Genomic DNA, 72,089 nt, shown 5'->3' on the forward strand with positions numbered 1-72,089 from the left:
AACCTACAGCGAGACAGCCTTCTGGGGAAACACGCAAGCCCGCTGGGCCAGTAATCTGGAAAAGCTGAAGTGTGGGGAAGACGGTAGGGCAACCACAGTTAAATCTGAAATAGAAAAAAAAAGGAAGAAATCTGAATCAGGCAACTTCTCGAGGGTTTTCTTTCCTTCCTTTCTTAAGAAAGAGGAGAGAGAATGTTTGTTTAATACAATGTTTTAGCAGCACTTTATTTTTCTTCATATGCCTATCGAGAGTTGTTATATATTAGCAGAAAAATCTGAGCTGCAAAAACACTATAGTCTTTTGGTTAGGATGAAGCACATTAAAATTTTTAATAACTTGATGTATGTTTTGGCCTGATTTCTGGATGATAATGCACATGAATAAGTTCAAGTACCTAGCCAACTAATGACTGCTGTTTTTCTGCCTCCCCCAGCCCATAAAATTTATGGTCTACTTGTATTCACTTCAAACATTTTCACCAAATTTGATGACTGGTCATTACTACTTAAATTAAAGTCATTCTATTATTGCATACTGTAAGTGAATTTCAGAAGGAAAAGTATGACTTCCTTGATAGATACTATTTTAATTATACACAGAGTAATATAGGTTAAGGGTTTTTGAGTGGAATAGAAGCAGAAACACTTTTGCAACAAAAATAGACTATTTAGGATTGTGTACTCTGTCACGTTGCTTAAAAACTGCAGGTTAAGCAAATTACCGTAAGGACTTTATCCTTAATTCTGCCCATCTCCTAAGTGAATGATCAAGTCTGAACCTTCACGAGAGCTGCATTTTTTTCCTAAATACCTTCCTTCTCAGCAGCAGAAAGAGCTGGTGACATCGGTAACACCTTCTATGCGCTGTCGCATCCCAGCTTGAACACAATACACTCAGGGCCTTTGAAATCTTTAAAGCCAATCATACATAAGACAGATTCTATACTGCAGGGCTGGCTGGCTACACTTCAACACAAAACAATATTTCAAGCTTTCTGATATACATGTGTCACCTCTTTGTGACAAATAGCTGGTATTAATTAGGCACTAGACTTGGTGAGATTGCTGTTATTAACTGAGAGAAGATGGGTTGGATTTAATTGTGTGTGACATCAAAGTCAAGTGACTGATATTTCAAGCATCATTTAAAGTGTTTGATATTGAAGTCATTGTATGCACATAAAGACCATCTAAAAATATAACGGAGACTGATGAGAAAAGAACTAAAATGCATTTGTACATCTATCTTATGAAACGCGTTTGATGTCATTTTACTGCTCTTTTCAATGCACATATGTAATATTTATTTGTTTAACTGCATAAAATTTTTATTTCATAATGGACTTTAAAGTTTTTAAAATTAACACTAAGCCAAATATAATCTGTTTATAGAGATAACTGATGTTTAAAAGACAAGGCTATCAAGTTGTTTAAAATATGCTTTGATGTAAATAGAAATAAAATAAGAATATTGCACAAAATTATTTCAATAAAGTATTATATTATCTATAAAAGATCATTGAGAATAACTAACATAACTAATAAGCACTGAAATTTTTTAAAGATGAAAACTTTGTAAAGAGGTGCACAGAGAAAGCAATTTTGCTACATAAAAAATAAATTAAAACACTGTCACTTGAATTATTTAATGATGATGAGCACTTTCTATGTTTTATTCACATACAAAAATGCAGGCAAGAAACACTGTAAGTCAGGGTAATCAATCCAATAAACCCAGTTAGTTAAAGTAAAGACATTATAATATCAAAGTAGCATAATAATTTGTTTAATTACTTTCAGAGAAAAGATGAAGATATTTATTTGTTTGACAGTTGATATAAAATACACAAGACAATTACATGGAAATCTGCTTAATTGAAATATAATATGTTGTAACAAAATATCCCTTGGGTATTGTTTTAAGAACAGAAATATAGCTCACAATAACCAAAAGTTAATATGATTACTAACATATCACTGAATGCTCTAATAAAAGCCAACAAAAGATATACAAATATAAAAAAAGTTAAGAACTGCATAAACAGTATTAAACCATTGTATTTATAATTGTTTTCAGTGTTCTTAATATTTTTTAATCATATAGGTATATCCTTGAGAAAATATAGTAAAAAAAAAAAAAAGTATGTTTAATTTTTTAAACTCTATTTTGGTTATTGTATTATGTACATAATTTCTCCCCTTTATTCTCAAAGTAATCTGAATTACTTATGAAAATAATCATGATAAGTCATTATATTTTTCAATATATTTAACTAATGATAAAAAATGTAAATGTAGAGAAAAATAGTGATTCTTAAAATAGAAGTGCTAAAATTTGATCTTTGAAATAATTTCTTCCCAAAATTGTAATCAAGTATTTTAAGGTGATCATGAGCTATTAATTCTGTAGACAAATGGTAGGATGTGTGTTGTACCTATGAATATTTATAAATGTATGTACAGTAAGTTCTAGAAGTAAATAGAAAGAAATTCATAACCTTTGCTTTCTATAAACCTGATTAAATAATTGTAATTGAAAAGCCAACTTACTATACCCATAAAGCTAAAGGCATTTTTCAATAACTTTAAATATATGTCTTTTGAGAGTCAATATTTTTTAAAGTATTGGTATAAAAATAAGGAATATATTGAAATTATTTATTAGCAAATATTTCTTTAATTTTTCTAAATTTATCACAGAAAACAATTCTGTATTTTGTCTGTGATTTATTCTGTTTATCACATTTGGCCTTGAAAAGCTGGTTTCAAAATTATATTCAATTTAGTCATTGTAGTTACTTCAACTGGCTTGTAAATTGTAAAGAAGTATTGAAATATAAAGTATTATTAATATAAAATTATAGGAGTAATGTCCTTTTTATAATATTACAGTGTCTGTGTTCTCACTCATTACAAGGATATTTTATTAATAAAACAAATCAGACTCACTTCATAATTATGCTCGGCATTCACCACAGGCAACACTGTGAAATATGTAACAATCATGATAACCTTAGTTTACATATCATACTATTGTTTGCAAACTATTTTCATTTTATTTTACCCAGTGTTCATAATAACCCTAAAGCAGGTGGAAATGTTTATTTGTCCTTGAACTATGTATGAATTTTTGTCTGTTCCTTTATACCTCGTCCTCTTCCCCACCCCCTGTCCTTCTTTGTTAGATGAATGATTAGCTAAACCTATGCAGAAGTATTCAAGGGAATGGTAGTTTAATGTGGATCAATCTCAAATAAACTCATTTCTAGCAGAGCCCTCAGAACTTAACCAGAGAAGTACTTAATGTTGAGGCCACCTGACTCCACATTTTAATGTGACGGATACACTGGGGTTAGAGGACTTTGCTGCATCTCTGCACTGTAGTTGTAGGTGAGCGCCTACTTCCCTTGAATGCAGAGCAAGCCCAGGTCTCACTCATCTGATTGGGTGGTGGTGTTTCTCTTCCCCTCCCATCTTTCTCAATGTATGTCACTGGTTGTCTTTATCAATGTAGATTAGAAAATGTAGCTAAGGATAAGAAAGAAAGACCTCTTATCCTTTGAGATGGCATGGAAGGACCTGGAGAGTATTATGCTAAGCGAAACAAGCCAAGCAGAGAAAGACAAATATGACATGATCTCCCTTATTTGTGGAATATAATGAACTAAACAAACTGCTGAACAAAATTAACCCAGAAACATGGAGGTGGGGTACAGGCTGACAAGCCTCAGAGGAGGGGGGGTTGTGGGGGAAGAGATAAACCACAGAACTTACATGCATGTATGCATGACCAATGAACATGGACAACAAAGCTAGAGATGGGGCAGGGGGGAAAGGGAGGAGGGTGTCAATGGGGAAAAAATGAGAAACATCTGAAACAAAAACAAATTAATAAATTAAAAGTTAGGAAAAATACACAAAGTTATATTACAGAGTTAAAAGAAAATGTAGCTAAGAAAACTATGTTTATAGATTTGGTTTACCTGTGAATATAAACATACCCATAGAGCTGCCAGGCATTTTGTGGATTTAGATTAGTTATAAAGTGAGACAGGTGGATAGAGCAATCCCTCAGTCACACCAGATGGGTAGGTAAGTAGGTGGGAGGGTCGATGGATGAGTGGGTGATATATACATACATAGATAATGGGTTTCTAAAACGAGGCAATAGCCTGGGGACTGGAAAGTGATAAGGGAACTACCAGCATGATCACTCGGAGGCAACGAAAGCCCAGGATTCTTGCTCTCAACCTTAACTTGGGCCAATCGCCCACCTGACCCGCTCCCCTCCTCCTTCACCTGCAGAAGGTTCATAAACTCTATAGCAATAGGGGCTTTGTCTTCTTTACCATTGCATTCCCCAGTGTCTAAGACAGAGATTGGCACATAGTAGATTCTCAATAAATAGTTAGGGGGTTTTCTGTAAAACGCCCTACAGAGATGATTAGCGGTTTTATTTTCTTTTAAAGGATAATACATTATTTTTTAAATCAAGAATCTTTAAAAAAAAAAAAAAGTTTAAAGAATCCTAGTCAAGCTGCAGAGGTCACCCCCAGAACTGATTTTCAGCCAGAATGTGGCTGGTGTGTGGGAGGAAGGCTGTACGGGTCCATGTATTTAAATACTTGCAACTTGGGAAAAGTTGCTTTCTGAGCCACCTCACCCTCAGCCACAAGTGGGAGCCTGGAAGGCACTGCCCTGGTGTCTTCCAGCAGCCAGACCTGCCAGCCAACCCATCTAAGCTCCTGCTTCCCAGTCTCCACCCCAGCACTGGCCTCTGGGCAGAGCAGGCCGCAGCCGGGTACACAGTGCCCCACAGTGGCAACGCAGCCTGGCAGGGAGGTACTCAGTGCCCATTTCATCCACTGCCAACCTGCACGCCCCTAAGTCACAGTCACATGGCTGCTTGCGGTCCCTGAGCTTCCACAGTTCACTGCATCAGCTCAAATATTCTAAAGAGCACTCCTGTGTACCACTGTGTATGTACAGACATTCATCTGCCAAAGACGAAGGTAAATCACAGAGCATTCGAACTGGGAGGGACTGAAGACATCATCTTATTTTAACTATTCATGCCCCAGATTAAGAAACTCAGGTCTAGAGAAGTTAAGCAATTTGTCTAAGTTTACACAGGACGTAGGAAAAAAGTTAGTACAGAAGAGTTTTTGTATGCATTTTCAAAATATTTTGTTTCTTGATCTGAATCAAAATGTTTTTAAAAACCAAAATTATTTTCTAAAACAGTTAACAAATGCACTAATGGAAATAGAAACTCCAACAGACACCACCACTGCCGTGTCCTTTCCAATTCCCGTGGCAGGTTTTGGAGAGATAGAAATCAAGACAAAATGTGAGTGTTGTGTAATAACTGATTGACGTTTCCTCAAAATATAAATTTAATGGCGTTCGCACTTTCAAAATGTGAAAATGTCACGGAAAGTCCTGACAGATACCTATTCAAAATGTTAAATCCCATTTAATTAATACATCGAGTTATAATTTCATCTAACTGTTTCTTTAAGCTGTATTTATATATGACAAATAAGCCAGAAAACCGTGTCTTAAGTCAACTTTTTGAAGGTTTGTTCCTCCTGTGTCCCACTCTTGGTCCTGGGGCACTGTCACCACCCAGACGTACTCCGTTCCAGGACGAATGGAGACAGACGGTGGATTCAACCATGAGTGGCCCCACTGCACCTGCCACAGCTTCAGCTCCAGAGAAAGGCACAACAGGCAGAATTTGAGGTTCCCTCCAGGGAGGAAGGACATGTGAACCGAAGGGTCTCCTCAGCTCTACTGAGCTCTCATCTATGATAGCAAGCAGAATTTATGTCCTGGCGGCTTGCTTTCTCTCAAGGTCTACTAAAGCCAACAGAAGCCTAATTGTCTGTAACTGGCATAACAAACGTCAACTAATATTTTTAAAGCATTTGTAGGAAAGCCAACACAACACTGTCAGTAATTTGTATTTTAAAACAATATATTCTGAGCTAAAACATGCTGGGTATAGGCTCTAAACATATTCAGTGTGCCTCACTTCATAGCAAGCGAATTCCAATAATATTTTTTTTTACGTAATTTCCCTTTAATCTTTGCCTTGAAAGTTTTCCCCTTCCATGTCTTCCCTAAATAAAAATGATAGAAATGGTCATTATGATTGAAAAGTATTTACTTAATGGTTGAACAGTTCTGAGAACCAGTAGGTCAAAGACCATTTATGTTTGGTATCTTGAACGGACTAAAACCTTAATGCAAGATGCGTATAACTGAAATTGTTAAGTGTGCATTAAAGTTACCATTTAATATAGTTCACATTCACTTCTTTTCAGATCATCAGAGAAACACCATTCTTTCATCAAATTCATGTTACAAAAGAGTAGATGTATTGCTCTTACATAACCACTCTTCAACCGTATGTATTGGGCAGCACTATAGCAGTAACAGTAAATTAGACACTAAGCATCTTGTTTCATGGAATTTATATTATAGTTGTGGAGAGAGAAATGTAGTCAAGAACAGAAATATGTAAGTATAGATCATGATAAAAGCCATAATAAATAAATAAATAAATAACTATTGTGGAAGAATTACAGGGCAGGAGGGGCAACTAAATGTTTGGGGAAACCATCTCTGAGAAGGTGATATGACATTTAAGCTGTGTTCTGTGTGACAATAAGAAATTCACTATGGGGCCCAGGCTGGGAAGCTCAATTGGTTATCTCATTTTCCACGGGTGAGGGCAGTAGGGTGACCTCAGTTTCCATCGATTTGATGTTCTACTTATTTACACATTTATTGGTTGATTCTTGTATATGCTCTCACCAGGGGTTGATCTAAGTGCAGTATAGAGATCTCGGTTTCCGCAAGGGAGTGTAGGATATTGATATAAATAATTATGCTGGCCATACCTCTCATTGCAAAGTTAAATAATCTAAATATTTTAGTCTGCTGTACAGTACATAATTTTAAAAAGAAAAAAACAAACTTGCCACTGAAGTGAGAACCAATATTTCTGGGTTCTCCAACATGTAAAACTTGGTAAATTATTCAGAATAAGTAAAACATTTTCAAGTGCAAATGGTTTTTCTCTGCCTATCTGCTTAAATAATACCAATAATATTTTAGAAAATGATGAATACACTAAAATTTACTCTAAAACAATCGATTAAAATGGATTAAATTATTTTTATGTTTTGATATTTATTTTAGAGAAAGGAAGGAAGAGAAATGGAGACAGAGACAGAGAGAGAGAGAAACTGCTTGGCTACTTCTCATATGCACCCTGCCCGGGGATCAAACCTGCAACCCAGGTATGTGACCTGACCCGGAATTGAACCTGCCATCTTCTGGTATACAGGATAATGCTCCAACCAACTGAGCCACACTGGCCAGGGTGATTCAATTATTTTTATTCTCTCAATTCAAAAGATACGAGCCATAGTTTCCTGAACCATCAAGAAAAGGGCCATCTACAATTATAAAAACTTTTCCAAATAATAATATTAAAAGTATTGGATTCTAATCGATTAATTTTCAGTCTAATATAGTCTCGAGACCCAATAGGGCGAGGATAATATTTTTAAAACAAAATTATTAAAGGGTTCCAAGATGGCTTCGGACAAGCGGGAAGCTCTGTCCACTTTCTCCCAGCACCAGACTGGACTGGTAGCTAAATTGCAGAGCATTTGGCTTGAAAAAATCAGGTAAAAAATTGGTGATCTGAAATTTTGTGAATGGGGACAGGAGAAGACGTGGGGAGAGTGAGCCAACACATGCAGCCACACAACTGGGAAGCTGGACGTGTGTCACAGCCCCTGCCCTCTGGGAACATGTGGTCTCGGCCCATGCAGGGATGCCAGTCCAGAGCAACAGAGAAGGGTAGGTGAGCCCACATTGCATTGCATGGTGGGAAGCAGTGAAGATTCAGTCCACCTGAGAGACTCAGACCACACTCTCCCATGCAAAAAATGATTGTTTTATTACAACACCAGTCTAGGAAGCTCACCACATCATCTGTGGGAAGGAGGGGCTACATGGCAGAATTTGGGGCTGGTGGAGGGGTCTTACCACTACACCTAGCAGTGAATCTGAGGGACCCTTTATTCTCTGGAAGAACATTTGGCAAAGAGCAAAATAAGGACTGGGCAGTGTGTCTCAGGAAAAAAGATCAGTTCTCCCCACTTTAAGGGCAGGGGAGGTGCCCCTTCCTCCACCTGCAGGATAGCTGGTTCTGTCCCTCCTGGCTATGACTGGAGGCAAGGGGAAACAGCTCTGGGCTAGAAATCTACATCCATGTGACTGGGCCTGGAGGTGTGGGGGTCACAGACATTTTGCATGGTGGGAGGCTTGGCATAGACCCCCACCCAGTGGGGGTCAGCTGGGCTGAAAGATTAGAGTTACAAGTAGGACTTTTTGAAAAAAAAATTTAATACCCCCTCTTGCTTTGGGTGGTGATGAGAGGGTGCCAGAAAGCCAGGCAAAGCTGATGCTTTGAAAGACAGGAAGTGCCTGCCCCCTACTCCTACAAGCTACAGGTACGACCCATAATATGACACTGTTTAAACCATCCTGGCCAGGACCCAGATACCCCTGCAGAGACCAGTTTCATGGGAGAAGGAAAAGCAGATCAGAACAGGGACATTCAAGGTGTGAGACCTGATGCAGACCCAGTATCTGGGTTGTGGAACCCTACCTTCTGGGCTACTTGGGACTCCACCCTGCCATGCTTCAGTCAGGTTTCCCAAGACTTGGGAGGGACAGCAGCACATAATGGCTCACATCAGAGGACCTCCCAGGAGGCCCAGGACTGACACACCAAGGGGCCAGATTCAACATTGGAGCAAAATTCAGTGAACTCCACAAATAGCAGATACAAAATATATTTTGTTGTAGCTGTTGTTTTTGTTATTGTTGTTGCTGTTGTTTTTGTGTACAGTTTTTGGTTTGGTCATGTTTTGTTATGTTAGCACCTGTAGAACAATTGGCATGATGTGGTTGGGGTTGAGACTCACAATCAACAAGCCTGAGGGCTGTGTCCACCCACAAATGAGACAAAAGCAATGAGGACCCAAATACAAAAGGAAGACCCATATAAACCACACAAAGACATTTCTAGAGCACCCAGCTCAGAAGATCAAGCAGATTTTACCACTGGGTCCCACAAGAAGGCCATTCCACCAAGACTGGGGGCCATACCAGCCTTATTCAGTGCATAGAATAAAGAAACAAAAAATAGAAAAACAAAGAAACAAGCCCCAAGTGAAAGAACACAAGAAATTTCTAGAATAAGAAGTTAATGAAATTGAGAAAAGTAATGGAGTATAAAATAATGGCTTTTAGAATGTTCAACAGCAAGAAAAAGAACATGAAAATCATGAGAAAACAAGCAGTCAGAAATGAAGAATTAAATAGTTGAAATAAAGAATATCCTGGAAGGAATTAACTGTAAGTTAGAAGAAACAGAGGATTAGCAAATAAGAAGACAATGTAGAGAAAAATTACTCAACGGGAACAGCAAAAAGAAAAATTACTTTAAATGAATGAAGATTGTTTAAGGGATCTATGGGACAATATAAAATGGAAAAACATCCACATTGTAGGGGTACAAGAGGGACAAGAAAGTGAGCCAAGGATAGAGAACTTGATGGGAAAAAAATAACAGGAAACTTTTCCAATATGGTGATAAAAAAAAAAGTCACACAAATTTAGGAAGCACAGAGTCCCAATGAAAATGAACCCAATGAGACCTGCACCAAGACACATCATAATTAAAATGGAAAATGTTAAAGACAAAGAGAGAATTTTAAGGACAGAAAGAGAGAGTCAGTCAGTTATCTACAAGGAAGCTCCCATAAGGCTGTCAGCTGATTTCTCAACTGTAACACTACAGGTCAGATAAGAACAGCATGAAGTATTCAATGTAATGAAAAGCCAGGATCTGAAATCAAGACTATTCTATTCAGCAAGGCTATCATTCAAAATTAAAGGTAAAATAAAAAGCTTCCTAGACAAAAAAAAAAATGGGTTAAAGGAGTTTATTACCACCAACCAGCATTGCAAGAACTGTTAAAGGGACTGCCGTAAGAAAAATAAATGAGGGGGGAGGGCAGGGGAACAAAGGCATAAAGAATAAAAATGGCAATAAATAAGTACTTATCAATAATAAACTTAAATATAAAAGGAGAAAATACTATAATCAAAAGACACAGGGTAACTGAATAGATAAGTAATTATGTGCCATATATATATCCTGTCCACAAAAGACCTTCCTCAGAACAAAAGTCTCACACATGAAGAAAGTGAAGAGATGAAAAATATTTTCCATGCAAATAGAAACCAAAAAAATCAGAGGTAACAATACTTTTTTCTGACAAAATAAACTTCAAAACAAAGGCCATAACAGGAGGCAAAGAAGGTCACTACATAATACTAAATGGATCAATTCAACAAGTGGTTTTAACCCTGGTAAACATGTGCAACCAATATAAGAGCAATGAAATACATATTAAACAAACAAACAAAAATTCCTGGAGGACTTTAAGAGAGAGATTGATAACAATTCAGTCAAAGTAGGGGACTTTAGCACCCCATTGACATCACAGATAGATTTTCCAGACAAAAAATTCAACAAGGAAACAGTAACCTTAAGTGATACAAAAGATCACATGGATTTAATTCATATTGATAGAACATATCATCCCAAAGCAGTAGAATATACATTTTTCTCAAGTGCACATGGAACATTTACAAAGATAGACCACATGTTAGGACACTGAATAAGTCAACAAATTCAAGAAGATTGAAATTGTATCAAGCATCTCCTCAGTTCACAGTGGCATTAAACTAGAAATCAATTGCAATAAAAAATTCAAAAACATGGAAGCTAAATAGCATATTATTAAACTATGAATGGGTTACCAATGAGAACAAGGAAGAAATAAAAAACTTCCGGAAAATAAGTGTTAGAAGCCTTTCTAAAAAAAACAAGATAAATCTCAAGTGAGCTAACCCTGCAACTAATAGAATTAGAAAGAGAACAACAAAAGTAGAAGGAAAAAATAATAAAGATCAGAGTGGAAATAAATGGCATAGAGACTAAAAAAACAAAAATTCAAAATATCAGTGAAACCAAGAGCTGGTTCTTTGGAAAAATAAACAATATAGATGAACCTTTAGCTAGACTCATCAAAAAACAAAGAGAGAGGACCCAAATAAGTTAAATCAGAAATGAAAGAGGTGAAGTAACAATTGACATCACAGAAATACAAAAGATTGTAAGAAAATACTATGAACAACTATATGTCAACAATTTAGACAACCTGGGTAAAATGGACAAATTCCGAGAAAAATGCAATCTTCCAAAACTCAACCAGGAAGAATTAAGAAAACTGAATAAATCAATAACAACTAATGAAATTGAAGCAGTAATAAAAAATAATGTTCCCAGCAAACAAAATACCTGTATGTGGCTACATAGGATCATTTGTGCTTTTATATAAATTGTTAGAACATTTGTTCTAGTTCTATGAGATATGCCATTGGTATTTTAATAGGAATTGCATTGAATCTATAGATTGCTTTGGTAGTATGGACAATTTAATGATGTTGATTCTTCTTATCCATGAACACAATATATGCTTCCACTTGTTTATATCTTCCTAAAATCTTATATTTAGTGTCTAGTAATTTTTTGAATACAGGTTTGTTTTTTTTTAAATACATTTTTTTTCTTTTTTTAAGATTCCAAAATAGAGGCAGAGTAAATGGAAGCTACACAGACCCTCTCCCTGGACCAAACTGAAATTACAACTAAACTATAGACAAATCATCAGAAAAAGCAACAGAAAAGCAGGTGGAGAGGACCCACATAAAGCAGCTGGGACAGGAAAAACCAACACTGAATTGAGCCTGGTAGGTGTGCAGTTGCAAGAGGGTGAGCTGGGGGCCCACAAATAACAGCTGTTTTAGCTGTGAGCAGCTCTCTCAGGGTTAAAATCCCAAGCCAGCTCCACAACTCAGAGGGCTAGGACAGAGCATTAAATTGGCTACAGCCACTCACCCTGGGCTCCAGGAGAGGGAGGGCAGACTGAATTGGAACTGTGTGGGGACACTCAGGATTTGGAGGGTGCTCAAAGTTGTTGTTCAGTCACAGCCACACAGGACAGTGGCCATCGTGCATGGGAAGCCCCTTCTCAGAACTCTGAGGAGAAGCAACAGCCCCTCTCTTGGAGATTTAACCCCACACAACTGGGCCAAAGAAATGCAAAGTGAGGCTCATTAAAAACCAGCATTGGCCCCACCCTCTGAAAATCCTCTTAGCTAAACACTTGAGGGAGTTTTTCATGTAGCTGAGGACTACAACCCAAGGCTCATCAAGTAATTGAGACAAATAGCCTTTAGACAAAAAGCTAGAGGATAACTGAACCTTTCCTGGGCTTGCAAATCTACCCAGGAAAGTAAGACTTCACAGTGGTGTTTAATGTGGGTCCTCCCTCACTCATCCAAACCCAGTAGCCACAAATAGCAGAACACCAAAAACCACAGGGAAAATTTGGCAGGTCCCAAAACCCAGTGAGATAGCCAAAGTGGTGAAACAAAGAAACAAATCCCAAATGAAAGAACAAGAGAACACTACCAAAGATGAGATAAATGAAATGCAGCTAAGCAAATTATCAGAGGTAGAGTTCAGAGCCATGATCTTGAGGAAGCTCAACAGCATGAATAAGAACATCAACACCATGAGTAAAGATATAGAAATATTGAAAACCAACCAAGTAGAAATGAAGAGTAACACAGCAGAAATAAAGAACACATTGGAAGGAATAACCAGTAGAGTAGAGGAAGCTGAAGACCAGATCAGTAAATTAGAAGACATGATAGAAAAAAATCAGAAAAACCAAAAGTAAAAATTAATTAAAACACAGGAAGACAGCTTAAGAGAACTGTGGGACAACTGGAAACGTAATAATATTTACATTATAGGAGTTCCAGAAAAAGAAGAAAAGAAGCAAGGGTTAAAGAATACATTTGAAGAAATGGTGACAGAAAACTTCCCTAACTTGGTGAAGGAAGAAGGCATTCAAGTTCAAGAAGCACAGAGAGCCCCAAGTAACAAGGACACAAACAGGCGCACCACAAAACACATAATTAAAATGCCAAAAATTAAAGACAAAGAGAGAATCTTAATGGCAGCAAGAGAAAAGCAACAGGTTATCTACAAAGGAACCCTCATTATGCTATCAGCTGACTTCTCAACAGAAACACGACAGGCCAGAAGGGAATGGCATGAAGTAATCAAGGTTATGAAAAACAAGGATCTGAATCCAAGACTACTCTATCCATCAAGGCTATCACTCAAATTAGAAGGTGAAATAGAGAGCTTTCCAGACCAAAAAAAAAAAAGGCTAAGGGAATATATTAGCACCAAACCAGCACTGCAAGTAATGTTAAAAGGACAGCTATAATTAGTAGATGAAATAGGAAGAAAAATATAACCACGATAAACAAAAATGGCAATAAATGAGTACATATCAATGATCACCTTAAATGTAAATGGATTGAATGCTCCAATAAAAAGACACAGAGTAGCTGATTGGATAAGAAAGCATGACTCACATATATGTTGTTTACAAGAGACCCACCTCACAACAAAAGACTCACATAGGTTGAAAGTGAAGGGATGGGAAAAAAATCTTCCAACCAAATGAAAAGGACAAAAAATCTGCGGTAGCAATATTCCTTTCTGATAAAATAGATTTCAAAATGAAGGCCATAACTAGAGACATAGACGGCCACTACATAATATTGAAACGATCTATCCAAGAGAAAGAGATAACCTTGGTAAACATACACGCACTCAATATAGGAGCACCTAAATATATTAAAAGTCTTCTGAAAGACTTCAAAGAAGAAATCAACAGCAATACAGTCACAACACAGGACTTCAAAACCCTGCTGACATCACTGGATAGATCCTCTAGACAAAACATTAACAAGGGAACAGAGATGGTAAATGATGCACTAGACCAAATGGATTTAATAAATATCTACAGAAAATTACACCCCAAAACTGCAGAATTCACATTCTTCTCAAGTGTACATGGAACAGTCTCAAAGATAGACCACATGTTAGGACACAAACTAAGTCTCTACAATTTCAAGAAGATTAAAATCATATCAGGCATATCTTAGAACACAATGGCATGAATCTAGAAATCAATTGCAACAAGAACATGCAAAGACATTTAAACACATGGAGGCTAAAAACATGTTATTGAACAATGAATGGGCTACCAAGAAGGTCAAGGAAGAGATTAAAAACTTCCTGGAAACCAATGAAAATGAGCACACAACAACACAAAATCTATGGGATGCAGCAAAAGTAGTTCTGAGAGGGAAGTTCATAGCAATACAGGCCTACCTCAAGAAACATGAAAAATTTCTAATTGACTAACCTCACAACTTAAAGAACTAGAAAGCAAACAGAAAGAAAACTTCAGAGCAAGTAGAAGAAATGAAATAGTAAAGATCACAGCAGAAATAAATGACATAGAAACCAAAATAACAATTCAAAGGATCAATGAAACAAAGAGCTGGTTTTTCAAAAAGATCAACATAATTGATGAACCTTAGCTTGACTCACCAAGAAACAAAGAGAGAGGACCCAAATACACAAAATCAGAAATGAAAGAGAAGAAACAACTGACACCACAGTAATACAAAGGATCATTAACAAATACTATGAACAATTATATGGCAACAAATTGTACAATCTTAGCAAAATGGACAAATTGCTAGAAACACATAGTATCCCAAACAGAACTGGGAAGAGATAGAAAACTTGAACAGACCAATAACAACTAAGGAAATTGAAGATTAAATCAAGACTCTCCCAGCAAACAAAAGTCCAGGCGATATAGATTCACGGGCGAGTTTTACCAAACCTTCAAAGAAGAACTAACACCCTTTCTCCTCAAACTATTCCAACAAACTCAAGAAGAAGGAAGACTTCCAATCTCATTTTATGAGGCCAGTATAATTCTAATTCCAAAACTAGATAAAGACACTGCAAAAAAATCACAAGCCTGATGAAGTCTGATGAACCCTGATGAACAAAGATGCCAAAATTCTGAACAAAATACTAGCAAATTGGATCCAGCAATATATTTAAAAAATTATTCACCACGACCAAGTGGGATTCATCCCAGGGATACAAGGCTGGTACAATATTTGCAAATCAATAAATGTGATACACCACATAAACAAAATAAAAACCATATGATCATATCAATAGACGCTGAATCCATCAGCCATTTCTGATAAAAACACTCAGCCATCTGGGAATAGAGGGATCATATAGCAACATAATAAAGGCCATATATGAAAAACCTAGAGCCAACATCATACTCAATGGGAAAAAACTAAAAGCATTTCTCTTAAGAACAGGAATAAGAAAGGGATGCAAACTTTTGCCACTCTTATTTAACATAGTACTGGACATCTTAGCCACAGCATCAAATATGAAGGAAAAATAAAAGGGATTCAAATTGAAAAGGAGGAAGTGAAACTGTCATTATTTTCAGATGACATAATAGTGTACATAGAAAATCTTAAAGACTATATTAAAAATCTACTTGACATAACAAATGAATTTGGCAAAGTAGCAGGATACAAAATTAACGTCAAGAAATCGACAGCATTCTTATATACCAATGATGAACTCACAGAAATACAAACTAAAAAAACAATCCCATTTACCATTGCAGCAAAAAAAAAATTAAGATAGCTAGGAATAAACTTAACCAAAGAAGTAAAGAACCTATTTGCAAAAAACTACAGGACATTGAAAAAAGAAATAGAGGAAGATATAAAAAAGTGGAAGCACATACCTTATTCATGGATTGAAAGAATTAACATCATTAAAATGTCCATACTACCCAAAGCAATCTATAGATTCAATGCAATCCCCATCAAAACACCAATGACATATTTCACAGAACTAGAACAAATACTCCAAAAGTTCATATGGAACCAAAAAAAGACCCCAAATAGCCACAGCAATCTTGAAAAAGAAGGATAAAGTGGGTGGGATCACCATACCAGGTATCGGTTATACTATAAAGCCACTGTAATCAAAACAACCTGGTACTGACATAAAAACAGACATGTAGATCAATGGAACAAGACAGAGAACCCAGAATTTACTTAAGACATTATGCTCAATTAATATTTGACAAAGATGGCAAGAGCACACAATGGAGTAAAGACAGCTTCTTTAATACATGGTGTTGGGAAAATTGGACAGCTACATGCAAAAATAAATAAATAAATAAAACTAGACCATCCACTTATACCATACACAAGAATAAACTCAAAATGGATAAAAGACTTAAATGTGCCTTGTGAATCTATAATAATCCTAAAGGAAAATGCAGGCAACAAAATTTCAGACATTATACACGGCAGAACTTTCACTGATACATCACCTAAGACAACAGAAACAAAGGAAAAAATGAACACATGGGACTACATCAAACTGAAAAGCTTCTGCACAGCAAAAGAAACAACCATCAAAATGGAAAGGGAACCCACTGTATGGAAGAGCATAATTGCCAATGATACATTAGATAAGAGGTTAACTTTCAAAATATATAGAGTACTCATATAACTCAACAAAAGGAAGACAAAGAACCCAATTAAAAAATGGGCAGAGGAACTAAATAGGCACCTCTCCAAAAGGAACATACAAATGGCCAAGAGACATATGAAGAAATGCTCCCCATCACTAATCATCAGAGAGATGCAAATTAAAATAACTATGAGGTATCACCTCACACCTTCCAGAATTACTTCCATCAACAAATCATCAAACAAGTGTTGGTGAGGGTGTGGAGAAAAGGGGACTCTATATGCTGGTGGGTATGCAGACTGGTGCAGCCACTATGGAAAACAGTATGGTGTTCCTCAAAAAATTAAAACATTGAACTTCCATTTGACCCAGTGATCCCACTTCTAGTAATATACCCTAAGAAGCCTGAGACACCAATCAGAAAGGATATATGTATCCCTATGTAGATAGCAGCACTGTTTACAATAGCTAAGATCTGGAAACATCCCAAGTGTCCATCAATTGATGAATGGATAAAAAAGCTGTGGTACATATATACAATGGAACACTATGCAGTTGTAAGAAAGAAAGATCTCTTATCCTTTGAGACAACATTGAGGGACCTGGAGAGTATTATGCTAAGTGAAATAAACCAATCAGAGAAAGACATATACCACATTATCTCACTTATTTGTGGAATATAATGAACAAGGTGGGCTGATGAACAAAATAGACCCAGAGACATAGAAAGGAGTGTGGTTCAGACTGACAAACCTCAGAATAGGGGGTGAGGGGGCTGGATGAGATGAACCAAAGAACTTATATGCACATGTACATAATCAATGGACATAGACAACAATGCTAGGCGTGGGGGTGGGGGCAGGATGGGGAGAAGGGTGTCTAGGGGAGGAAAAGGAGAAACATCTGTAACAAAAATAAATTAATAAAAATTGAGGGAAAATAAAATTAAAATGAATATGTTTTTATTGATTTTTAGAGAGAGAAACACTGATAAGAGAGAAACATTGATTGGCTGCCTCCTGCATGCCTCCTACTGGGGATCAGGCCCGAAACCCAGGCATGTACCCTAACCAAGAATCAAACCAGTGACTTCTTGGCGCATGCAACTATATTTAACTAACTGAGCCACACCAGCAGGGTTGAGTACATGTCTTTTACTTCTTCGGTTAAATTTATTTCTAGGTACCTTATATTTTTGTTGCAATTGTAATGAGATTGTTTTTTTTTTTTTTTAGTTTCTCTTTCTGATAATTTTTTATTGGTGTACAAAAATGACATCAATTTATGAATATTTGTAGCCTGCTACTTTACTTACTTTCTTTATCAGTTTTAGTAGATTTTGGTGGAGTCTTTAGGGTTTTTTCTATAATGTATTTTTTCATCTGCAAATAATGACAGTTTTACTTCTTTCTTTTCTAGGCGGATGCCTTTTACTTCTCCTCTGATTGCTGTGGCTAGAACATCCTGTACTATGTTACGTTACGAAAGCAGACATCCCTGTCTTGTTCCTGATTTTAAGGGAAATGCTTTTAATTTTTGCCCATTGAGTATGATGTTGGTTGTGAGTTTGTTACATATGTAATTCTGCTTTATAACTGTATTGACTAATGAGAGACTTAGAGCAGAGATACACTTGGCAGTTTGTGGTAGGAAATCCACATCCCTGACGTGCATTCCACTTGTAACTCACCACATACCTCCACTTGGCATCACTACATAATAATTAAACTCCCAGAAGTCAATCAAGGATCCAGATTATGAAAATTATTTTACTGTCCAAACCATCCAATGAGATGGATACTATACATAAAAATAAAATAAACATGTTTCTATTATGCATATGTATTTGTTTTTAAAAGAATAAAAATCATAAATAAAATAGACACTCTGACTTTGTTTCTTAAGAGCGTCTCCAGACTGACAGTTGTCCCTCCAAACCCTGGGCAAAGATTTCTTTAGAGACACCATGACCACTTTTCAGCAACATCCCATCTGTGGAGTGGGTAAGGCAGTACGAGGTCAAAGGCCTTTTCAGTTCTGGAAGCCCAGTCAGCTACGTGATCTAAACCCATTTCAGGTCTCAGCCTTTATCTATATCTAATCATTTTACAACCAAACTTTATTTACAACCGAGTCCAGAAAACTCTGCGTATCTCTTAGCCTTAAATTAACTCTTTTCTCTGTTTGCCTTTCTCTGGCTGAAGTGTACTGAAGACCATCACAGGGAATAAGAATTGATGTGTTTAGGAAAAGTAGGACACAGATGAAGCTGATTTAGCAAGAAAGCATGGTGGTTGAAACCATGTGGTGGCAGTAAAGATAGAGAACTAGATCTAAGGAAAAAATGCAAACAGAATAAAATTATTTAACATTAAAGCAATAAACAATAATAAAATGAGAACGAAAGGAAAAGAGAATGGCAAAGAAAAGAGAGATGGGAGAGAAAGGGAAAAAGAGAGGTTGATAAAACAAGCTTCCACATGTAACTCTTTCCAAGTGTTAGTCAACTTCTCAAAAATTTAGTTGAGCATCCAGTCTCTTCTTTCTCACCTCTCACGCACTAGTCAGACCATGAAATGTGGCTTCTACTCCATTATTCCACTAAAGTCATCATGCCAGGCTCACCAATCATTTAGTTGCTAAATCCAACATACACTTTTTTTGTTTTATGCTTTTTCTTTATTGATGTTAGAGAGAGAGAAGAAGGGAGAGGGAAAGATAGAAACATCGATGAGCGAGAACATCGATGAGAGAGAATATCCACTGGCTGCCTCCTGCATGCCCCACACCGGGGATCGGGCCCACCTGGGTCTGTGCCCTGACTGGGAATTGAACCAACAACCTCTTGGTGCATGGGTCGATGCTCAGCCACTGAGCCGCACCAGATGGACCCAACATACACTTTTTAAATGATCTTTTCTTAGCATCATTGCAGTTTTTAACTTCTTTGTTTTAAAACATACACCCTTTGCTTCTCTAATACCCCTGGTTTCCTATATTGCACCCTTCCAAACAATACTTTTTATGGCATGAGATAACTCTAATAACACATTAGTAAATGGAAAAAGTAAACTGAGTATATAGAGTTTCTGCTATGTAAATACGTAATGCACATTACATAGGAAAAGGCTTTAAGAAAACATTAAATGTGATTATCTCTAAGTAATAGATAATATGAGCAATCTTATATTTTTCCCTAGTTTTTCTTGATTTGCCAAAATAACTTAATAAAGGTAATTTTTGTATGTACATGGAACATTTAAAATACTTATAAAGACAAAGAGATGTCTCTTTACACAAAGACCTTTTTTTTCTTTTGTTCATACCAAAATTAGAGTGACCTTTCCAAATATATTAGACAATACAACTCTCAGGTATTTACTGAACAGAAATGTATACATATATTAATCAAAATATATTAATAAAAATCTTAAAATCAATATCATATGTAATCATTGCAAATTGAAAACTACCAAAATGTCCATTAAGACAAAAAAACATAAATATACTCACTAAATAGAATACTATACAGTAATGAAAATGGACAAATTACAACCACATAACAAAAATGAAAACATCTCATGAAGATAATCTTGAATGAAAACACCAAACACATATATACTATAGATTTCATTTATCTTGGGGACTGATGAAATATTCTTTTTGACTTGGGTGTAGCTTATAGGGGTTTGATCAGTTCATAAAAAGTCAAGTTGCATATTTATAATTTGTGCATTTTTTCTGTATGTGTAATATTTCCTTTTTAAATTTTATTTATTGATTGTTTTGACAGAGAGAGAGAGAGAGAGAGAGAGAAAGAAGGGGGCAGAAAGAGAAAGATAAACATCAATTTGTTGTTCCACTTATTTATGCATTCATTGGTTGAATTCTGTATGTGCCCTGACTGGGGATCAAACCTGCAATCTTGGCATATGGGGACAGTGCTCACCTAGCTAAGCTTTCTGGCCAGGGCCATGTGTTACTATTTTGATAAAAGTTCACAATATGAACTAAAAAATATTGCCATATTTGAATTGAGGAAGTATCACTACAATGTTTCTGTATGAATCATATTTTCCACTTTAAAAAAAAATGTCTGAGCCATATTAAATATAGTTGTATCTCCTCTGGAAAATTGTAAAAAAAAAAAAAAAAAAGTAAGATTAATTTAAAGGCAAGTTTGTACAAAGAAGGTTTTTATTCTTATTTTATGACCTAATTCTTTTAAATTACTTTTCATCTAGAGAACCTGTCACTGTCTATGTGTATGGGCACATTAAGAGTAGAGTTCCAGCCTTGGCCAGTGTGGCTCAAATGGTCAGACATTGTTCCATGCACCAAAAGGTTGCAGGTTCAATTCCAGGTTAGAGAACTTGCCCACGATGCAGGCTTGATCCCCTGTAGGGGATGTGGAGGAGGCAGCCAATCAATGTTCCACTCTCACATTGATGTGCTCTCTCTCTCTCTCTGTCTCTCTCTCTCTCTCTCTCTCTCTCTGCCTCTCGCTTCCTCTTTCTAAAAATAGATTAAAAATCTAAAAAACAAAAAAAGAATAAAGTTCCACTCCTGAAAATTGTCTTAGTCTTGTCAACGAAAAGGGGCCACATACTAACCCTGACAAGCTCGGGGAGGTCTGCATGGTGGGCCTTGCAAACTTAGACCTAAAGTAACCACATAGGATGGTCTGAAATTAAAACATTTTGGCTAAAAGCAGTTTATGGCAGGTAGTCAATGTCCTGTACTAAAATCTTCCCTAAGAAAAGTCAATGTTTTCCTTAATTAAGCCTGCCTATTTTTGTTATTTGCATTTACAATAACATATCTTTGGAATGTCAAAGTAATTCCCTTTTCCCAGACCCTTCGAAGCATTGATACCGAAGGCTGAGACCAAAAATCTCCTTGTTGTCATTGAGTGAATTATTGACTATTAAGTATCCTGTACCCACCTATGTAAATGAAGTATTGTTTATCATTTTACTCTTTATCCAACCCCAGAGGTTTCCCCACTTTGCTTTCTCCTGCCTCCCTAATCTATGACCATTAGATTTCGTGGAACCCACTTATGCCTCCTCCTGTGACTGTAATGTATAAAATAAGGTGTAGAGCTGCCATTCTCTGGAGCATTTTCTCAATCCGTTGAAATTTTGCTTCTCGGCAATTGTCATCAGTTTGGCTCAAATAAGCCCACAAAAATTCTCCACAGGTTTGAATGTTTCTTATGTTGACAGTTTTATTATCTAACTTAACACTGGTGCACAGAAAAAGGAAAAACAACAACAACAAAAAACTTTGAAACCCCAATTAGGTCAGGTCGACCAGGGAAGCCAGAAATCAGAGGATAATCAAAAAGTAAATGAAACTCCTGGACAGTTTAGTCAGAAAATCTCACATTTAAATCCTGATTTATCTCCCTATTAGCTATGTAACTTTAGAGAAGTCACTTTCCCTTTGTCAGCCTCTGTGTTCCCACTTGCAACAGACTATTTAGTAAATTTCCTCATGAAACAGAAGGACAGAACAACTTTGGGCAGAAGAAATGTTCTTCCAAACAAGAACAGAAGATTTCAAATGTAGTTCACTTAAGTAATTATGCAGCACTATAACCAAATTCCGTGTTTTATGGAAACCTCCTTTGAGACCACACTTGCATAATTTGCTTTTGTATTACGTTATCTGCAAAGGTGTGTATGGTTGCTTGTAAGTCTATACTTATTTATATATTAAATAGGAACACTTTGGAAGTGCTATTTACTCATTTCTGTTATATTATTTGAGAAAGGGGAAACTGTTAGTATAATAAGCAAAGTTTTAGCTCATATTGATTAAAAAATGATGCCTCACTGAATCTGGGGATCTGAGAAGGAACTCCCAGTGTTCAATAAAATGTTCAAGAATGGAATTCTCATTAACCTTGAACATCCTCCAGATGCCCCTTTGATAATGTTAATTACCTTACACACCACGGTTTCGGTCACTGACCCATACAATCCATGGTGTGAAGGCTCATGTGAAACCTGGGATCAGAGTTTGAGAAAGGTGGATTGTCCAATTTCAGATGAACCTCTGCAGACTCAATATTTTTGTTAGCTCTTGTTGAGTAACGTTAACAATGTGGTTTTCTTCTTTTTTCTTTAGTTACTTATCCAGATGATGGAATCATGTGTTCTCTGTTGTCTTTGATTTTAAAGGCAGATGAACTGTGTGCGTCGCAGGATTCTAAAGATCCTGGAAAAGATCCTGTGGCATTTTTGTAGCCAATGATGGTCATAACTAAAACAGTAACAAGATTTCTAGCTCCATTTAAAGTTAAAAATAGAAATCTACGCTGAACGTTTCAATGTCAAGAAGCAAGAAAGCAATGAGAGCTCCATGAAGATGGGAATGTTTTGGGTTTTTTTTTCCTGTCCATATCTGCAGAATCAAGCACAACGCTTAACACACAGTGGCACTCAATAACTCTTCATTGAGTGAGTGAGTGAGTGAGTGAACGAACGAACGAATGAATTAATGAATGAATGAATGAGTGAATACAGCCTCCTCACTAGCAAAGATATTAATCTACATTGCTGAACCTTGATTTGCCCACAAAATCTCTGGGACAGTTTGGAAATTATATCTTTCCCTTTTATTTCCTTTCCTGCCTTTTCTCCAGTAACTTCTAATATTTACCATTTGAAATACTTTTTAGACATGTATTAGACCACTCGCCTTCTTCTTGTAAATATGATGATCAGAACTAAATGCAGTGCCACAGCTGTAGTATAAATGAAACAGGTATAGTGATTGTATTTATGTATTTATTCCAGACATGTACTTTTAGTTTCTAATGAAAAGAACCTTCAAATATTGCCAGTTTTTATTGTGTTTGTTTTTTGTTTTTTTTCTATTACAAGCATTATGGTGCTCGTAAATACTTAAACTGGAACTAAATTCCTTTGTCAAGATCTCACCAATATAAAAATGCACTGATGACTTTATTAGGACCCAAATGACAGACTTTACATCGAACTCCATGATTTTAAAAACTTAGACTTGTCATTACTAACGCGCAAGGTCTTTTACAAACTATCAGTGGTAAAGGTGTTCACCATCATTGTGGAGCAGTACCATACAATGGCTACATTGTACTTGTTCAAAGCAATTTGTCCTCTTAGAAACAATAGAAGGTTTGGCAGGCTCTAAATAACCAAGGATTCTGCACTCGGTCTCGAAACACTTTTACACTGAGTGTAACTAGGATTCTAGGTGCCAGGCAGGGAGCCTGCACAGGGACTCTCAAGTTCCAGAAGTACAAAGTCACACAGAAGAGCAAACAGAAAAAGCTGAAAAAGAAAAAGGGCAACATTCAAAATGTGGTAGCTGCTGGTACTGAAGCTAGAAAGAGTTTTGTTCACACACGCTCAATACTCTCCAACAATTCCTAGCATCCGCCGTCCTCTCTCTCCGTTCTTGTCTTCCTGGAATCTCAGAGATAATGGAGCATAAGGTGTAATCTTCTGCATCTTCCTTCTTCAAACAAGTTCTTCCTCATGCAAAGAACTAGAGAAATGTTCTCATAGTAACCAAAAGACTTTTCCTTAGCTTTTTTTTAAACACAAAACTTTTATGACACACTCCTTATCTTTTTACTTATACATTTTACCTTTGGTTTGTAACCTCTGTTTTGTAGGTGGACATAAACATTTAGGGGGATTCTAAATGTTGTTATATTTTTCTGCTTTTTTGAAACAATGAGCATCTTGAGGATAATAACTGTGTCTTGATACCAGAAGGTAGCTACTTAATGCCTTATGACAATGATAGTGTTAGTGTTTGCAATTATCAAATAAGTTAATTAATAGTATGATCACAAAAAAGCAATATTTTAAGGAAAAGTCAATATGTAAAGATAGTGTTTGGAGGGTAAAACTAATCATCAGAAAATGAGAAATAATTCAATACATTTTCAAATCCCTTAACAAATGGTTATTGAGCACTGTCTAGGCCCTAGAGATATGAAAGTAAACACAACTGTCAAGTTGCTTTCATCATAAAACGTCCATTTCTTTCTTTCTTCTAGTTGTCTCTCCCCTCCCTTCCTTCTTCACTTTCTCCTCCTCCCTCATGCATGTTTTCCACTGACAATGGGACAAATACTTCTTACCAGTTATCACTTCAAAATAATTACAGAAAACATCATGAGTTCAGTAGCCTACTAAATGTAAGAATAACCATAAGTAGGTATTTGCTGTGTTCTTAGCTATGACACCTTGAGCAAGTCTGTTAACCACACTGAGCTTGTTTCTTCATTTACTAATATGAGAATAACAACACTTACCGTAAATGTTTTGTAGTAAGCTGAGGAGATAACGTATATACAGCTCCTACTACATTGCAGTGTATGGAATAGGCAATAAATGAAACTGTGATCATTAAATTATAACAGAATGTTTAAAAGTCAGCCACAACAATACCTCCAATCACACACATGCTTCTGCAATAAGACCTTGCTACTCCCTCCTCACCCCACCCCACCCCACCCATGCTTCTAAGTAGTCCAATGACAGCAAAAGTAATATGGTATATATTTAGGTGCAGCCCTTACCTTGCCTGGCAGTTTCTGCTGTTCTCTTAGAGCCCTGAGCTGCCATCAAGAAGGGTGGGCTACTCTGGAGAAAGGTCATGGGCAGAAGCACCAGGCACAGACCTGTGAGGGAAGAGGCTATCTTCGCTGTCCTGACTGATTGAGCCTTCAGATGAGCTCAGCCTTGGCAGCTGACAGAACAGCTGAGCCCAATCCACCCCAAACCCATGAAAGATAATAATAGGTTATTGCAGTAGTGAATCCAGGCAGGCTTCCACACTGTGCCCGGGGCACTTGTTTCTTTCTCCTGCACAAAATGTTCCCTTCTAGGAAGAAGCGGGGCGTTCCCATTTCCAGGGAGCAAGAAGAGCCAAGAAAATGGCACCAGTGTAGGTGCTGCTAAGGAGAAAGAGGAAGGGAGAGGGAGATGAAACATCAGTGTGAGAGAGACTTCAATCAGCTGCTTCCTACACACACCCTACCAGCGATGGAGCCCGCAACCTCGGCGTGTGCCCTGACAGGGAATCAGACTGGGACCTCTTAGTCCAAGGGACGATGCTCCATCCACTGAGCCACACTGGCTGGGCAGATCCTTTTTCAGTTAAGCCTTCAGAGAATAAATAGGTCAAGACGGCGGGTAGGTAAACGCGGTATCATCTCCTCCCACAACCATATCAAAATTACAACGAAACTACAAAACAACCATCATTCACAACCACCTGACATTGAGCTGAATAGAAGTCCTACAATTACAAAATTAAAGAAGCCACATGAGACTGGTAGGAGGGCAGAGGTGGATGGGCTGGTCCCACACCCACGTGTGGCAGATAAAAATCAGGAGGACACCTGGCTGGGAAGGTCCTCCCTGAGGAGTGAGGGGTCCGCATCCCACACCAGGTGCCCAGCTCAGGGTCCCAGTGCCAGGAAGAGAATCCCCATCACTTCTGGCTGCAAAGCCAGCGGGAACTGAGGCTGAGGGAGGCTGCTGGAGCCCCAGGCAGCTCCTCTTAAAGGGCCCGCACAGACTTACTCAGACTTGCTCCTTCTAAGCTTGGAGGTGAGTCAGCTTGAGGGGCGCCAGAGACGTACAAGGAAGAACTGATCTGTTTGGCCTTGGAACAAGGGCTGAAGAGGCGACGTTCTTCTGGAAAGACTGCTGGCAGAACCTGACGTTCCTTTGGCGAGCCCTTCCCTGGGACTCCTGCAACCTGGTTCACACTGTTTGCCCCGCCCTGGTGATTCCCTGAAGCCCTACCACACCCAGCTCTTGGGGCCACTCAAGATGTTTCCAAAGACTTTACCATAGGATTGTTCTGTCTTAGATCCTGCTTCAGCATTTCCTAAAATTTCTCAAACAATCAGCATCTGGTCTCAGCAAGCCCAGTATTTCTTGTTAAGTGGCCCCAGGCCTGGCACTAGAAGTAGCTGGCCTTGGTTTACAGCTTGGGTTTTCCTGGGCACTTCCAAGCCCAACACAAGAAGCAGCCATCGGCAGGTCAGTTTGTAGCTTATGCCTGGTGGCCCTGGATAGAACACAGGCAGTGGCTGACCTTGCCCCACAGCCAGCACACTCAGTGGACAGCTTCAGACCACATCAAAATACCACCACCCAACCACCTCCACAAGTGACACAGTCAATGAGTGGACTCAGTGGGTCCCAGTCCCTGCTAAAGTAAGTATTTCTCTGTATAATGGGTCCCTACACAGCTGATCCTCCAAGGTAGTCAGAGGCCAGTGGTCAGTGGGCACAACCAAACCTTGCAGCTGATCAGCCTGAGTAAATCCCTCCCATTGATGTACCAACATCAATCAAGACTCAATTTCAACAGAAGGATGTACAGTCCACACTAGGGGTACACCTCAAGAGCCCAGCTGGAGTGAGCAGGGAGGCTGTGCCACTGGATCCTATAGGAAACTTGCAACAATAGGCCACCCTACGAAGCCTAGGGCACATAGCAACTCTACCTAATACATAGAAACAATCACAGGGAAGCAGCCAAAATGAGGAGACAAAGAAACATTTCCCAAATGAAAGAAAGGAACAAAACTCCAGGAAAAGAATTAAACAAAGTGGAGATAAGCAATCAATCAGACACATAGTTCAAAACACAGGTTATAAGGTTGCCCAAAGAACTTGGTGAGTCATTCAAGAAACTTAGTGAGACCTTCATGGAACTTAAGGAGACCTTCAAGAAACTTAGTGAGAACATCAACAACATAAAAATGGACCAGTCAGAAATGAAGGATGCACTAACTGAAATAAAGAATAATTTACAGGGAATCAATCATAGAGTAGGTGAAGCCAAGAAGCAAACCATAGATTTGGAATATAAGGAAGCAAAAAACATACAATCAGAACAACAACAACAACAAACAAAAGAATCCAAAAAAATGAAGATAGTATAAGAGCCTCTGGGACAACTTCAAGCGTGCCAACATTCGCATCATAGGGTTGCCAGAAGGAAAAGAGAGAGAACAAGAAATTGAAAACCTCTTTGAAACAATAATGACAGAAAACTTCCCTAACTTGGTGAAGGACAAATAAGTCCAGGAAGCACAGAGGGTCCCAAACAAGATGAACCCAAAGAGGACCACACCAAGACACATCATCATCAAAATTTCAAAGGTTAAATACAATGAGAGAATCTTAAAAGCAGCAAGAGAAAAGCAGTTAATTACATACAGGGAATCTTCCATAAGACTGTCAGCTGATTTGTCATAAAATAAAAAATAAAAAACTTTGCAGGGTAGAGGGATTGGCAAGAAATATTCAAAGTGGTAAAAAGAAAAGACCTACAACCAAAATTACTCTACCTTGCAAAGCTATTATTTAGAATCAAAGGACAGATAAAGAACTTCCCAGATAAGAAAAAGCCAAAGGAGTTCACCACCACCAAATCAGTATTATATGGAATGTTAAAGAACCTTCTTTAAGAAGAAGAAGAAGATAAAAAAAATATGAATAATAAAATGGCAATAAATACATGCTTATCAACAATTGAATCTACAAAGAAAATAAACAAGAAGAACAGAAACAGATTCATAAATACAGAGAAGTTTCTGTATCTTGCCAAATGGAAGGGGTTTGGGGGATGGGTGAAAAAGGTGAAGGGATTAAGAAGTACAAATTGGTTGTTACAAAACAGCCATGGGGATGTAAAATATAGCATACAGATTATAGTCAATAATTTTGTAATAACTATGTGTGGTGTTGGATGGGTGTGGGATTTATTGGGGTGATAACTTATTAAGTTATGCAATATCTAGTCACTGGGGTGTACACCAGAAACTAATATAATGATGTATGTCAACTGTAATTGAAAATAAAACATTATTGCCCTGGCCAGTGTGGCTCAGTTGTTTGGGCATTATCCCCTGCACTGAAATGTTGCTGGTTTAATATCTGGTCAGGACACATGCCTTGGTTGTGGATTCTATCCCTAGTAGGGGGCGTGCAGGAAGCAGCTGATTGATGTTTCTTTTTCACATTGATGTTTTTCTCTCTAAAAAAAATAAATAAATAAATAAAAATAAAATAAAAAAGGAAAAAATTAGTTAAAGAAATATACATTAGCCCTGGCCGGTTTGGCTCAGCAGTTGGAGCGTCGGCCTGCAGACCAGAGAGTCCCGGATTTGGTTTCTGCTAGGGGCATGTACCAAAAAAAAAAAAAAAAAAAGGAAACATACTTTATAATGAAAATACAAATGGTTAAAGTCAAAAGAGAATCTTAAAAGCAGCAAGAGAAAAGCAGTTAGTTACCTACAAGGGAACTCCCATAGGACTATCAGCTGATTTCTCAACAGAAACTTTGTAGGTCAGGAGGGAGTGGCAAGAAATATTCAAAGTGATGGAAAGCAAGGACCTATATCAATATTACTCTACCCAGTAAAACTATCGTTTAGAATCAAAAGACATAGTTTCCCAGACAAGGAAAAGTTAAAAGAGTTCATCACCACCAAAAGAGGTCTTATTTAAGAAAAAGAGAAAAAAAGATAAAAAATATGAACAATAAAATGGCAATAAATACATATCTATCAAGAAATGTATCTTAAAAAACAAATAAAGAAGCAGAACAGAAACAGACTGATAGATACAGAGAACATTTTGATGGTTGCCAGATGGAAGGGGAGGTGGGGGATGGGTAAAAAAGGTGGAGGGATTAAGAAGTACATATTGGTTGTTATAGAATAGTCATGAGGATATAAAGTACAGCATAGAGAATATAGTCAATAATATTGTAATAACTATGTATGGTGTCAGATGAGTACTAGATATATTCAGATGATCACTTGATACATTATATAATGTCTAATTATTGGAGTGTACACCTGAAACTAATATAATAATGTATATTAACTGTAATTAAAAATTAAAAATGATTTAAGTTAAAAATAGCCCTGGCCAGTGTGGCTCGGTTGGTTGGAGTGTCGGCCTGCAGTCCGGAGAGACCCAGGTTTGGTTCCCACTAAGGGCAGTACCTCAGTTGCAGTTTGTCCCCGGCCCTAGGTAGGTTGTGCAGGTGGCAGCCACTCAACATGTCCTTTTCACATCGATGTTTCTCTCTCTCTCTCTTCCTCCCACTCCATCTGAACAAAAAATGGAAAAATGTCCTCGGGTGAGGATAAAAAAAAATAAGTAAATAAAAAATAAAATATAATAAAAATATTTTTAAAGTAAAAATGTATATATACAGACTCAAAAACATAAAAATTCTACAAGAAAACATAGGCAGTAAAAACTCAGACATTTATTGCAGCAATATCATATATATATGTATATATATATATATCCTTGGGCAAGGGAAGCAAAAATAAATAAATAAATAAGTGGGACTATATCAAACTAAAAAGGTTTTGCACAGCAAAGAAAACCATCAAGAAAATGAAAATACAGTCCACTGAATGGTAGAACATATTCACAATACATTTGATGAGGGGTTAATATACAAAATTTATGAAGAACTTGTAAAACTCAACACCAAAGTAACAAACAATTCAATTGAAAAATGGTCAAAGAACCTGAATAAACACTTCTCCAAAGAGGACATACAGATGGCCAATAGATATATGAAAAGATGTTCAATGTCACTAATCAACAAAATGCAAATGAAAACCACCATGAAGGCCCAGTTGGTCTGGCTCAGTGGACTGAGCTTTGTCCCATTGACTAAGAGGTCCTGGTTCAATTCCAGGGCAGGGTACATGCCCAGGTTATTGGCTCGATCCCCAGTAGATGCAGGAGGCGGCCAATCGATGGTCTCACATCGATGTTTCTATCTCTCTCCCCCTTCCTCTCTCTCTAAAAAAATCAATAAAAAACATTAAAAAATTAAACACACACACACACACAGTGAGGTATCACCTCACACCTGTCAGAATGGCTATCATCAATAAATCAACAAGCAACAAATGTTGGCCAGGATGTGGAAAAAAGGGAACCCTCATGCACAGTTGGTGAGTATACAGATTGGTGGGTATACAGATTGGTACAAAAGAAAGAAAAAAATTGCGGTAAAGCTGTAACTGGCCCTGCTCTGCCACCACTGCCTGGACCTGGAGTGGTTCACTAAGCGGTGAGGACAGAGTCCAGAAGCCAGGAACCCACACCTCCAGCTCAGACAGTGTCCAGCAAAGTCTCCTTGGTTCTGGTCTACCCTGGTGGCCTGGACACCTCCTGCATTGTCATGTGGCTGAAGGAACAAGGCTATAATATCACTGCCTACCTGGCTAATTTCGGGGAAGCCAGGAAGAAGGTGCTGAAGCCCGGGGCCAAAAAGGTGTTCATCAAAGATGTCTGCAATGGGTTTGTGGAATTCATCTGCCCTGCCATCCAGTTTAGCGCACTGTACAGGACTGCTACTTCCTGGGCACCTCTCTGGCCAGACCCTTCATACCCACAAACAAGTGGAGATCTACCAGCAGAAGGAGCCAAGTAAGTGTTCCAAAGCACGACAGGAAAGGGTGGTAACCAGGTCCATTTTGAGCTCACCTGCTACTCACTGGCTCCCCAGATTAAGGTCATAGCTCCCTAGAGGATGCCTGAGTTCCACAACTGGGTCCAGGTCCAAAACAATCCAATGGAGTACGTGAAACAACACAGAATCCCCATACCAGTCACCCCAAGAACCGTGGAGCATGGACAAGAACCTCTTGCACGTCACCAAGAGGCTGGAATCCTGGAGAACCTCAAGGACCAAGCACCTCCTGGCCTCTACGCTAAGACGCAGGGCCCACCCAAAGGTCCCAACCACCCTGACATCATTGTGACTGAGTTCAAGAAACGGGTCCCTGTGAAGGTGACCAACATCAAGGATGGCACCGCCCACTGCATGTCCTTGGAATTCTTTATTTACCTGAAAGAAGTTGTGGGCAAACGTGGTATGAGCTGCGATGGCATTGTGGAAACCGCTTCATCGGGATGAAGTCCCGAGGTATCTTCAAGGTCCCAAGAGGGACAGTCCTTTACCACACTCATTTAGACATCGAGGTCTTCTTCATGGGTTAGGAAGTGCACAAAATCAAACAAGGCCTGGGCTTGAAATTCACCAAGCTGGTGGACAGCGGTTTCTGACATGGCCCTGAAGATGAATTTGTCCACCACTACATCGCCAAGTGACCTGATCTCATGGAAATAGAAGTTCTGGTGCCTCTCTTCAAGGGCCATGTGTACATCCTCGGCTCTGAGTCCCCACTCACCCTCTACAATGAGGACCTGATGAGCATGAACTTGCGGGGCGATTTTGAGCCAATCAGTGCTACTTGTTTTATCAACCTCAACAACTTGAGGCTGGGCCTCCTCACTTTGCCCATCTCCCAACTACAGGTACTGATTGCCACAAAAATTTATATTTGTGATTTGTTCTCTGGGGAAGGGGCTGGCAGAGTAGTGGGGGTGCCTGGCCCAGTTTTGTTCCTCGGTCCCCTGTAGCCTACAAAAGTGGTCATGAAGGAAATGGCTACAGTGGGATGCTATAAAATGACAATTAAAAAAAAATATTCATTATAAAGAGAGAGAGAGAGATAACATGGATAACAGTGTCATGATTGGGGGGGCAGGGAGTGGGCAAAAGTGAAGGAGGTATAAGGAGGATAAAAGGTGATGGATGGAGACTTGACTTGGGGTGATGAACACACAACGCAGATGTTGTGCTGCAGAATTGTGCACCTGTATAATTTTGTTAACCAGTGTCACCCCAATTAATTGACTAAAAAGATAAATTAATAAATAAAGACATTTATTTTCTCTAATACTTTCAGACTAGATTAGGTCTTGGCATATACTTGCATAGCAGTGTCTACATCTCTTTTTGTAACACAGATTACACTTGAAATTAATTGTTCCACACCTGTCTTCTCTACTAAACAGCAAGTTCCAAGAAGGAGGAAACATATGTTTTATTTACTAACATTTCATTCCCATTGCAAGCACTAAAATAATTATTTGTTGAGTGAATAAAGTAATGATTGCAAACACAAACTATACATCTGCCAAAGTTTTCACAGTGCTGTAAATGACTCATCAGTAGAAATAGACGAACAAAATCTAGAAGTGACCATCAGCCCAATTTCTGAATACAATCTAAAATCTAGTATTTTATTAGTACATAGAACACACACACATGTTTACTGTTGGTAGTCAGCGCTACCAACTTAATACAGACCATAAAGAGTGTTGTTGAAAACCACTTAATACAGACCATAAAGAGTGTTGCTGATTTCTGAAATTTTCATATGCTACCTGGCAATTTCTATAGTGTTTTTCTTTTACACTGTATTGTTTATATTGTTTTAAAACTTTACTTATATTTTGGCTTTAGTTTTTCCAACTAGATAGTAAATGACTCAAATGTTATTATGTGTATATATTTATATCCCTCTGCACTCTGCAACTGTCTTAGACCTTTACATATAGTAGGTGTTCAAAAATAGGTTGATTTGAAGTTTGAAGTAACCCACAGTTGATGAAATAGTAAGCAAAAGAAAATAAATTTGCCATGTATATTATGGCCAGTTGACCACAAATAACAAATTTCTTTCACCCATTGTCCTGAGAATCCTTAAAGGGATTCAGATTGGTCTTACATCAGAATATATGGTCTTTTAGTGTGTGGACCACAATTTCCTTTTTTCTAACCTCAGGAGTATTCCAAATCTATTGCACTGTTCAAACTGAAACTCACCTGACTTCCCCAGATCTTCCAAGCAACAAAATAAGTATTCCTCTTGGACCTTTAGTTTTACTACCGAACCCCTAACATTCTGACGGTCTCCATAGTTTCCAGATCTATTTGGGTTCAGGTTCCAAACACCTTTAAGAACAAATGTCAAACTCAGTCTAACTTAGAGCCAATTTCATGTTTTAGTCATTTCTACATCCACATCTTTACAGCCCTGCTCCATTCTCTTCTTCCTCATGAAAACCTAAGTAATAAATTCCCACATTCATGAAATCCAGAAATCCTACCTTCTTCTCCAAACTGTACGCGTTGGTATAATGTGATAGAGTAGCCTTCTTTGGGAAACCAGGAGCTAGTGTCTCTGGGATGCTCAGTCAGGGCCAGTCTTCCTGCGATGTGAGCAGTGTGAATGGAGTGCTCTGGTATGGCTTTCTCATTCCTTCATCTACATGTTGCGCCAAGCCACTGGAGTTTATTTTTGGATTGCTCCATCAGAGTTCTGTGTTGTCAAATGACTGGCTTAAGAAATGGAAGCTTTCGGATTGAGTGTGTGAGGAGAGAGAGAGCAGTATTTTGGCAAAGATCAGCTGGAGTCTCTCACTGACTATCTCAAGTCTCCACGCCAAGTATTAGTTCACGTGTGCAACATGGGTACACGGCCTTCTGTTCCATTAATGTCCTATTAAAGCATAAAACTTGGGAAACCATGTCTCTGTGATCGTTAATATTTGGAGTATGATGGGAAGAAGGTGCATGCCGTTCAGCATTATTCCATAAAACAAATTTCCCAGGAAAGTAAGTGAAAAAATTAGAGGGAGAGTCCATTATACTTTCTTATGCTTTCAGCCATTAACTCCAGAGAGGAAGCAGTTCCTTTTCTCTAATCTCGACAACTTGCAGTGATCCTTCTGCACCAGCCTCTGCCTAGCACATAATGTTATCAATCACATGTGAAAGACTCTTCATTGGTTCAGCTCAATAAATGGAATTATTTTGCTGTCACCTATTTAAAACAATCTTTGTGTGTAAATATGAGCAAGAATATATGTGATGGTAAAACTCCTTTTAGCATTTCGAAACTCACATCATTTTTAGTGCATTTGTTAACGACCTGTATTAAACAAATTTAAAATAAGACATCACAGACCAACTAGAAATGTTTTCTCACTGTGAATCTTAATTATTCAAGATGTGAATGTTTTTAAGAGTCAAACTTCAAAAGTAGACTATTTGGGGAAGAGAGGAGTCTCGTGCGGACACTCCTGAGTGGATGTTTTATCGAACTACATCTGGTGTGTGTTGATGTTTTTACTTCATGACATCGATCTCATTTCCGGAACTTCTCCATTTTCTGATTGCCATATTTATTTCCCTTGTATTAAGGTCCTGCTGTAGAAAGAGAACAGGATCTCTTTGTTCAGAATGTGCAAAAGGCCCTGACAGCTTTTCTATCTATAGAAAGTAATTCTATTTTGAGATGGTTATATAGAGGGACAGAAAGAAAAATTTTTCATCTTTTAAAATCCAAAAATAACCCAACCCTGCTTGGGTAGCTCACTCGGTTGAACCATCGTCTGGATGCGCCAAGGTTGTAGGTTCTATCCCTGGTCGGGGCACATGCAAGAATCAACGAAAGAAGGAACAGATGGGTGGAGCAGCAGATTGATGTTTCTCTCTCTCTCTCTCTCTCTCTCTCTCTCTCTCTCTCATCGTCTCTAAAATCAATAAATAAAAATTTTAAATAACAAAAAAATAAAATCCAAGGATAATCCAAACTGAAACTCAGTGTAGGAAGAGAAAGTTTAACTATAAGACCATTCTCACTTAAAACTATAATATCCACACAGTATAGAATAAAAATATATTTGTAATGCATTATTGTCAGAAAAGCTACTTATATTTATTCATTTGTATTTTAAAACCTATTCCTACTATAAATATATTCAGTAAAACATGACTTTGATTAATTTTAAGAATAGAAATATAAACATTATCTTATACTTTCTATAAGCAGAGTTATAGATTTAGGTAACTAATTTTTATAATACAATGCTAATATTCCATACCGATATATACCTAAAGATTTTTAAATAAAACCCAAAGACATAAACATGCTATATAAATATAAACCAAGTATAGATATATGATTGTTGAGATAACTAATCTAGTATTTCTTACTTTATTAAATCAAGTGAAATATAAGGTAATATGATACAATAAAATGAATTAATAGCCACACTGGTGTTAATAATTTTTAAACATTTCTGTTTTATGTCCAAACTTCTGCTAAACACTGTGGCAATAATAAAGAAACAGGTTTATTTAAACTTATTGAACTCACTTTAAAGTTTGCACTTTGCAAACTTCCAGTAAATGCCACATTGTATACATGAAGAAATTTAACTTCATATTTCTGTTTTGATTGCATATGTAAAAATTAAACATGAGAGAATTAGTTAAACATGTTCAAAAATACACCCCATTTTTGTTACCATCACAATATCATAATATGATAAAGTGAAAAGAACATTAGACAATGAAATAGAAAAGATGGGGGATTATTCCATTATTTAAAGATTCTATGACCAGGCCATGTTATCAGAAAACATACATTTAAATTGAAGAGGTAACATTTGAATAAATAAAATAGCTACACAATACCATGAAGCAGCGTGCAGATAAACATAACATCTGTATGCAGCAAGGAGAAAGGAAAGATGGATACTGGTTAGTGAACATCGGCTTGAGTTGAGCATTAAGGAAAGCATGGAGTTAGTTTTGGAGAGAGACAATGAGAGAAAATTTTGAACAAATTAAACATAAGGAATGAGCATGACATATAAGGAGTAGCCCAGAAAAGAATCAGAGTACCAGTTATTGTACAACTTGACAGGTGCAGAAAATTAGTTTTCACAGGATAAAGCCCTAAGAAGCATATGCTTGAGTGCAGCGAATAATGGAATTAAAATGTGCAATTTCAAAAGTTAACTCAAAAAATGTTTTGTTTTTTTTTTTATTTTTTTATTCAATTTATTGGGGTGATTTTTGGTTAATAAAATTACATTGATCTTAGGTATTCAATTCTACAATACATCATCTGTGTATTGTATTATGTGTTTATCACCCTAAGTCAAGTCTCCTTGTATCATCATATATTTTTTAAAGATTTGCTTTTATTGATTTTCAGAGAGAGAGAAATATTGATGTGAGAGCACAACATCAGTGGGTTGCCTACTGCACACCCCACCACAATACCCCCCCACCCCCAGTGACTGAGCATGAAACCTGGGCATGTGCCCTGACCCAGAATTGAACCAGCAACATTTCAGTGCACAGGACGATGCCCAACCAACTGAGCCACACTGGCCCGGGCGCCATATATTTCAACTAAAAAAATATTAACATTAAAAAATGTATTTATTCGCCAAGGTTACTTTTATACATATAAAAAAAATACACATTCTTTATTAATAAAAATCAAAGGATCCCATCACAAAATTTATGCATTTTCCCAATGTTAGAATCAATGAGAGAGCAAATGAATTAATGAATCAAAATTCATTTAGAATTGCAAAATTATTTGTTGTTTCAAACTCTAAGTACAGGGGAAGAAGTCAAAGTAGTTGGGACTGTAGTCATTACCTTTCTTGTGAGAATGCATCACTATATGTTATTTCTAACTTACTCTTCCAATATTTTTGTTGTTGTAAGACACCAGCCAGAAAGCTAAATAAGCCGATACAACATTCTTAAGATTACTCCTATTAAAATGGCCCTACTTTCAAACTTCTGTACTTTGATCAGATACATAAAGGTTAAAACAATTTTTCTAGATAATGTTTTCTTCAATAGTTATATAAACAAAGCAATAAAATTAGGAAGCATACAAGAACACATTATTAAACTGCTATTATAATTTTAATATCCATGGGCTTTGTAATGGAAAACAAAGTCTATTTTGATAGCAAAAAAACCAAAACACATTAAAAGTTTAGAACAAAAACAAAATGTTAATATTTATCCCTTAAGTATTTGCTCTCCATTTGCATTAAAACTTTATCTTAATACCTAATTTTAATAAGAATTTTATTTAAACAGATTGCTGTGTTTTATGTTTTATTTGATTTCTGAAATATATATGTCCTGTGATTTTTCTACTCAAGCTGAATAAAAAGCATATATATTTTAGATATAAAAGCAAGGGTTTCCTGGTTCTCATAAAAATATTTTGTTGGATTTTTGAAATGTGATTTCATATGCTATAAAATCCATTTTAATTTTTATGTCAATATAATACCATATTTGAAAATACATTCAAAAGGTAATAATAACATAATATTAGATTCAGGTGAAGAGGTTACATAATCAGTCATTTCTACGTTTCTCTTCATTTTGACCTGTTTAGACTACATAGAATGACAACTCTTGGAAGGTTCCAAGAGCTTGAACATGGCTTTATTAATAATAAATCCACAGTGTTTTAAATGGTCAATATTGAACATATCATTTTAAATAATAAAGCACTTTGTTTTCTCCTTAGCATTATACCTTTATATATCTGTAAGCTCACAATGTTACAAATATACACATGTTAAAATCTAGTAAGTCTCTGGTTAAAACTATTCCATTAATACAAATGATCATTGATTTCTTTTCAATATTACAGAAGAATTATTTTTGACTTCGGTAACAATATCTTTATTGCTTCTTTCCTACAAGAGTAAAAACAATTTCAAAAACTAAAATTACCCTGAAATTTTGTAAAATTCTCAAAGTGTAAGCCCCTGAGCCTCTTCAACAATTTGAAGTGTTCATCTTGCCTCAAATGGCACAGTTTTGATGTTCTAACTAAAAATGTGCTGCCAATTTTTCAAAGAAAAATCAATCTGAAACTCACTCTATATTCTTTATTCTTAGTCTAACTTTTAACGAAGGTCTAATGGCAAATCGAATCACTATTTCATGCTCTCATAGTCTCTCTTCATTATCTTATTCAATCTCTTGATTTCATTTTATCACTTCTAAGTTAAATGTAGGAATTCTCAATATATGATCATTCAAAAACGATCAACCTAAATAGTGTAAACTAATTTGAGATCAAAGGAGTGACATTCAGAATTTTTAAACATGATAATACCCGTCCACTCAGCGAATCCTCATATGCTCATGTCACCAGCAATGGATGCTTTCCATTTAAAATCGGCTACTTTTTATATCATTACAGTTTCAACATACGTGAATGACTTGTTTTTCTAAACTTCTTTGTACTATTACTCATTTACAGTAAAAAGTAATTCTTATGATTTCAGACTTCTATTCAAAGTTCCTGTTTCATGATATTATATTATCTAGTTTAGAACACTGTGCAATACTTGTATTTACTTATTAATATATATTATCACACACTTGGGTTACAGAAATACAACTAATATTGGTTATTACAGTGTATAACATGCCTAATTAAATAAATCTTTTTGTAAAATAAGGGAAAATATGCGTGACTAGTACTGCAAATTTCAGTTTTAAGAGAAAATGGATGTATTTTGTACTAGCTCAAAGATACAAGAAAAAAAATTTATCTTGTGTATTATCTAATAGGCCTTCCAGAACTGAAGACCACAGGAGGTAAGGCTAACAAAATTAATATGCAAAGAAACTCAACACGAGGGACCTATAATTTTCTTGCAAATGGTTTCTCTTTAAGGACGAAACAACACAAGACAATACCAATTTCTTTCTTTTTCTCCAAATAGATGAAGCTTTAAAAAAAAATTAGCACATGACAGCAGGTGGGAAGAATCCAGACAAGTAGATATTCAAAGGAGGGGAATCCAAATTTGATTTGTCTACCATTTCACAAACTAATTTGAATTCATTGGTATGTCTTTTAAAAACCAACTTGGGTAGATATATTTAATTAATGAAGAATTAGCTATCTGTCAGACTTGAAGTAAACACTTAGTAAACTTGGTGAGCCATTTTATATTTATAAACATGAAAGCGTCTATGAAAATAAAGTTGGTGGAATTTAACTTATTTAAAATATTTGTGAGCATTTTATCTACAATTATTTGTGAGTCTTTAAATTAACATGATATTAATTTGTATTGATTTGACATAATCTAGGTAAATTAGCAAATAAGCAATCTTTCAATTCATGGTAAGTATTCACTCTCCCCAGATATTTAAAAGGTCAAGCAGAAAATGATACATTAACATTTTAAACAATGCAATTTCCTCAATCTTCAAATGCAGTAACTTAAAATTAAACAATTTACTTCTAGTTGTGGAAGTAATTCCTCTTTAACTGCAATTTTCATACTTGTTCTTAATCAGTTCACAATATGTAGGTGCTATCTGTCATGCAGTAAAGAGCTCACTGTTTTTCAAATTTTTAAATGTATTCCTACACCCCAGGAGTGGTTTGGTGCTGTACTATTCCTATCAATTTAAAATATGTTAGTGTCAGACAAGCTTTAAAAATAACCAATCAGTCCAGTGTAATTTGAAATTTCAAGAGAAAAAAACAGAGTATGTCATTGAATATTTCATTTTAACATTCTCTCATCATTCGACTTTCTGATGTGACCAAAACTGATCTGTTGTAACAAGATAAAATAGTTTATATGCTAACAACTCCAAGGGCAGGGAACAAAATCATATGCATTTTGATTGTGAATTCTTGTGTGAATAAATAATCAAATTTAATTGGCTAATGATCTACATATTAAAGGCCATTTAATGGAGCAAATTTAGAGGTTTTCTTGTTTTAAAAGTGGCTTTTAAATAATTGATACAGTTGATGTTGAAACATAAAAATATTTTTCTAGATGTAACAGAAATATATTATAATTTTGCTACTCTTAATGGTGAATTTATGATACAAGATATTAATATACTAGATTTTTGTAGTGTAATATAGTGTAATGTCATGCTATACAGCAGTGTACTAGAAAAGTCTAAATGACTCATACCCCAGGGATGAGTTGGTGCTATCAATTTAAAGTGTTTAATATACATTTATTTAAATATGATGTTGCACTTTGCCTAAGGAATGAGTATTTAAATTGACAGCCTAATAAAATTCCTAAATAATGTAGTCGTTGCCCACATTTACTTATTAGTCATATTTTAAAATCATTCATTTAGAGACAGAAGAAAATGCATGTGAACTAATTGTTTAGGGATACAATAATTGTTTAGGGAATTAAATGTTAATTCTATGGCTATCTTCTTTTTTATCATAAATATAGAGCTTTGATCTTCAGTCTTCCTTCTTAGAGCAAACAACTTCCTGAATTAATGGCTCCAAATGAATGGTCCCGTGAACAGGAACAACAAGAACATTTTAAATAAATAACATATATTATTAATATTATGTAGAACTGTTCAACAGTTAAATCTAAATCTCAAATTGTAAGCTAAAAACTGATTGTGTTTTATTATCAAATTATAGAATGTTTTAGAGAGTTAATATATAAAAACAAATTATCTTGTATGGAAACATTTTAGACAGTTGAAATTTCACACATTATGCTTTATTTTATTCTCATAATTTATGAGCCTTGATAAATTTAATTGTTGCAGACATCATAAAATTGAATTACTTTTCATGCAATCAAATTAGTTACATTAATTATTTGCTGGAGTTATAAATATGGAAATCCAGTAGAAAAACAGTTTTCAGTTTTCCTAAGTAAATAGTTACAGATCCATTTTGTTTGTGTTTTGGGCAAAATGGAAATTGCCCTAAAGAGTAAGTAGACATTTTAAATAATTCACTAATTTAGCATGCATCATTCATATGCTTTACTTTGCCCTCACCAAGTTACTTAGTAGTTAGCCAAAATCTACTCACGTATCCACAACTTGTATACGGCACATTTCTACGGCAAATTTGTAACCTATCATCTCCCTGAAATCTAGTGGAATTGCCAGTGTGCAACCTTTCAACCAGCCCCTTTCCACTTTTCATCTAGTTAGAAAAGTGTGGCTGAGAAAACACACACATGCACACAAGCATGTACACACACACATGCGCGCACACACACACACACACTTGCACATGCAGAGTAATGCTAAACGTTTAGGGATTGCTAAATGGTAACACCATTGGGTAAATTCTACCTTCAGAAGGGTTGGCTTTGGCCTCACAAGGGTTTTTAAATTTCTCAGTTTGCTTGCATCCAAGCAAGCATCCCTGGTTGGTTGGTTGATCACAAGCCCATCATTTCCTGTGGGCTTGTATTTGGCACAGTTCACACAGTGCCAGGTGCCTGCAGTTATTTGAATTTGTTACCCTTGCTTTGGCCTGACAAAGTATTATGTTCTCACAAAAAGACTGAATTCTCCTGACTTAGAAAAGACCCATTGTTTTCACTCCATCCTTTCTAGGGACATCTTTTAGATCTTAAAATTATCCCACTACTTCTTCCTAACCCTGAAGGTCATCACAGTATGAAGACAACTTTACTTTTTATTAATCTGCAATGTGGTTACCACAATCTTTTCAAAAGTATCAACCATCCTGAATAGAAAAAAACAAAAGAAAACCTTCCATATGAAAATATTATTTATTACTGCATAACAACAGAAAAATTAAACTCTGTACATTAAATTGTTTTTTCTTCAATAGCAAATATGAATAGCCATTTTTTATATTGAATGCAAATACCATTCTCTTGACAGAGATTTTTTTTGTTGTTATGAAATACCATAGCATTGTGTACCACCCAAAATTTCATAATGCACTTAACAAAATGAATTCAGGAGTTTCTCAAAGTGTCTTTGGTTTTGTTTTTGGTTGTTGTTGTTGTTTTCACATTTTCCCATAGGGACTTGAAGAGTTATAGAGAAAAACTATAAAGCACTTTAACACGCAAAATTGAAGAGGATAGAAACACAAGTCTCATCTTTGCATATGTTTGCTTACAGTGATACAAATATTTCTGATCTTTTCAAATCTTTGAAAAGAATAATTTACATTTGCATATTACCTAGTTTAAACTTACTCATCTATTTTAAAATGCTCTTTAAATTATAAAATATATTTCAAATGTATTTAAGGTCTATCAGACTTTCATACAACGTAAACATGTGTACACATCACAACATACTTTTGTAAAGAAACTACAGAAAAGTCATGAGTATATTTTATTAAAGGTACACTCATAAATTTCATCATTTTTTCCAGTTTCAGAGAAGAAATTGCCATGTTGAAAGTACATTCATTCATAGCTAAAGATGCGGCATCCAATGTCTTTCTGGAATCATTTAGTATGAATGTGTTAAATCATAACAAAATTGAGTTAAATAAATGTTGTTGTTGGTACAGTGTAATTTTCTTTTGTGATAAATGCCATTGATTTGCTATTTACTTTTCAACTGATTTTATTTGCCAAATTATATACCAAACAGTCCCATGGGCTTACTGAATATATGAGGTCTAACAATGAAAAATGTGCATAGTTTTAGCACCAACTTTGTAAATTGCCTTAATAATAGCTGGTATAATGTAATAGTATTTTCAACCAGTACTTTTAATTTCTAGCTCATAAAGCCTTTTCATTGAACCCCAAGGGTGTAGCTATAAAAGTAAGATTTAATTTTGTATATAATGTGGCCTAAATTAGCTTTAAAGCAATAGGAGAAACATGCAGTTACAAAAGATTGGCTGAAATTATTATAACTTGATATGAATTTCTGTAACAAAATTAATTATTATTTCTATTGTAACACAATTTGTAGTGAAATTTTAAAGTTATTCGGAATACGTATTTTAAATTTTACTATTTTAAAACAGTGACAAATGTATGGAAAACCTTCATGGGCATGTAAGAGAAGAAATCATTGGCCAAACATATTTATCCCATACACTTAAACTCCCAGGTAGTCATAAAGGCCAGAGATACTTGCATGATGTTAACCTCTTAGGTGGAATATATCTTTGCCACACTAATTTCCTGCTAATTATTTGCCCATTGAGACATAACAAGGAAAATTCAACATTGTCCTTTGTTTCCTGGTATTTTTATATATGGAATATAATACTTCATTATGATTGTATGATGCTTTACAATTGACAATGTTTCAATTTGTGATTTCATTTTGCCCCTGTGTGACTGTTTATGGCAAGTATTACTATCTCTATCTCATGGGTGAATAAGCTTAGCATCGTGTCTAAGATTAACACCTTAAAACACTAACTCATATGCCAGGTACGCAGAATAATTTTGAGATATGTACTAAAGTGGCAATATTTAGTTCTAGGAAAAATTAAAATATATTTATAGAATTGAGCAATTTTAATACACTACATGTTTTGGGTCACCAAGCAATTCACATCAGTCACTGATAGCATTTCAATTCCTTTTCAAGTGACTTATAATTTGTTCCTTTTTTTACATTTATAAAATAAAAAGGTAAATATATATTAAATAAGGTATGACCATTCTTATTAGAATGAATAATAACTATACAAACAGCTACACAATATAAGTATTTGACATTTGTTAATCTATATTTTTATATTCAAGACACCCATTTAGATAAAGTTCTCTCCTAAATAAATTTTATCTTAAAAATGAGTGAGGCAAATAAAATTAATTAATCAAATTTTTTTAAAAAACTACCTATATAACTCTCTGATCTATTTGTGGTAAATAAAGATATCATTTTTAAATTCTAAAAAAAGAAATGAGTGAAGAAATATATTATAAAACATAGATTCTTATTTTAAAATGGCATTGCAGTCTCATTCCTTTTCTTTCTAAATTTTGAAGATACTATTATTTTATTTGTGTTTCGAAGTCTTACATTTCACTATCAGAAACATAAAGAAATGCTACTGAGTCTAAAAACTCAAGTTCTTAGACAGCTAATAAACTACACAGATTAACTGAAGTAATCCATTCCATATTTCAGGGTCTCCATTCCTACAACTATAACACAAAATTATTGGAATATATAAATTCTAGCTCCAGAATTTGTACAAATGTATAAAACAGGCTTATTTTTTTTCCTTCAGTGTTGCCGCTTTTCAATATTTATTAGCTTAATTCATTCTTCCCCCAATAGGCAATTGTCCTATTGTTTAACACAACCATAATTTGAAAATTAGTACACACAAAAGTAATGAAAGAATAGTAAAATATTCAAAAGTAAGTACGTTTTCAAATATTAACATGTAGCGAGTGGGGGAGGGAATCTCCACGTAAAAATGTTTAATCTATTCAGTAAACATCAGGAATATTGAAATCTCATCTATCTTTAACAAAAAAAAATTTCGTCATGCTGCTCATCTTGTTATCACACGAAAAGATGGGGTCTACGCTCAAGTATCATATGAGAATAAACAAAGGCATTTCTTAGGCTGGCATTGTTGCTGCATGTACAAATACAGCAGGACTTGAGGTCCACACTGGTCTGTGCGAGGCAGCTCTGTCCCTCGGGACAGAAACTCGCCCCACGTGGACCCTGTGGCACCAAAGCAGCTCTTTAAAGGCCTGGCTGCAAGCTCACTGACTAAAAAGCCTGACATGGTGTTAATTTATTACCAATCTGGGGGCTTTTCTTTCCCTTACTCATTTTTTTTCAGGCTTGTCTTTAACCGAACATTTAATTTGTTTAGTCGCTGTGATTATGCTTTGGTCACATTTGGCAATGGGAACGATCTGGAAAGCTTAGAGGGAATACGTTATGGTGCCATAAATTTGAGATGGAAGTATGTTTTTGTATTTCTGCCAGGAATATCAGACAGCAAGTTACTGTTCAAAAATCTGCTTTTTCAGTCTGCTCTGCGAATACTAGGGTGGGTGGTCCTGAGGTCATCTCATTCCATCTTCAAAAAGACAATCGCTATTCCTGATGTGTCCTGTGTCTTTCCTAACGACCAAGTTTGGGGGGCTTTCTCTTCTATCACTGAATTGATTTCATTTAAAAAAAAAAAAAACTTGAGGGTTATTTTGTTTTAGTTTTCTCTTTCACTAGTATAGATATCCATTAGCCATTTCTGCGCAGACTTACAAACTCCTCTGTGGAGGCTGCAGATTCCACACCTGAGGGGGTTGCCTGCGTTCTCCCAGCCCTAGACCGTGAAGAATGCGTTCCTGATCTGCATGTGCATCTGGCTGCGTGCGAGATGAAGAGGGTTTCAGACAGAAAGACTGGGAATTCCCACGAAGAGACACAAACAAACGATGTGGTTCAAAGGAGAAGTTGTTACAAGAAGAGATGCATTCCTGATGTTGTGCTGAGGACCGGGAGCATTCTCTACCCTGCAGAAGTTGCCTGAGAGCAATTACATTTGCCAATTCAGTGTCTCCATGAGTTATCTGACTCACAAGACGTTATTGTGAAAAGATATGTTGCCTGGCAACAGCCTTACCGTGGTGCAACTGACTTTTCTGCACTTCTAAAAAGATGTTTTATTCATTAGTTGCCTTCCTTTGCTTATTTGTGTGGGTACACTTTCCCTTTCTGTATCAAAGGCTACTTCCGATTGTGAACACCTCCCTTTGCTTCTGGGCTAAGTGTGCCATTGTTCACCATTTATATACATCCACAGTCAGTCGCAAAAAATTGAATGACTGAGCAAGCCATTTCCTGTTATATGGGGAACAGCAGACATGGTTGAGAATGATATTAGGTTATATCAAAGATGTGCTTGGTATTTAAAAGTGTTTTCTATAATTTCTACTTATAGGTTGAGAAAGAGATAGAAAGAAACTCAGTTGGCGAGACCAGTTCAGTACTGGATTGTATTCCAAATTTCTATCCATAACAATGAGCTTTGGCAATTTTATATATATATATATATATATATATATATATATATATATATATCAAATGGGATGTTTAGATTTCAGGTTGCTGCAAGGTTTATTTAAGCCATAATTCACTGGGTAAAATAATGGTAATTTTATAACCAATTCCTGTGCATCTCCTCCCTGCCCTCAAATGAAAAGGGAATGATTGCATCACATCTACAGGACTTGATGTCTCAAAGAAGGGCTGAGTGACCAGGTAATGAGTTAGACATTTGAGCTCCAATTGTAAAATTTCCATCTTGAGATCATTTGGTTTGAGCATTTTTCCCCCAAAACCAAGGTTACAGTGCTCTGCGGGAGCCACACAACTGCCCAGTAGTAACTCAGGTAACAAAAGCACAGTTCCATGCTCCATTTTCAACAGCATCATAATTCCTTCCTTCTTATGGTTTCAATGAGATACAAAAATACCGTTTCTGAAAAAGTCTAGCACGACAGAAGAAGCAAATCTGGCCAGAATGACTACCTGATACACAGTCACTCTGAGAGGTCTAAAGAGTCTACTGCTAGTAACGGTCATTGTACAAACCCAAAAAGATGAACATTTAGTACCTGACATATGCCAGCACCACTTCATGTACCTTATTTCATTCAAGTCTCACAGCTCTAGGAGGAGCACATTATTATAGGCACTTTACAGAAGAAGACTTTAAATGTGTATTTGCTCAAATTCATGCAGGTAGCACATGACTCCGTTAGCATTTGCACCCGAGCATGTAACTGTGCCCTTCAAGAGCTCAGTGAGCAGGTGAACATGAATATAGATTCCATTTGTCCATGAATCGTTTTCACAAAAATAGTTTGAATTTCAGAGCTGGAAAAATGTTTGGAAACAACGTATTTGCTTAATGACAATGTATTTGACGTGTGATGCTGCAAGCATCCGCTCATTCCTTCAGCAAGTACGTACTGTTCTTGTGCTGTGTGCAGGCTGAGTACCTGGCGGAGGAACGTAGCCACGGACAGAGAAAGTGTGCATCCCGCCTTCTGACCAGGGGAGTGGACAACTACGATGAGAGCCACAGATAAGGGGAAATGAACCTTATGCTGGGATCTTTTTAGGATGAGTAAGAGTTAGCTAAGCCTCTGAGACAGACGAGAGCACAGTGGGTTTCAGAAGCTGAACAAGCTCACTGTGGCTAGGGTGCAGTTAGTGAGAAGCAGGCTGGAGAGGAGGTACGATCCCTGACATGCAGGGCTGAGTAGGCCAAGGTAAGGGTGCCAAGGTGGTCCCTACCTTATAGACTTTGCAGTCCAGCAAAAGCACAGAATTATTGACAAACACATATTTTATAGGTGACAACGGATAAATTAGAGTGGAGATCCATTTCTTGAAATAGTCCTTTATATAGTCTTATTCCCCTTTGCCATAGATCAGAAATCTAAAACATTGACAACTACGTCCAAAGGACTCAATTTCCAAGCCAATCTTATTTGTTAAATACACACCCTTGCATGTAAAATAAATATACAGGTTATACATCTTTTCTCTTCTAATGTTACTGTTCTCCCGAACTATAAATAATTTTAGTGGAAACATCATTGAAGAAGTAATTATAAAACAATGAATGTAAATTAAATTACGTTCAACTACTATTCTTAATTCTATTTCAAAAATACATGTCTTCATGGCATGAGGACTCACTGAAATGACAGAAAAATATCTGCAAGGAGGCCCTGTCTGTTGTGGTAGACTGTATCAGGGTTAAACTAAAGTGAAAAGAACGTTAAAATGGCATGTGTGTGTAGTGTTATATCTGCTCTCAGTGCTCAGTATGTTCCTAACTTTGTTTGAGAACTACTTCTTTTATAACAAAAAATAACTCAATTAAGAGACAAAACCACGGGCATTGTTTAATTTTTATGCTGGACAAAGAAGAATAACGTAGTTGATTTCAAACTGGGCTGTATTCTAAATGCTTGATGTAAGACTAAATTCAGAAGTAACTAAATCCACATTTGCAAAAGCCACTAAAAGTCATTGACAAACTACTTTATAATATTTGCATTCATAGGGGGATATTCCAACTACTGAAAACTCAAAAGTGGAGTCAATAGATGGTATTGCATCAAGCATTTTAAGGCACCATATTAAACACAAATAATTACAACATTTCTGAATGTTGAAATTAACAACGCTGGAACATCTTTTATGGAAAGAATCATCTTCATCCACTCTTATAAAATAAATGGCAGGTTTTGTACATTCATTTCACCATGTTCTTAAAAGTTTCGGTAATTCAGATGCAGAGCAACTACTTAATTGGCTTTAGTTTTCACTATTGATAAGTGCACGGAGAGTAAATTGTCTTCTCTAAGCCTTATCTTGTATGTATATCATGATACTCATGATATGTATCACATCAAGAGTCAATGATCCAGATAATGGTTCCAAATTAGGAGTTTGTGCCTCTGCTGACATTTAAGTTTTGTATCTAATGATGACACTATTTAACTGACCTTTGCGCTACTAATTATGGGCACTTATAACATTAAATATTTTTTAACTGTCAGTATATGGTCTAGTTAGGAAAAATATTAGTATGATATAATCCACACTATTTTGATATACAAATATCCAATAACAAACAACAATCTTCAGTTTAAATGCACAAAGCACTAGGTAGGAAACAACATTGTTAATATAAGCCTAACTTATTAATTTGCTAATTGTTTATAAACATTCATCAGTTTATAGTCACAATGTGTATATATATGTGTGTGTGTGTGTGTGTATATACGCACACATCAGTTTATAATCACTATATATATATATACACATAAAGGTGTAGGCTTTCAACATATATTTTTAAGAAATTTTCACACAGTAAAAGCTGTCTCAATACTACTTCAGGCTGTACGAGTAACGACAAGTCTGAGGTGGTATTGGGAAGAGGTAAAATAATAGCTAACATTTGTTTAGGGCTCATGCAGTAGACACGTTTCTAAGCACATTTTTCTTTATTTTATTTTATTTGTTCCCATCACCATTTATCCTCCCGAAACCCTCTCCCACCTCTCCCTGCCCACTCCCCACCACAATCACCACACTGCTGAGTCTTTCTCTCTTTTCTCCTGTTCAATCCCTGTACCCCCATTCAACAGTCCCCACCACCACCAGGGCTGTCTGCCTGCTCTCTCTGTGTCTGCACTTTTTAAATTTTTTTTTTTCTTTATTGGTTTTAGAGAGAGAGGAAGGGAGAGGAAGAGAGATTGAAATACAATGAGAGAGAACATCGATTGGTCGCCTCCTGCCTGCCCCCCACTGGGGATTTAGTCTACAACCTGGGCATGTGTCCTGACTGGGAATTAAACACGAGATCTCCAGGTGCATAGGTCAATGCTCAACCACTGAGCACACTGACCAGACTGTGTCTGCACTTTTTTTTTTCTTATCCTCACTCATTGCGAGGACATTTTTGCATTTATCTTCAGATAGAGCAGGAGAGAGAGAAGAAGGGAGAGAGAAAGAGAAACATCAATGAGAGAGAGATGCATGGACTGGTTGCTACCCATACAACCCCAACTGGGGCCAGGGACAAACCGCAACCGAGGTACATGCCCTTAGCGGGAACCGAACTCAGGTCTCTCCCGTCCGCAGACCAATGTTCTAGCTGCTGAGCCAAACCAGCCAGGGCTGTGTCTGCACTTTTAATACACCATTTCATGTATTATATCCTTACAAAAAGTCTGGTAAAGTAGGTATTAATATTGCTATTATAATGTCCATTTTACGGATGAAGAAATTGAAGCAGGGAACTTAAAATCCCAAAGCAGTTCTCTTCAAGACACTGACGTATTGCTTCTTTGCTTGCAAGACAGAGATTTTCAGCCATCTCTCTTTTATCCAGGCCTACACCAAAATAGCTTTAGATTGAGTTTTCAAAGTCCCTTTTCCCAGCTCATTTGTAGAAATATCATTCTCCAAGTGTCATTGCAAGATTTGAACACTAGTCATCGGGCATGCTGTCTTTGCTGCTGGTTCAATTGTTGGATATGTTATTAAACCAGAAAGAGTTGCACAGAATTTCAGTACAAACAAAAAAATGATCCTGAAAATTTCTTTTCTGCTGGCATAACTACTCAAGGTCTAATGGGACCAGAACCAAAATTCAACATCTCCACACACTAGACGAAGAGGAGCAAGGAGTCCTCAGCCACAGGGTGGTCTGTACTGGCCTTGTACTGCAGGCAATTGTGGGGACTCCCTGCACCCCATACTAGAGCCCAGTAACTGATTACCTGCACACCAAATCCCTCCGGTAGATATGGTTTGTTTTGCTTTGTTTTTCCAATATTTAAGGACACTTAGAAATCAGAGGAATTCACAGCAAATCTGGATATATAGGTCTGTCTTGAAGAAAGCATAAGGTCAGTCAAATGTGGGAAAGTTCTCACATGACAATAATCAGCTATGAGCTACCACCTCTCCTAAAATGGGCATTGTGTTTCCAGGTGATCACAGTCCTCCTCACGTGCTATCATCTTACATGAGGCCCGTTTCATAGGCTACCTATGGCTGCTCAGTCTAGACATGTGAATCTCTGACCCTTGCTCTAATCCAAGATTTCTTCCAGCTCTGAAATTCTATTTAACAGAGACAAAACTGAAGCCTCGCTAAACTGAGTTCAATAACTCACTCAGCGTCACGAGGCTAGGGCATTATTTAAGAGCATAGCCAGAACTTGAACTTAGAGGTGAAGTCCCGGGTTTTGCCTTGTCCAGATCATCTGTTGTTTCTTATTCACACAGGAAGTGATGTGGTTCAGGTGTGTGACACTGGGAACATTGTTCTGGAAGCCCCAGGAAAGCTAATTTAACTTCGTCATGGGGTAGAAAAACCTGGGAGTTGAATTATCATTCTGCCAGTCCACAAGTATTTTCGTAAATCCTATTTATAGAAAAGATTGCAAGAGCTGAAAGTACGTACCATAACCAGGAAAGGAAATAAATGTTGAGCAATAGTAAAGAGAAGCACCAATAGAGTTTAGGCTGCTTCCATGACACCATCAGCTCCCTGGAAGTTCCCTGTGTGACCTGGAGACACCTCTATGCAGATATGACTTCAAGGCTCCTTCTAGCCCAGGGTGAGGTCATGGCACCCTATGGTCCTCTAAGACCTTCCCATATGCACTTCCTGACTCCTGGCAAAAGCCACTATAGGCCTAGAGATCAAATCAAAGTGTAAGAATGAAATGTCGCACAAATTTTTTATTTTCTCTCAGTAAATTTCTAATCAAATGGATCCAAAAAAAATTTTTTTTAATTAGAGGTTTTTTTTTAGCTCTTCTGGGGAAGCATACACAATTTACAAAGAACTAGAATATGTAAAATAATCTGGTAATTGTTTTCCCTGGAATCCTATTATTCAAGCAGGATTTCACACTAATTAGTCATTATTTTCATTCAAAAGCATCAAAGCACTGGGGAGGAAACCAAATTTAGAGAATTCCTGGAAAGAAAAACAAAACAAAACAAAAACCTCTTTTTTATAAAAACTAGAAGGCTTATTCCATTAATAAAAATTCCTACAATAAAATGCATGCACAAATTATTACACTCATATTGATTCAAATGAAGTTGATGCATATATGTACTTCTACAGTCTGTAACAAATGTACTTCTATGGTGCATTTTGTGTTAAAATTCAGAAAACTACATTTTAATTTCTATAGAGACCAGGTAAGTAATAATTTAAACCCTTATTGTTATTTATTCCATGAGCATTTTTGTAAAAGCAGAACAAGAACCTAAATTTTTATTCCCTAAATGATTGATTCTTATTTTTTTTATTTTTTATCCTCACCCGAGGATATTTTTCCATTTTTGTACAGATAGAGTGGGAGGGAGAGAGAGGAAGGGAGAGAGAGAGAGAAACATCGACGTGAAGGGACACATCGAGTGGCTGCCACCCGCACGACCAACCAGGGCCGGGGACAAACTGCAACCGAAGTACGTGCCCTTAGCGGGAACCGAACCCCGGTCTCTCCGGACCGCAGGCCGACGCTCTAACCGCTGAGCCAAACTGGCCAGGGCTAAATGATTGATTCTTGAATCAGGTTTGACATTGCAACAGGAAGTTCTCGACTACTCCAGGGTTCTACAGAGAACAGTCCCAGCAAGCTGCTCACTGTCACGTCATCTCTTTGTTCTGGTTTGAGTGGAAGTAAAAAGATGTTTTCCTTCAAATTTAATAAATCGTCAAGGTCTGTCCAGAGAAAAGGCATTGGGTCTTTACTATTATTATGATTAATTTGTAACCTAATTTTTCTGAAAACCAGTTACTTCCTGTATTGTAAATCCTTTCTTACAAACATGGTTTGTCTTTTATTTATTGTATTTATTTTTTTAATTTTAACCAAGGCACGGGCCCCTCTCTGGGGTGAACCCATTCCACGGTGGTCTGTCTTTTAAATCTTCAAAATGTTTTTGACTGAATCAAAGTGAGAAAGTTTTTTGTGTTTTTTTGTTTTTGTTTTTGTCTTTTCCTTATGATATCTCACTGAAGAAAAATGTGGGGAAAATGAGTCTTTCAGTCAACATTTGATCATGTACCTCAAACATCTGTTCCTCATAAGCTCAAGTTCCATGTTTCACCAATCTTGATACAATTAAGCTATTATGTAGGAAAAACATAGACTTTTAAATGAAATAAAATTGAGACAATATGCCTAGTGGTTATGGCCATGGACTTTGGAGTTGGACATGGATTTGAGTCTGCGTGCCCCTCACAATGCCATCACTAAGTTTCCAACTTATGCCAATTTCAGATTTCTCATCACAGAAGTCCCTCAGGCAATGAGATTCTCTGTCTTTTCTACACAATAGTAACAGTACATAGAGTGTTGGCAAGACTGTTACTAACCAACTTATCATCCCAAATGACTCTGGAAGGGAGGGAACACAGGTGGACCAGGTGGTCACACCCTGATTTGCGATATTATGTGCTGCCCTCCTAATAATTAATTTACAACAAAACAGGTGACAAGGATTGCAAGCAGGAAACAGGAAAAGTTGAAAACGAGGGGTCTCGATGAAAGAATAGGAGGAAAGCACAGCAGAGGCCATGGACGGGGAAAGGAGCGAAAAGCGCGAAGGGGAGGAAGCCTGGAGCATCGCTTGAGGTCATGATGTCTGGTCACACTCCCCAGCTGAATGAAGGCCTAGGTCACAGAAGCCATGCATTTGGTCACCAGATAGAAGAGTTATTGTCAACAACACTGTAAAACGGGGGTGAGGAAAAGGCTGAAATGAAGCTCTCTGACCCATACACCCACACACATATACTATCTGCTGTTGTAAAAAAAATTGGATATATAGCTATATCAATTTTAAACAATATAGATATAGTTGTATGACTCAAATATATATCTATACACCACACACATATACACACATTGATAGATGAGTAATGGAAAGATAAAGATTAGATAGATAGATATCTGGATATATATATATATCCACGGAGCCAGGTTATTTATAGGGTGATATCCTGATATCTATAAATCTAGATTTTAAAGAATAAATGTAGATATATAATCTATATGCATGATCCAGGTATATAACTATATATATATATATATATATATATATATATATATTCCAGGTATTTGTATAAGTACATATGTATTTATATATAGATCCATATATATACATATATATATCTATAAATCAAGATAGATAGATAATAATATAATCCATATATTACATCTATGTGTTCTAAATATTCTTTAAATTTTAGATCTAGATGTATGAAGACATAGATTATACTTTTAAAATAGCTTGTGCCTGCTTTTTCCTTTTCTGTTCTCAACAGCAGCCAGTACTGTTACATATACATCTGAAAACTAAAATGTTTGCTCTTTGGTAATGAAAAGCCCACCATGCTGATTATTGATAGGCCAACTCCAATTTCACAGAACCTCCTACGGGGACAAAGTGTTCTTATAGATAAGGCAATCTTATTTGAGTACTTATTTGAGGTTAACACAAGTTTAATTTTGTTGTGCTATACATATTTTTTCTTTATAAACAGTTGGCATTTTTTCAAGGATGAATTGTTTACTCACACTAAAATATATATATATATATATAACTATATATATATTTATACACACATCTATACATAGATATAACCGTTTATAATTTAAAACAGTATACATAGGTTAGTGTCAAATATTCTCTAAAAATACTTGATTTCAGAGCTTCATTGTGGAATTTTTTTAGCTTGGAATTAAGTTTTACTATGTTCTGATAAATTATACTTAATTGATACATGTTTGTTAAATAATGCATGCTTTCAGGGATTATAATATCTACAACAAGAATATGAGCTAGTCTATTTGACTTGATCCTTATACTGTTTTGAAACTGACTTTATTTTTCATGTTACTTTATTCATATTCCTTTTGTAACATTCATATTATTGATTTTATTTATTATATTATTATCATCAATTTTAATTAAAATGTTCACCCAAAAACAATGTGTCAAAAGCTTTACGTGTATTATTTTATTATTATAGTCTATTTTATACCCATTTTATAATAGAGAAAACTGAGATCTGGAGTGAGAAGCTTGCCCTCAGTCACTCTGCTGGTAAAAGCAGAGCGTGATGTGAACCCAAGCCTCCCAACACCAGCTGTAGCATCGTGGGACCACAGTCTGTTCACAGGGTATCAGAAAAGTCACCTCTGTCGGTCATTACTTGATTTCCCCTGTTGTTAACATTAAAATGATGAAACATTTAAAAATGTAAAGTTAAAACTGACAAAATAAAAAAAGTATTGCAATGATCTGTGATATGTTTGTGTATAAATCATTTTTATTTCCTCCTACCTTTTTGTTCCAACTTCTAGTAAAAAGCAACAGAATGGCAACTAGAGTTACTTACTGTCTTATAGCAAATTATGGATATCGATTCATTAAATCTGAGCCAAACCCGCTTTTTACAGTCTCTAAAAATTAAGTGGAGAAATATTTTCTCTTAATATTATGACCAGCAAATGCTTCCTAAATTTGTATTTCAAAGCACATTATAGGTTTAAGGGAGAAAGAAAGTGTCAACATTAGCTACATAGACATGTAGAAAAAGACATGTAGAAGTGAAAAAGATTTGTTCAACTTGAAGTGACCAGCAAATAATGTAGTTATGCCTTCATTATTTGTCAATTCTAAGAATTCCCTGTAAAATGGCTTACTGTCCGGAGGCTTACATATACAATGAAATGTGTTAAACAATTTTCACATCTGTAAGAGACATTTTTAAACAGTTTTCCTAAAAAATATGAATAGTTTCTACGTAATGTATTCATTGCTCTTGAGTGTTATGCTATATCCATAATATGTACTCTGAAGGTGAAGGTAGGCTTAATTTTATATATTAGGTAAGTATATTGCAATAGATTATTCCTTAGAGATTTTAAAATAGCATATAAACTTTAAGCTTTGTTATATTTAAGAGAGTAAGTAATTGTAGAAGTACAGATTTCTAATGAATTTGCAGGAGACAACTGATTTTATATTTTTAAAAAGATTTGTCAATTTAACCTTTAGTATTTTTCTACATATAAGACAGTATTTTTACTATATCCATGAAAAGAATTACTCTCTCTGCTTCTTTCTCATATATCTTTTTATGTTAATGTGTAGAGAAGATAAGTAACTGATGGTTTCTATTATGACCAATATACTATTCATTTATAAAATGTTACAGATAAAACTAAACAGGAAACAAGGAAAGTTATAAAGACTGAGAAACACTACCTGATCAATATTATTTTTTACAACAGAAAGATTTTGAACGTATAATAATTTTGCTCAAAACAGAAAGAGGAAGTATTTGGGGAAAGAAAAATGCATTTCCATGTTGATCAAATGCCCCCAAATATAGACATGTACTCATGACTGTATAGTAATTAATTTCCAACCTTTTTACTTGCAATCCAATAAAAGTCATACTGTGCTTTTTTTTTTTTTTTTAATCCTCACCCGAGGATATTTTTCCATTTTTTTTTTTTTTATTATTCAGGTAGAGTGGGAGGGAGAGAGAGGAACAGAGAGAGAGAGAGAAACATCGATGTGAAGGGACACATCGAGTGGCTGCCACCTGCACAACCAACCAGGGTCGGGGACAAACTGCAACCAAGGTACGTGCCCTTAGCGGCAACCGAACCCGGGTCTCTCAGGACCGCAGGCCGACGCTCTAACCGCTGAGCCAAACCGGCCAGGGCAAGTCATAATGTGCTTTTATGACCCATTATTTATGTCCTGCCACCTTAGTTTTCACCCGAATGCAATTCTAGGCTCCCTTAGAGGCCCTCCCTGGGTACGGCACCTGCTGCAGTGAGTCAGTCTCTGTGCCCTCCCAGAGGTCTCCGTTCCGTCCTTCTAGGTCCTCTTGATTTCTACTTATGCCCAGGTCACTTTCCCCTCTCTGTAAGAAGAAGATCTTCTGGTTTGGGGGTACCACCTCCTTTAGCCCTGTTCCTGACACAAGTATTGAATGACTTAACTGAGATGAAGTATAATTATTTCCTAAAAGATGGCTTTGATTTAGGTCAAGAAATTAATCTCAGATCCACAAAACAATACTGATGGAAAAAAAGGTAGAGGAGGGTCCTCGATATTATTAAAATTCAACTTGTCTAATATTTAAGAGTTAGATGGCTCCTTCCTTCACTAAGCTCTTATGACCTCTCTGAGCAAAATTAAACAGATAAGCAATGTATTGAATTCGTTCCAGATATCAAGTTTACAAACAAGCTATGTCTGAAGTTCTCTGAATGGAAAACAGTAGTTTTACCCATTTGTATGGGCTCCAAAACCACAGGGGGAAAAAAGCATGCTTTTTAGTGCACATTGTGAAATCTTTCTGAAAGCAAATGAATTAGATGTTAAAAAAAAAAAAAAAATAGTAGAGACCATGTGTATATAAAAGCACACACACACACAAAAAAAGTTTACCTTTTTTACATATTGTTCTGAATTCTTCACTTTGGTTTTGTAAGCCACGACCTTGCCTTGCTGTCTTTTTAACTGGCGTTCATTGAGCGGTTGCTGAGTGCCAGGCACTGTTCTGACTTAATCCTCACAACAAACTTATGAGGTCAATACTATTACCTTCTCTTTATACTAATAAAAAACTGAGGTAGTAAGAGGTTAAGTTATTCCTCAAAACCATGTGGTTAGTTGTGGCAGAAGAGGATCCATGCCCACATCTGTCTGGAATTACACTGTGGTGCCTCCCACTGTGAACGATCCATTTCCAGAGATTATGAAAAATAACCAGTTGCCTTAATAGACATGATTTCATCTGCTCATTGCATCATTTAACATGTGTATGTCCATTCCTTCCACAATAATTTCTAAAGGTGTGGGCTGAATCTGACTAAATTTGGCCAAAGAAATACATACTGAGTTCCCTTTGCTACTTAGTCCATTGTTTTAAGATAAAATAGTCAGGAGAATCTGGACAGAGGACGCTTCTGAAGAGGACAGCGGAACAAGACTGCCGGTAAAAACCTGAGTACCTGGGAAGAAACTGGTTAAAACCAATTTAGCATGAGAGGAAACTGGATTAGGCGTTGCTAGGTGTTACAAACTGCTGAATTATTGCGTAATTATTGAGGAAAGTCTGTGGGGCAGTCACACTGCACAGATTGCAAGGATTAACAATTGCCCGAATTATTAGTTAACTCCAGGAAATGTGAGCTCAGTCTAGGATGAGCTCAAATGACCTTTTCATAAACATAGAGCCTCCAGAATCTGTTACTTAAGTGGAATTCAGTTTTGACCAATCAGTGTAAAATCATTTTCCTTCACTTGTGAAAAAAAGAATAAAGATTGAAATCAATGTTAAGTAATATTACAACTATAATATTCACTCTTGTTCAATATGAATGTCTTATTTTTTCCTTATTTTATAATTAATTATTTTTGTTAGAGATGTTTCACCTTTTCCCCCCCAGGCACCCTCTTCGCATTCCTGCCCCCCACCTCCAACATTGGCTGTCTATGTCCATTGGTTATGCTTATATGCATACGTTATTTGGTTTATCTATTTTGCTTGTTAGTTGGGCATTTCAAAAAGACATTTGTTTTATGCATTATTATTGTTGTATTAATGTTTTTCAAATAATTTATAAAACTAATATCTTACATTTAATTCTGCTGTGCTGATGCTATATAATTATTTTTATGCATTAGATATATAAATATGAATAAGCACATATCTATTGTGTCAGGTTCCTTTATAGTTCTATTGTTTAATTATTTCTTTAAACGAGAGGTTCTGTATAATTAAGAAAAGTGCATTATCAAATATAAATGAAAATAAATTATTCAGCCAATATTTTCATAGGCTGGTCACCTTAAGCAAAGTATAAAACCTCATCTAATGATCAAATTACTTAGCTTGCTAATATTATTTTTTAAAGTATCATTTACAGTTTATTTGTAGATTATTAAAACAACTTAAAAAACATATAATCAAGAAAAAATTAGAGCAAAATTCAAGACTATTTTGAGTAGAACTTTGGGCTTTCCATCAAATTTATAGTCTGTGTTTATTTCACACATTTATTATCTAAGAGAACAACGTGACAGTTGCTGCTTTTACTATGTCAAGGCAGATATGACTAATATCTGTAGACTGTGTCCATTGTATATATTAAAGTACCCAAGTAGATATCTTCCTACTTGAATAAACCAGAGAATACTTTTTCCAAAATGTATTTTTGGTATTAAAGATAATGATACTATGCAAATTAGTAAGGCTTAATGTTCCTACCGATATTTGATGATTTGAAGTCAGCCCCTGGTTAACAGATGGCCTCATCATTCTGGGACATAATTAATATCCTCTTCAAAAATCTTAACAGAAAGGCCAATGGACATGTATTCCACCTGGTCCCTTAAGGAATTCTCATTTTCAGATAGGAAACTTTCACAAGCAACAGCATTTAATAGCAAATTTCTAAATTTCATGCTTACCAAAAGCTAAAGTACTTTTTCCAAATTTCTTCTCATGTTCTGAATTTCCATCCTGTCCAGATCTATTTTAAACTGTGTATTTGTTGAATAATGTTTAAGATTTCTAAAAGGCACATTTCTTATAGTAATTCACCGAAAGGTGAATTTTCTGACGAAAGTCCATGAACTTCTTGAGATTCACAGAGGAGTCAACCCAAACTATATAATCAAACCGGGTGTGCACCCAGACAAAGTTCAGACAAAGCGCGGGAGCCTGGCATGCATGGAACCAGTCAAACCACAGGAATTGATGTGGTCAGGAGAGCATTTCTGGGATAATTGTATGATAGGCACACCTGTTCATGAGGAACATAATTTCACCTTCAATGGCTAAACAGAAACAGCTTGTGTTTGCATTGATGTGAACTGTCAAGACCGACCTCTCAGCAGCACAGATATCATCCCAGCAGTTCGCTCTGGCCACCGTGCATCACCCAGACTTTTTTGAAATAAAGAAAAGACATCCCTGGGATCCTGGGAAGCAAGGGCCTTACAGAGAAAAAGTAGCTGAGACCAGGTGTGATTGATGAGCCCTCTCATTTATACAATGAGATGGAAATCCAGGCTGAAGTAACTAATGTAACGAAAGGACAGAGGAGTAAAGATTAATGAGTTTTAGGGACTGTACTCTCTGTTCTGAAACAAATGTGGGAGTCAAATAGTTATCGCTTCGAAAAGAAATTCCGTTGTGTGGTTTTTTTTTCTGATTTTAATCTCTGATATTTCTAATCCTTTGGAAGTTTCAACAATGATGTTTTAAACTCAGTAGTCAAGAGTTGGTTAGAGAAAAACGGACATAAGGAAAAACAAATACAATAATGATAGGGAAAAAGTGCACCTCTTCTACCGGGGGAAAGTTACACCTTAATATATTGGGCCACAAACTCCACAATGCACATAACTTTTAGCTCGTACTGTTGAGGTATAGATAAATTCTCAAGCATTTGGCAGTTTATTGAAAAGAAATACTCACAACATGAGCTACATAAACTCATCCTCTAAATGAGAATATTTTAGAAGATACTGACTACAGATGTTTCCAAGTAGAATTTAAGGTCTCACTGGGTGTCCCAAACTGGTGATCACTCTATTGTAAGCTTAACTCTTTAGCAAGGTCGTTCAAATTCCTGTTTTTCCTTCTCAACTTTTCACCCAGCAAGCAGTCATTGTTACATTTCAACACTGCTTTACTGGGAGCACCTACTATAGAATGGAAACAGCTGCAATGTCACTGCCCAGCCCTTTCTTCTACCCTTACAACATTTGTTCTGTTAATGTAGGTTAATTCTGCAAATAACACTTCTGTAAATTGTTCTTGCAAACTGCTACATCATTTATGTAAGGACTTCTGTGAACTTTGAAAAATTAATGCCTTTAATTTTGGTTGATGGCAACATCAGCCGAGCTCTGTAAATTGCACTTTAATGAGATTTTGCTACAGGGGATAATCTGCTACTGACAGAGGAACATCTTGAAAACATCTGTAGACCCATAATTTCTCTATGGCGATTAGAGCCCACCACAAGACTCCAAATACAAACCCAAAATAAAGGGGAAATGTGTAAAGTTCTAAATGAGAATACAACCTGTTCTCTAAAAGTGAAGTCTGAACATGAAAAGTCTCATGCACTGAAAATAAATCAATTTTTTGGGCTAATTAACATTTAGCTTTATTTAATTAAGAAAGACTATTACTGTCTCCACTGCTGTGCATCTGTATATAATGAAGCAAACAGCAGTAGGTATAGGATACCACGGAGGGATGTGCCCAAGTAACCCAGCACTGTAGGTGCAAAGGCACGTCTCTTATTGTTAAGTAACTGACATCAAGAGTCTTGCTTTAATGTTGTCATAAATAAATGGAAGATTTCCACAGATGCCTTCACATATGGTTTCTTATTTGTCTCTGATGGAGACTAGGAGTTGGATTAGATGCCAAAATTAAATGATTTAAATAGACAGCTGCATAATGGAAACTACTAAATTACACCTTTTAAAGGGTTTCTATTTATAGAAATCACAGAAGGTCTAAATCACAGAAGGATGACAAATTTTATTTTGCTAAAGCTAAAATGCTTATTGCTCTAACGCTATTTCTTCTAAAGCCCCAGAGTTATCTTATCTGAAGGTTCACTGTAGCCCGTTTGCGAACGTGCCATTTTTAGAATGGGGAAATTTGAAATCCATCTCATATTCCAGTCAAACCCCATATTTGAAAAGCAATCTGCTTTAAATCTACACATATTCATCACCTTACGTGAGGTGAAATAAGCAGAGAGCAACATAAGATACACAAATTCTTTGTTTTATACTATGAAATAGCTACTTGTTAGAATCCCGACTTCCAGAACATAATTTTCTGCCTATAATGCTTTCATTTTTATCATCTTTCATAGGAAAGAAATTACATAAATCTGCAGGATTAAATGAGTGCATAAAAAAACACAAAGAAACTGTTACTTCTGGAAAACACATATATCAACAGGTTTAGTGGATGTTTTAATTGATCCTTTGAAGGCTAAATTGCATACTTTAAAACAAGTGAGAAAAAAAAACAATTTAATAGATTCTCAAACTTAATCTAAAATCCTCATTGTAATAAATGAGGGCAACTTTTTATTACTTCATTTACTGACCTTCTTAAAATTTTTGTGTGTTTTTCAGAACCAGTTACTATCAAATTCTTCCACGTCCGGCAGTAGTCAGAGTCTAGGCCAAGTCGTTGTTACTTATATGCAGTACTTAAAAGTGCAGCTGGGAGGCAGTAGAGAGAGGGTGCACTGAGGTTGAGGTCTCCAGAGGGGGAAAGAATAAATAGGGAGTTGGCCAGCAGGAATGTCTACCTGAAACATCTGAACAATCTACAGGGAGTGATGCTACATGAACTGAGCATGAGGCCTAATCCTTTATCTCCTGCTTCTGCTCCCCTCATGACTGGGGTTTGTGGGTGTGACTATAGGGTCTCCCTATGCCCATGGGTCAGTTCCTGGGACTCACTTTGTGCCTGAACTTGGAACTATCTAGGTTCTTCTCTCTCTTCTCCCCCTCTGAGATTCGCTTAGTGGTCTTGCACTGGAATCCATTCCTCAAAGACCCCACCTGTACCTCCACTCACAGGTATACCAAAGGAATCCCTTGTCACAGCCAGACAGTTTACTCCTTTCAGACACTGCAAGTGCAAGTAAATGTTTGGTATTGTGAGCATCCTTTACAAGAAATACATTATCAGTTCCAGAATAAACAATAAAGAAATTGAAAGAATAATTCAGATCATTAATATCATTATGGTACAGAATAGACCTCTTAGCCATTTCTAAGTGCCCATCAACCTAAAAAAAAAAGACAAAACAAACAAAATAAAAAAGCCCTACAATCATGAAATTATTACCTTTACTTCTCAGGACTGAACTTAGTCAAATGTAACTTCCGATAATGAAGAGTAAGATCCTTTGCATGCAGTAACTAATGTTATTGTAATATGTTCATTATTTACTACTAAAAAAAAAAGCTATTATCTTTTCAAGCTTATTCTGGAAAAGCCAAATGTTGGCACTTGTTTGGTACATACTACAGATCCTAGTTGATTGACAGAATTTGCTGCCTTTTTCTCCCTGCTGTTGAGATAGGCCCCCTTACCATACCTACAGGATTAACCTCTTATTTTAGTTTACAAACTAATCCTCCCTTTAGGCAAGAAGCATTTAAAGTCTATCAACCTACATGACTCAGTATCCTTAATAAAGTGAGCTTTAGAATCCAACATATTATTGTTGGAATGTCATCTCAGTCACTTTTGAGAGTTGGTACTACTGCAAACTATTGAATCTCTTTAAGTCCCGGTTTCTTCATCTACAAAATGATGGTAAAAATATCTATGTTAGAGGGTTGTTCTAAGAGTTAAATATGATTATGTATGTAAATCAGAGATTCTCAATAAAAATTAGTTCTTTTTCTTAGTTCTCTTTTCTTCTCTCATCTTTTCTCCTTCCTTGGTCAGTTGTTATTAGTTGCTGCTAGCATACTCTCTTCTACCTAAAATGTTTCAATGAAGTGGCCAAGTCTTTTCACAAATAGCTTTCAGGACCCTGGAGAGATCTTGTGTGCCTTTTCCCACAAAACACATCTGTACTTCCGTGCCCATGGGTAGTCTGCTGCTTCATTCAGTAAATATATTTTAAGGTTCTATATAGAAACTATTTTAAGCTCTGGAAAAAGAAGAGGGAAAAAAAAAAACAGCATTCAACAAAGTAGACAAGCCCTAACACCTGTGATGCTTATTGTTCAATGGAGAAGTAGACATCACAAAAATAATCTGACTCTTTCACCAGCCCCCACAAAAAAATTATAAATACTAATTAAATAGGTATAATAAACAAAAAGTTAAAAGTCAAAAGAGAGGAATCTTTGCTAAATTTGGGGGAGTTGGGGATGGGGTGATTGCGGGGAATAATTTTCCTGAGAAATAACATTTTGTTTTGAGAAGATCTAGGCCCTGAATGAAAGATAACCAAACAAAAAGGATGATTGAAGAGCATTCCTGAAGCAGAATCGTTTGAAGAACTTAAAGACAAGTTTCCCTGGAGTTCAGTGATGCAACATTAGGACAATGGGTAGAGAGGAGAAGTAAGGGTGTTACAGGTCATTCTAAGAAGATACATAAATATGGAAGACTTGTAGATCTGGTCTGTCAATTTTTTGACCTACTTTCAATTATTTTAATGTATGTTAATAACAACATTTAAAATTCAAGATGTTAATTTTTTGATGTCTCCTAAAAATTATAAGGTCCGGCCTGCATTTCCACATGAAGACAATAGATAAACATCACTTCCCCAAGTAGACAAGGCATGAGCCCTTTGTCTGCCACAGTCTTTATTGGCCAAGTTCACTCACCTTCATTTTCTGTTCATCCCCAGAAGTCTTGTAAGTTTGCAAGCTCGGATATTAGTTTCTGCCTTATCCCTCGGATCCAGGCATGGTTTTCTGTCTCCTGTGGAAAGTGAATGATCACCTTGCTTCTTCTGGTTACATCTTGATACCCAGGCCTTCTGACATATTTCCCAAGATAAGGGTCATCTTCCCACACACCTAGCACAGGGATCTCTGAGCGTGGCCAGCTTCCCAAGGTGCTATTTTCCACCCACATTTTGAGAGGTCTAAGCTACACTTATTTATTCTACCAAATGTTTTCTTTGGTCATACTCTCCAGATACTCATTTGCCTTCCAGTGATTTAGTTCATCAGTAGTTCTGTAATAGACCATTCCCAGCCAACAGATATAACCACAAACTTCAGTCTCTTCCCATCTGTCCTTTTCATCTTTGGTTCATTAGGCAATGAAACATCACTTCTCGAATTATATCAGGTAGTTTGGTTTCAAGGACTTTTTTAAGAAGAATAACCATAACATAGGAGAGGAAGAGTTTGCAATAAACACCTGATTATTTGGAATTCAACTGTACAGTTCCTTCAATTTACAAAAGTTTTCCTAGTACTTAACTTCTAAGAAAAAGAAGCAAATAAAGAGGAATAAAGTGTTAAACACGAATATATATATTTCCAGAAGTAATCACAGAGTTCAGTATAGTATCACCATTTGCATTCATTTCTGAACTAATTTTCAACGAGAATAAATAGTCAGAATGGAGACTAGAGGAGGCACTTCTAGATCCCATGTCATCAACAAAATTCACTGTTACAGTCAATGCATTTCTCACATACCAAGAAAAAAGGTTCCTGGCTTAGTGCCTTGTGCAGTATCGTGGTCTAATTTTTGATGAATACAGTGAAATGCAGGCTAGTATATTTTGCAGAGCTGCAATGTTAAAGTGAACCATCAAATTTACTCACCTAGGATATCCTAACATTTCTAGAAAAGTAAAGATTTTATTAACACTGAATTGTTCTTCTAAAGATGTCAATAAGCGAGTAGATGTCACATATGCAGCATAATCTCTGGGCATCTGTAGAAGAAAGGTTGTCCGATGGATTTCCCTTAGAGATTGGCTGCAACCATGTCCTGTCCTGGGGCTGTGCAGCCCCTTCGCTGTCTTTGTTAGCATCCTACTCACAGCTTTTTTCCGATTTGCCAGTGTTAATGGCCCTTTTCCTAACAGTATCCTAAGAGAGGCCCAAACCCCATCAGCTTTGTGTCCCCTGCCATTGTGGTTCCAGTCTGTATCACTGTAGTCTTTATCAATTTGCTCAGCAATCCTGAGGTAACTGTGCATTTCAGGATTCTGCTAACATTTGTTTCTTGCTACAAAGAGCTTTAGGGGAAAAAAAAAATTATTCCAAATGGCATAACGGATGTTTTAGTCACTAAATTTCTTGGGAGTTTAAATTAAAATAAAAATGATATGCTTTGTACATGGATTTTCTTGTACTTAAGCCTTTAATGCCAGCTAAATAACAAAGGGGGCCATTAATGTAAAATTCAGCCTAAAGTCAATTGTATTACAAGCACTCTTAATGCTTGTACATTCTTAATGTAACAAGAAGTCTGAAAGGCACTTAACTGGATACAGCTGTATGCAAATTTGTGCTAAACTACTGAAGGTTAGAAACAGACATTATTTTAATCTTGAAAAATAAACCACTAAGTATCTAGCATTTGGGTCTGTTAAGCTCATCTACTAATGATTCCCCATTAAACCATAATAAAGTGTTTGAAAGTTGATCCAGCCTTTTGCACATGGTAAACAAAGAGACTGGAAATACAGCAGCCTCTGCCAAAAACCAGCAAGAAGGTTCTTCAATATATACATCCTCATGCAGCTGTCACTCACCCCTGCTGTATTATATATTTTGAGATAATTAAACAAAAATACATGCCATTTATCTAAAACTTACAAATTTGCCTTTGGGGCATGTAGCATAAACCGTAGTCTGATTCAGAAAGTTATTATCCAATAGAAGGTGAATCCGGTTTTTAAAGATGAAAGAAAAAAATGATCACAAATAAAAATGTGGGGTAAGTACAAAACACTAGCAGATTATAAGTGTGGTCCTACAAGGAAGCATACAAATTAATGCTGTCACTACCACTGTCAGCTATACTACATTAGGCTCTCTCTAGTTCTCCAGCAGAAAGCTAAGGTGCGCCTATATGTATGTATAAACAAATTATTTATTAAATTATGAGTTACATAGATACGTCTCTCAAACAAACTGAATAAAAATCTCATTACATACAAAACAGGAAATAAGAAATGATCTGATCGAATGAATGGATCATTCCTTGCTGAAGACGTTTATTATCATTAAGCAAGATAAAAGGATTCCTTTAAATGCCATCAAGTTCAACTGTATAATACCCTTAGTCTCTTTTTTTTTATAAATCTAATACATTTTGTGCTGTAAACTTCCAAATAAATATACCTCAAACTTAAACATTGCTTTGCATAATCATCTCCAGGTCCATCCATGTTGTTGCAAAGAGTTAGAGCTCCTTGTTTTTCACAGCTGCATAGTATAGAGATTATTATGCTAAGTGAAATAAGCCAGTTAGAGAAAGACAAATATCACATGATCTCACTTATATGTGGATTATAATGAACAAAATAAACTGATGAACAAAATAGGTCTAGGGGCATGGATACATGGAAGAGACTGACAGCTGCCTGGGGGGGGGGGGGGAGGGAATGGATGAAAGAAGGTGAAGAGATTAGCCAAAGAACATATATGCATAACCCATGGATTCAAGCAACAGTGTGGTGATGGCCAGAGGGAGGGGTGTATGGGTGGGTGGAGGTGGGCAAAGGAGGGGAAAATGGGGACATCTGTAATAGAGACGACAATAAAGATAAAGTTAAGAAAATATTACTTTTTTGATGTGCAACTGAAGGTCTTTCCCAAGGATCGTTTTCCAAAATAATATTTTTACGTTGATATTAGAAAATTCACTGTCCACATTGATAAAAAGTTACATATACCATCTCTAAATTTCTGCCACTGAAATATGAACTATGGATTCAGTGTTTTAAGCAAATGTTTGGAAAAGGAGTAATCAAATGTCACAGACTTACCATGTGGCATTTTCTGAGGTTTCTCATTGTTCAGATACAGTAGGAGTGCAGATCTTTGTATGAATTTAATAAACTTGTAGTGGAATTTTTTTTAAAAGAAGTTAATGGAAACTGTATTCTGTCAAAATGGGGTATGAATCAAGATTGAGGCGATTATCAGATTGAGAAAGAGAGGACCTAGACACAGAAGAAAAGTCACTTCCACCGGAATCATTTCACAGAGCATTTATGCAGCATGGAACCACTCACTGCGTAAAGGTAACGGAGGCACAAAGAAATGAAGCAAATAATAAGACAATTACTAACTCCAAGGTCAAACAAGTTATATAATAAACATGTAATCATAGGGATACTACTTGGTTTAAGAGTAAATAATACTTACATAGTAAAAATAAGAGAAACATGAAATTTTGAATTAATGAATATTTAAAACATTGTGAGCAAGAACCTATCTTTCTGAAACTATTGATACCTGACAGACACACATACCTCCCTGTTAACCCCTGACTGGAGGGGGTGAGAAACCATGAACCCTAACCTTCCTTCCCCAGAAGTCAGCAGTACTGTCTCTCTTTCCCTCTCGACTGCATTTTGGGTGGCTGATGGGTCATTTCACGAAAGCTTGCTTCATCTACATTCAGAGAGAATCTTTACCTCTGTGTAAAAGTGCATTCCAGCTCCATTTCTGAACTTTGATTCTACTCCACAATGGAAGAAAATGCGTTGTTAAACAGACCAATGCAGAAAACAGTGAAGTCTTTGCTGACCTTTCAGGACTTAGTGTTTGTTATGCAAGGGAACTGGAAGAAGTAGAAATGGATCAAGATAAAGTGGAGCAATTTGAGCACAAAGCAGGACATTAAAGGACCAAGAAGAAGAGGAACTTGAGGAAAGAGACCTAGTGGAGCAGGATGTGGAGAATGCACCCCAAGAGACTAGAATTGAGGATACTGTAAAAGGATGTTCTCAAAATCCTAACACCCTCTGACTATGTGAGGGCTGGATTATACCAATGAAACCTGAAGAAAAGAACTGGTCAAACCTTCTAGATGTTTGTGCATTTATTCAGCTAAATTGTTTTGCTGGGTGTGTTTTTACTTCCTCCCTAATATGAGACCAATGTCTGGGTTTGACTATCCATTTTTCAGGTTTCCAATTAAGATCCCCTGTTCCAAGATACTTTCCACGTCACTTTGAGTACTCACAGAGCTACCATCTGCCCTCATACTTCAACACTTAATTCTTCATTAATCACTGTATTGTCTTAACATTTTCATGCAAATATATTATGAGGGTTGAAGTTTTAATGTTTCTGCATTTTCCACAAATATTAACACAAAGCTAAGTACCTCAAGGGCCCTGGGTAAACATTTCATAGTTTGATTCTAATGCACATACGCAACAACCTACCATATGCTTATGCATGTAACTTGTGTTCATTCCATTATAAAAGTAATCTGTCTATACATCTATACATAGACAGATATAGATAGAGATAATCTTAATAAATTTCTAATAGTTCTGATTATAATTTTTAAATCAATATTTAAAAGGTTAAACATTCAGGAATTTAGTGAGTGAGTTGTTAAACACTGCCATTATAAATTACCCTAAATATTTAAAATTATCAAAATAAATTATCTTAACCCCAGCCAGTGTGGCTCAATGGTTAATGTGTCAGCCTGCACACCAGAAGGTTGTGGGTTCAATTCCTGTTCAAGGACATGTACTTGGGCAGCAGGTTCAGCCCCTGGCCCTGGTGGGGGCACAGGCAGGAGGCAACCAATCAATGTATCCCTCTCACATAGATGTTTCTTTCTCTCTCTATCTATCTTTTTCTCTCTCTCTGTCTCTCTCTCCCCTTCCCCCCTCCCTTTCACTCTCTCTCTAAAAATCAAAGAAAAAACTATCCTCTGGTGAATATTAACAAAAATATATAAATAAACAAAAATAAATAAATTATCTAAATAATGAAGTTAATAAATACCCCAAAGTCATCACTTCCTAGTTATTTACATTTTACTAATACCTTGCTCTTCAGGTCACATACATCTATTATACCACTATGGTGGAAATTAAAAATTGTGCTCTACTGGGTGTCTCTTCCCAATTCTGCTTTAAGTACTTCACATTGGTAGCTTGAAATTGGCCAAGATGGAATGTTCACACCACAAACATTTTTAAAATGCCACAAAATAGACCTTATTGTTTTGTTGATTTTCTTGTCTGTGCTGTCAAATGCAGGTTGAATTTAAAAGTGTGTCATGTCTATAATCCAGACACTGTGAATACCACATAAAATTGAAAAAATATCCTTTCAATTTTTAAAAACAATTATCTTTTTCAGCAAGAAAGTAACTGACAACACTGACTGACAAGTGAGTTCCGATATCCCCTTCATTGGTTCATTTTCATCTTACCATGAAAATGTATCAACCAAGAATTATGGAAACATATTTGTTCATCATCTACAACCATAGAGCGACTACAGATAAGAGTTCAGCAAAAGTTAAATATTTCTGTGGGAATATTTTCTGTGGCTATATAAAATTTATAATAAAGGACATTGTATATTTTATTATTTTTAAGTTGTGCATTATATATTTTATATCAATAAATTTTGTGTATATTTGTACAGATACATACATTTTTGTATAAAACAAAATTTTAAGTTTATAATGAAGTACATGTGTATATATGTGTACACACACATACACACTTTTTCATTGAGCAAGTTGTTAAACATTTGCCAGCACAGCACTGTCTAGGGTAATTCTTTACCATGAAAATTCCCAGAACGCAATCCCTCAGATTCTAAATCAGTGTACTTGAGGTGAAGCCCAGTGATCTTTCTTTGAAACAGCAACTTATTTTTTTCCTAGAATGGCAGACTTAGTTTTGATTAAGAAGAATAGAAAAATAAATAAAATAAAATGTATCTTGTTTGAGTTTAGAAGAGTTCTTGATATCAGTGATGCTTTCTTTAAGAAGAAACCTACAGCCTGGCCAGTGTGGCTCAGTGGTTGAGCATCGACCCATGCACCAGGAGATCATCGGTTCGATTCTCAGTCAAGGCACGTGCCCAGGTTGTGGGTCAAGTCCCCAGTGGGGGCACGCAGGAGGTGGCCAACCGATGTTCTCTCTCATCGATGTTTCGATTTCTCTCTCCCTCCTCCTTTCTTTCTCTCTAAAATTAATAAAGAAAAAAAAAAAAGACAGAGAAGAAACCTACAGATAAAAGAGAACACATTCTCTTTCTGAGGAGAGAAAATAATTCTTGTCCATGATTCTTCACTGGGCATTATACAAAGTAATTCTATTTTGTAAATTAAAACTAAAATTTTTTCTTCAAAAAATACATATTTCCTAAATTATTCATTTTACACTTTCACTATAGTCAAAACCAATGTGGAAATAAGAAACTTTCAGAAGTATTCATGAAATATAAATGTCTATTATAGTTTTTTAAAAGATTTTTTTTATTGATTTTTAGCGAGAGAGAGAATGAGAGAAACATGGATGTGAGAGTAAAACATTGATCAGTCCTGCATTCTGCATGCCCTGTACTGAGAACCAACCCAGGCATATGCCCCAGCTGAGAATCAAACCATCAATCTTTCCATGGACTGATGGCACGCAACCAACTGAGCCAAACCGGCCAGGGCTATAATACCTTTTCTGTTTTTTCTAAATTTTATTTTCTTTATTGATTTTAGAGAGAGAGGAAGGGAGAGGGAAAAATAGAAACATTGATGAGAGAGTATATCGATTGGCTGCCCCCTGCATGCCCCCCACTGGGGATCAGGCTCACGACCTGGGCATGTGCCTTGACTGGGAATCGAACCAGCGACCTCTTGGTGCATGGGTTGATGCTCAACCACTGAGCCACACCAGCCAGTCTATAGTTTTTGTTGTTTTTCTAGAAAAATTATAATATTGACAATTGTTTTCAACCCTAAGGTGAAGGTTTAGCTCACAGGGTGTTGTACTAAAACGTTCTCTATTCAGAATACCAAACAGTAACTCAACATTGAAATTTATAACTTCTTTCTTTCTAATTACACCCTTTAATATTGTATCAATATTTCTACCCCCCTAGTAGACACATATTTTGAAACTTTTTCTCCTGGTTTCATGATGTAGTAACCCTGTATTATGACCATTTAAATGACTATATCCATAGACACAGGTTTTGAAAACAGTTCCAAATGAACATCTAGTTATTTCTGATGAGAAGCCATTAGTCATTTAGTTCCTAATTCTATTCAACTCTGTTAATCACTTTTAATGTATTTACATAAAATTCCTTGTGACGTTATGTTCTTAATGTTCAACAGTTTCCTTCACATAAACGTTAAGAAAGGAATAGTGAGCCTGCCCAAAAAGGCCAGCGAAACCATTAAAATGGACCAAAGAAGGTATTCATACAGTTATCAGAATTCTTACAAAGAGATGGACAGTAACTCATTAAGTAAACTCAAACCTATCTCCTCACCTCCCTGCAAAATAAAAGGCACATACTGCACCCCTGCCTCCAAAACAAATGTACATTCATGGTCCCCGTGCGTTGCACATGGGAACATGCTCGTCATGCAGATGAACTAGAGCAGAGTGGCCTTGCTATGACCAGCTGCAGTTACCTTTAAAAGGCCACATTCTCCCATTTTGTAACATATTTAAAGATGAAAAGAAAATGTCTGTATCAATTGCAAGAGAACAGTGAATGATTTCAGACAACATTCAGTAGACGCTGTTTCCTAGACATCCTTATTTCTGGGAGCCTATGAAAATCAAAATATGATGAATCTTCACAAAGAAGAAGCCAAGCAGGTTCAT

The 72,089-nt window shown here is 36.3% G+C and overlaps 1 pseudogene; it reads left to right on the top strand.

Annotated features, from left to right (window-relative positions):
- Window positions 1-18,593: 18,593 nt before the first annotated feature.
- LOC118617044 lies at window positions 18,594-47,223 on the top strand (annotated as a pseudogene).
- Window positions 47,224-72,089: the final 24,866 nt, after the last annotated feature.

Source organism: Molossus molossus, unplaced genomic scaffold (genome assembly GCF_014108415.1).
Source record: "Molossus molossus isolate mMolMol1 unplaced genomic scaffold, mMolMol1.p scaffold_m16_p_5, whole genome shotgun sequence".
Lineage (NCBI taxonomy): Eukaryota > Metazoa > Chordata > Mammalia > Chiroptera > Molossidae > Molossus > Molossus molossus.